The sequence below is a fragment of the Aegilops tauschii genome, chromosome 6 (genome assembly GCF_002575655.3).
Source record: "Aegilops tauschii subsp. strangulata cultivar AL8/78 chromosome 6, Aet v6.0, whole genome shotgun sequence".
NCBI lineage: Eukaryota > Viridiplantae > Streptophyta > Magnoliopsida > Poales > Poaceae > Aegilops > Aegilops tauschii.
The window spans coordinates 98,296,017-98,368,105 of NC_053040.3; the positions used below are offsets into that span (position 1 = coordinate 98,296,017).

General features: G+C 44.9%; 1 protein-coding gene across 1 annotated transcript; it reads left to right on the forward strand.

Annotated features, from left to right (window-relative positions):
- Nucleotides 1-21,290: 21,290 nt before the first annotated feature.
- On the forward strand, nucleotides 21,291-31,830 carry LOC109752315 (uncharacterized). Its single transcript, XM_020311210.4, has 9 exons — nucleotides 21,291-21,798; nucleotides 21,890-22,072; nucleotides 22,150-28,233; nucleotides 28,663-29,476; nucleotides 29,603-30,288; nucleotides 30,408-30,537; nucleotides 30,617-30,698; nucleotides 30,775-30,889; nucleotides 31,297-31,830. The coding sequence occupies exons 1-8, from the start codon at nucleotides 21,691-21,693 to the stop codon at nucleotides 30,872-30,874; spliced, it is 8,187 nt and encodes a 2,728-aa protein (XP_020166799.1). The 5' UTR covers nucleotides 21,291-21,690; the 3' UTR covers nucleotides 30,875-30,889; nucleotides 31,297-31,830.
- Nucleotides 31,831-72,089: the final 40,259 nt, after the last annotated feature.

The following is a 72,089-nucleotide window of genomic DNA, read 5'->3' on the forward strand; positions in this document are numbered from 1 at the left end:
AGAAGACATTCACGTGAAGACTATGGAGTGCGAAGACATAGTTGTTTCGTAGTTTCCTTTTCTTCTTTGTTGAGTCATAGGAACCACCGCACTGTTAAGTGGGGTCCAAGTGAACAAAGTCAGAGTGACTGAAGTGATGCTCAACCAAATCCTATGTCTTCGAGTGAAGACAATGATAGCAAATCTTATCTAGAGCTGGATGAGTCAGCTTTATTTGTAGCCCAAGTCAAGCTGTCGCGTGTGTTTGAAATCTGACCGTTGGACACGTGCCAGTTCCTTAGTGACCCAGGGTCATTTTGGACAAATCATGTCGAGTTGCCTCCTGGCTATAAATAGCCCACCCCTACACCATAAATTGGTGGCTGCTCAGAGTTAGTGCACGGCTTTTGTCGTTTGAGAGCAGCCCACCTCCAAAGCATTTGAGAGAAAGATCCTTGTGAGGACAAAGCCCAAAACACCCAGAGCCAAAGAGTGTTAGGCATCACTGAAGTCCTTCTGTTCGCGTGATCTGAAGACTTATTACACTTGAGGACTGTGAATCCTCCAGCCAGTTAGGCGTCGCGTTCTGAGCATCCAAGAGTCATTGTGGACCACTAGTGAACGAAGTCTGTGAAGGTTTGGAAGTGTACCTTGAAGACTTACCTGAGTGATTGAGTGAGGACTAAGTGTTCTTAGCTCAAGGGGAATAAGGTGAAGACGCGGTCTACTGAGTTGAATCTCAGCCTCCCTAACCAGACGTACAGTTGTCACAGCAGTTGGAACTGGTCCAACAAATCCTTGTCCTCTCCAAGCAACTGGTTCTATCACTTCCCTCTCTTTACTTACAGTTTGTCTTCATGAAGTCTTTTCCTGCGTGCATAATCTGATTGGCTTCACTGTGTGAAGACTGTTGTTGTTTGGCTTCATACTATCTTCCATCCTGATCCATACTACCTAGCTACTAATGTCTTTGTGCTTTCACTTCATTGGTTACTTGTCTATGGCTTGTCTAGTGTAGTCTACCTTCCACTGCATGTCAATAGGTTCATTTCCATTGTCTGTCTTCAAAACCCCCATGTTTTGAAGACTTCCATAAAAATCGCCTATTCACCCCCCCTCTAGTCGATAAATAGCACTTTCAATTGGTATCAGAGCAAGGTGCTCCCTTGTTCTGTGTGATTCGATTTAACCACCTGGAGTTTTAGCTATGTCGACTGCAGGGATAATCAAAGTCTCCGCTGCGTGCCCTGTCTTTGATGGCACTGATTACCCCTACTGGAAGAATAAGATGTGCATGCATCTTGAAACCATTGATGTCGACCTCTGGTATGTCGTCAAGAACAGCGTTCCCAAGATCAGTGAAGGTGTCACCCCTGTTGATGTCAAGAAGTTCATTCAACTGGATTCTACTGCCAAGAACAACATCTGTGGTCATCTGACCAAAGGACAGTATGGCCGTGTGAGTGCTCTGGAAACTTTGAAGCTAGTCTGGGACTGGCTCTCCAAGGTCAACGAAGGCATCTCAACCCCGAGAGACTCAAGGATCAGTGTTCTTCGCAACCTCTTCAACCGCTTCAAGAGAAATGACAATGAGAATGTCTACCTCACATTTGATCGCCTCACTGACATCACAAATGAGCTTCGCGCACTCGGCGCCACTGAGATCACCAAGCATGAAATCGTCAAAACACTTCTGAGATTGCTTGACAGCTCATTCGACACCATGACCCTGATGATTCAAGAACGCCCTGACTTCAAGACTCTTGAACCGTCTGACATACTTGAGAGGCTCAACACACATGTGTTCCAGCAATCTGAGAAAAGAGATATATATGGTCCCAACTATGGCCGAACTCACGCTTTGAAGGCAAAGGTTGTTTCCTCTTCTGAAGAAGAATCTGACAGCTGCTCTGAGGATCCTGAAGACATTGGAAAGGAGCTTGCCATGCTTGTGAAGAAATTTCAGAAGTTCACCAAGAAGAAAGGCTTCAGAAAGTCTTCAAGATCCAGCTCAAGAAATGATGAAGCTTCCACTCGTGATCACAAGAAGAGAACATGCCACAAGTGCAAGAAACCTGGTCACTACATCTCTGAGGGTCCACAGTGGTACAATGAGACCAAGAAGAAGAAGAACAAGGAATATGATTCTGATGACAAGAAGAAGAAGAAATCCTCAAAGTCTTCTTCCAAGTCTTCGTCCAAGTCTTCATCATACAAGAAGAGCACATCTGGCAAGGCTCGTGCTTTTGTTGGCAAGGAGATGGATTCAGAGGAGGAGTCTGCTTCTGAGGAGGCAGAGGTGGAGTCTGAGGAGGAGCCCGACTCTAGCGTTGCAAGTCTGGCTCTAGCTACAACCTACGTTGCCAAGTCCATCTTCAACACTGAGGACAATGGCTCCATCACCAACGTTGATGCTAATGACAAGGACGACTCTGCTCCCACCTACTGCTTCATGGCACGCGGTGCCAAGGTAAACTCACGGGATGCTTACTTTCAAACATCAAGTGAAGATGACTCTGAATGTGAATCTAAACCTAGCTACAAAACACTTGCTAAAATTGCAACTGAACAACAGAATGCCATGGAACATATTCAAAAATTGCTAGACAAAAGCGATGACCTGTTGGACGCGAAAATGACCCGATCTCAGTCCTTAATTGAAGACATCAAAAATCTTCGTGTTAAGTATGAGGAACTTGAAAGTCATCATGAAACGCTCTCAACAACTCATGAAAAGCTTTCCTATGATTATCTTCAAAGGAAGCAAGAACTTGGGAACTTGAGAACGGCTCATGAAGATCTTCAAAAAGAAAATGAGTCACTCTGCGCTCAACAGATCAGTTCCGCTCAGGAAGAATTTGAACCACCTTGTCTAAAGTGCCTTAAGCGTGATAATGCTACTTCTGTTGTTGAATGTTCCACTACTACTACTGTTGCAATATCTTCAACTACTGATGTGGTAACTAACCCCTCTGATGAGGATGGCACTACTATTGCTGATGAAAATGTCAGGCTGAAGACATTGCTTGAGACAGGGATGTACAAAAGTCTCAAAGGGCATCAAACACTATGTGATGTCCTCAAAAAGCAAATTCTGAACCGAAACCCTAGGAAAGAGGGTGTTGGGTTCGAGAGGAAAATGAATGTTGATGGTTCCTACTGGAAGCCTAGTACCCCAAAACTACATGGGTTGCTGCAAAGGGACCTTCAGTGGATCCATCCACCTTATCTGGCTTCACTTGTGCTAACCCGATTATCATTGATGAATCCCTTGATGCAAACTATAAACTGTTTAAGAATCAGAATGGTGAAGTGTTTGCAAGATATATTGGTACTAACTGCAGGAATGGACCACCTTTGAAGAGGATCTGGGTGCCCAAGAGTTGCCTTGAGAATCTTCCTGTGAATATCATCATGACACCACCTGGGAAGAAGACAAACCCTAGACCAAAGGCTTCATATGGTCCAAAGGCTTCATACAGACAAAGGACTCACCAGAGTCACCCTAACGCCAATGTTTTGCAGGGAAATCATACTCAGACTTATGAATATGAGCGTGTTTCCTCAAACCGCTATGTTCATAAGACCAAGAACTATTCTGCTTATTCTTATGAGTATTATTCACCTCCTGCAAGGTTATTTGCTAGGGCTCCAAAACCGAAGTTCTCAGATGCTGCACTTAGACTCATTGCTTCGAAGCCACCCCTGAAAATGTGGGTGGTTAAGAAAACTTAACTATCTTTTGCAGGGAAAGGTCTCCAGCCGGAAATCAAAGGCGTCTGATGCTATTGCTGGGGACCTAAAACAACTTGTGGGGCGCAAGATAAAATGCTCAAATGGTCTTACTATGTATTTTGTTCATGAATCACTTGCCAATCATCCTATCAGTCCTAACCTGGATCTGAGCTTTGATAATCCACTTGTTCGTCAAATGTTTATGCTTCACAATACCCTTGATGAAGCCTATCCCCCTAACAGCACTGTAGGGTATGACACCACATGCTTTAGAATGGATTATGAACAGTGGATGCACTAATCACATGACTGGTGATCGAAGTCTTCTCATGGACTCAACCTTACGTCCATCTGACAAGAGTCACAACACATTTGCTGACACTGGTAAAAGCAAGGTATTGGGTCTAGGTAGAGTTGCAATCTCAAAGGATCAGCACATTGATAAAGTGATGCTTGTTGAATCCCTTGGTTTCAACTTAATGTCTGTCTCAATACTTTGTGATTTGAACATGATTGTGATATTTGGAAAATATCGTTGCCTTGTGCTTATGGAGTCTGACAAAATCTCTAGTCTTTGAAGGGTATCGAAAATACGACTTGTACACGGTAGATTTCTCAGCACGACCATAGATGGCCGTATGTCTTCTAGCAAAAGCTTCAGAGTGTTGGCTCTGGCATCGGAGGCTAGGGCATGCTGGCATGAGGAACTTGTACACTCTTGTGAAGAAGAAACATGTCGTAGGCATCGAGGGCGTCAAGTTCAAGAAGGATCATCTGTGTGGTGCCTGCGAAGCTAGAAAGATGACTAGGTCCAAGCATCCCTCGAAGACAATCATGACAACATCCCAACCCTTTGAGCTGCTTCACATGGACTTATTTGGCCCTACTCACTACTCTACTCTTACTACCACTGCTTGTCTCTATGGCTTCGTCATTGTTGATGATTACTCAAGATATACATGGGTGCATATAATCCTCTACAAGAATGAAGTGCAGGATGTCTTCAGACGCTTCGCCAATCGTGCCATGACAAACTATGGCATTAAGATCAAGCACATCAGAAGTGACAACGGCACAGAGTTCAAGAACACAGGCCTCGACACTTATCTTGATACATTGGGCATCACCCATGAGTTCTCTGCTCCATACACACCTCAGCAGAATGGCATCGTGGAGCGCAAGAACAGGACACTCATTGAGATGGCTCGGACGATGCTTGATGAGTACAAGACTCCAAGGAAGTTCTGGCCTGAAGCCATTGATACTGCATGCCACGTCATCAACCGTGTTTATCTTCACAAGCTTCTGAAGAAGACATCGTATGAGCTCCTCACTGGTAAGAAGCCAAATGTCAGTTACTTCAGATTATTTGGTGCTAGGTGTTGGATCAAGGATCCACATCACACTTCAAAATTTGCACCGAAAGCACATGAAGGTTTTATGCTTGGTTACAGAAAGGATTCGCACTCCTACAGAGTTTTCAACCTCTTTCACTATAAAGTGGTTGAAACTGTGGATGTGCGGTTCGATGAGACTAACGGCTCGCAAAGAGAGCACCTGCCAAATGTGCTAGATGAAGTCCCTCCTAGTGAACCGATTAAGCTTATGGGAACTGGAGAAATCATACCTTCAGAGGCACAGGCTGAAGAAGAACTTATCATTTCTGCGCCTAACCAACCTGAAGACACAGCTCAGCCTGAAGCCAATGCTAAAGAAGAATACAATGGTCAACAAGAGTAAAATCTTTGTCCAGTTCATCCTCGTGTTGCAAACAAAGTCCAGATTGAGAAGATTAGCATCAATGCACCTGGTCCACTCACTCGTTCAAGAGCAACACAGCTAGCAAATTTCTGTGGGCACTTTGCATTTGTCTCTATATCTGAACCCAAGAAAGTCGCTGAAGCCTTCATGGAACCTGAATGGATTCAAGCTATGCAAGAAGAGCTTCAACAGTTCGAGCTGAACAATGTGTGGGAATTAGTCAAGCGTCCTGATCCTCGCAAGCACAATATAATTGGCACCAAATGGATCTATCGCAACAAACAAGATGAGCATGGTCAAGTTATCAGAAACAAGGCTCGTCTAGTTGCTCAAGGATACACTCAAGTTGAAGGGATTGACTTCGATGAAACATTTGCTCCGGTGGCTAGGCTTGAAGCCATTCACATACTGCTAGCCTATGCCAACCATCACAACATCCTTCTGTATCAAATGGATGTGAAGAGTGCCTTTCTCAATGGCAAGATTGAAGAAGAAGTGTATGTTGCACAACCACCTGGCTTTGAAGATCCAAACATCCTGATATGGTATGCAAGCTCAACAAGGCACTGTATGGCCTCAAACAAGCCCCTCGTGCTTGGTATGACACACTCAAAGACTTCCTGAAGAGCAAAGGCTTCAAACCTGGTTCCCTGGATCCCACTCTCTTCACGAAGACATACGATGGTGAACTATTTGTGTGCCAGATCTATGTGGATGACATTATCTTCGGCTGCACCGACAAAAGATACAGTGATGAGTTTGGGCACATGATGCAAGAGCAATATCAGATGTCCATGATGGGTGAGCTGAAGTTCTTCCTTGGTCTTCAAATTCGTCGGCAGAGCAATGACATCTTCATATCTCAAGAGAAATACCTCAAAGATTGCCTGAAGAAGTTTGGTATGCAAGACTGCAAAGGGTACACGACGCCAATGCCAACCAAAAGTCATCTGGGCCCCGACGACAATGGTAAAGAGTTCGATCAAAAGGTATACTGCTCCATGATTGGTTCTTTACTCTATTTATGTGCTTCTAGGACAGATATCATGCTTAGCATTTGTATGTGTGCCCGATTCCAAGCGGCACCAAAGGAATCGCATCACTTAGCTGTGAAGCGAATTCTTCGATATTTGGCTTACACTCCAACACTAGGATTATGGTATCCAAAGGGCTCAGAGTTTGATCTAGTTGGATTCTCATATGCTGATTATGCTGGTGACAAGGTTGATCGCAAGTCCACATCAGGCACATGTCACTTTCTAGGACGATCTCTTGTCTGTTGGTCTTCAAAGAAGCAGAAATGTGTGTCTCTCTCCACTGCTGAATCTGAATACATTGTTGTTGGATCTTGCTGCGCTCAACTTCTATGGATGAAGCAAACTCTCAAGGACTATGGCATCCATCTGAAGCAAGTGCCACTCTACTGCGACAATGAAAGCGCCATCAAGATTGCCAACAACCCAGTTCAGCACTCGAAGACAAAGCACATTGAAATCTGTCATCACTTTCTCAGAGATCATGTCATGAAGGAAGATATTGATATCATTCACGTCAATACTGAAGAGCAATTGGCAGATACCTTCACAAAGCCCTTGGATGAGAAAAGGTTTTGCAAGTTGCGGTGTGAGCTAAATATCTTAGAATCCTCAAATGTCCTGTGATTGGACACACATCCTAACGCTTATGCATGTGATGACTTAGATGTGCAACACACGAAGTAATGTATATCTTCAGTCAATGAAGACATACACTCTAAGTGTGAATACATTAATGCGGAATATGACTTCGGAGCGCCACGATAATTGTGCGCCGTGGTCTAATACTTCCTATACAGTGGGTAATGCCACCACCAAACTTTTGTTTGAAGTAATTCTTTTGGCAAATTTGCAGAGTCTTCGCATTTGGTTTGTCTTCAACATTGATGTGTTTTCGCGTTTATCTTCACAATGTTGATTTGATCTAATACTGATATATATACATATGCTTGTGTTCTGTCCTCTACAGCATTCACTTATAGCTATGTCTTCTTGTTTGAATCTCTTGATCTAAGTGAATGTGATCGGACCCTAACCTCTTCTATGCTTCTACCTCAAATTCTATCTATCTAAATCATATGCATTCTATTGAAACTGTCGAATGTATTCTCTACGTCCTTATCAGCAGAAGATACAAACACAAAAGTTGAATCTGTTTTAATGCTATATACTTATTGCCTGAAACCCGGAGAAGCCGGATCGACCACCCGACAGTACAGGCGTGCGTGGGAACAAGGAACAACTTCCAATGTGTTGCATGCTTGCCACGTGTCCTTCAGATGTGAACCGCCAGGGGCACCTGCGTAATTACGTTGTGCTGTCCCTTTCCTTATAAATACTTAACTCACCGTGGTCATTATCTCTTCTTCCACCTCGCCACCTCGCACAAACCCTAGCGCCTCCGCTAGCTCGCGTCAACGCCGGAGACGAAGCGCTTAGCTGCCGCGACCTCTTCGACGCCGTCCTCGCGCCGGCCGCGGACCTCGTCCTCTTCGCCGCCGCCGTAGGTGTCTTCCGCCGCCAAGTTAGGGCGCGGGAGATTGAACTGCTCGGCCTCCCTCTCAACTTCGTCTAGCAGTTCTTCGTGTGGTAATTAAATCTTACTTTTACCGCCTTTTTGATCCATCAGATCCATCCACTTCAACCAAAAGTGGTTTCTTAACTTCCAAAACTGGATCTGTCTTTTTCTGCATCTCATATCTTGCCAAGTATATTAACTTATGCTTCACAACTAGTTAGATTCCTCACTTGTACTTATTCTTGGATTCGTACAAATCTAGAACCAACTCTCATCATATAAGTGAATGTCTTCGTGCTATGATGTCAATGTCTTCAAACTGATTTATCTTCAAAATCTTCTGGGAATGCATATGACCTCTTCCCTTCCCTCACACCTCTAATGCTGTCACGGGTACATGTCCGTGGGAGAATCCCTTGGTTCTCATAGTCTGCATTCATTTGCAGAGTTCTTACAACGTCACATTCACTCACCAGAAGCTAGTTCCTGTCTGACCAGCAAGAGGAAGCCATTCACAGTATTGAAGCCTTTCAGTCTGAACATCATGGCTACTGACAAGTCAGCAAGAAAGGGCGGCAGGCAGCGCCGTGGGGATACATCCAAGGATTTGCCTCCTGATCTGTATGATCTGTACAAGACAGATCCTGAAGAAAGCTATGGCAAGCGCAAGACTCGAATCAAATGGATTCGACGATATTGGGCGGAACAATGGTTCAAGTATAACTTCGTGACCCCAGAGTATGCTGAGAAGAACGCAATCAAGCGACCATGGGGAGATATTCTCTATCGAAATCTTCAGCCCAAGTCCAAGACCGAAGCCATTGCTCAAGGCTTCTATCCTTGCATGGTCCGAGGACCACAGCCAGCGAATGCAAACCCATCTTCTCTGCTATGGTGTCGCGATGACAATTTGTTCAAGCGCAACAATAAGTTTGCAAAAGATTCTGCTGTGAAGAACAAGAAAGCATTTGGACTCGACTTCAACCCTGGTCCATCTGCTCCAAGGGCTAATGGCACTCGTGATGTCGAACCAAATGTCGTCGGCCCCTTCTATGACCTCGAAGGACTCATCACTCACATTGCAGTACAGGGGGCCGTCGTGGATCACTCAGCTGATGACGCTGATTCTGATGAAGCACGACCACCACCAAAGCCTCGGAAGCAAAAGAAGTCTAAGGCTTCAAAGCTCTCTACCGCACCAAAAGCTTCCCATACGAAGCCGTTGGCCACTGCACCTCCTGAAGCCAGTGTGCAATCTGAAGACTTATCTCATGTCTCCAAGAAGACAGAGAAGTCCAAGTACAATAAGAAGCCCATTAAGAGTTCTGCTCAAGAACTGACTGCTGCTGCCATTCTGCGGAATGAAGATGCCACCATTGATCCATCAAGCAATGAAGATCTTGGTGATGATGCCCTTGAGCTTCTGATCAAGAGCAAGCAAGAGGCGGAGATTTTCAACGATCTGCCCCTCTTTGACGTGGATATTTTGAACAACTTCATCGACAAGTGGTTTGACAACCCAAGTCTCAGCATTGATGATCTTCAGCTCCCGGTGGACATAAGCGTCACATTCCATGGAGCCATTGCTAATGAGCTGGCTCTGGCTCAGAAGATTGTTGAGCTGAAAACAAGATTGACTATGAGAAAGCTCAATTCAAGAGGAACATGGCCAAGCTCAGTGTGGCTGATGTTCAAAGCTTCAAGCTGATGTTGCATGACCTCAAGGAAGAGTTTCACCAGAAGCGCGATGAAGCAAAAGGTTCACGAGAGCGGATGAAATACTTCGCAAGAAAATGTGTTCAAGCACACAATGAGGCAGAGAAGCGCAAGGCACTTGGGCATCCTGGCATCAACCCCAAGATGGCTGCCAAACAGAAGAAGAAGCCAGCTGTGGCCCAAGCTGAAGCATCAGGGCAGGAAGCACCTCGCATCGTCTTCCCTGCCAGCATCACAGGCTCAAAGCCTAAGGTCCCCCAGCAGCTTTAGAACTAAAGAAGACAAGGGCAGCAGAGGCCGAAGCCAGAAAGCGCAAGCACAGGAATGCCTCTGATGGTGCTCCCTCAACAAAGAAGCCGAAGATAAAGTCTTCGCGAAAAGATCGTGCTGCTGCCACAGAGCCACTTGTTGTCGAGCCCATCTCAGTTGCTCGTCCTGCCACAAACCAAGAGTGTCAACTTGTAGTTCATGAGCCTGCTTTCACAGAGGCTCCTGAAGATGAAGAATTCCAGCTGCCGACCCCATCACAGCTGAAGACATTGGTCATGATGACAATGTAGAAGATGATGAAGTCCTTCCTCAGATCGAGCACCAACCGGAATCATCGCCTGTTCTCACGAACAGCGAACACATCAGCATTGGTCGTCCCTTGACACCAATTGCTCAGGATGCATCGTGGGCTGATCGCCCTGAACAAGAGACCCCAAGTATTGAAGACACACCCAGTACTCCACCACCTCAAGTCACCACTCCGGTGCTTGACGACGACTACATGGTCCAGACCACTCCATCACCACAGGTGTCGCCCGCATTCCGCAGGCTTTGCAAAGGCCCTAGGCCACTGGTCGCCATGTCGAGCATTCCAGAGGGAGAAGTGCAACAAGCTGAGTAGCACACCAAGTGTTTCCTGAAGCCACTCCCGCTGCAAATGCCTCCGAGTCCGAAGCAAAAGCTGCTGAAGACATTCCGGCTGCATCAACCGATGACCATCCAGAACCTTAAGAAGAAGAAGAAGAAGAAGAAGAAAGAGTTGCCACACCTCCAGTCACTCAAGAAGCTGTTCTCGAGGAGAACGTGTCTGTGCCCGACCCTCCTACTACTGAAGAGGAGGTTGAAAACATTGAGGCGGACACAAACAACACTGCTGAAGCCAATGACGTTGTCATGGCTGAAGACATTGCGGTGCCTGGAGCTAATGTTGCACCTGAAGCTAGTGTGCGACCTGAAGCCACAGTCAATGCCGAAGCTGTTGTTCCACCCCCAAGGCCTCACACTATTGAGCAGGCATATGATCGCGGCCAACTTGTCACTGTCCAATGGCCTATTCTGGTTCCTCCTCCTGCTCCCGGACCACAATTTGAATACCATGTGGAGCACAGGCCTCAGGTCCAGAAGCCAAAGCCCAGACTGCCAAGATTTCCCAGTGCTGCAACATCGCCAGGATCGTTCAATGTCAACAGCTTCAGGGCACACAACACATTCTTTGACAGTGCCAAGAACCCGTACTCGAAGCCAAGAATCTCATCAGATCGCTTCTGGAGCTATCAGCAGCGCAGTTATTACTCATGTGTATTATACAATCAAGGGCGCATCTTTCCTCACATGCGTCTGGATTGTGAAGCCATTGCTGGTCTGCCCTGCTTAGAAAAAGCTCTAGACTGCTTCAGAGATGCTGGTCTTCTGCAATTCGTCACTAACAAAGAGCATTGGAATGAAGAGCTCCTGCTGCAATTCTATGCCACTCTTCACATTCGTGGCTACAACAGGGATCCGAAGACTAGGGTCCTTGAGTGGATGACAGGTGATGTACACCATGAAGCCAAAGCTCAAGACATCATTGAGCTTACTTCCCTACCCACTCTAGGTGAGCTCTATGAACCTGGTTGTCAGCTGCACAAAAATGCATTGGAGAGCATATTTCAAAAGCCTGAGCCCAACATGAGTTAGATGCTCAGCATGATGAAGCCACTGCCACAAGATGCTGAATATCCTAAGGAATTCTTTGTCGAAGACCTCGAGTATCTGCCCCGTACCATTTATCACATTGTAAGGCAAACTCTATGGCCCGTCAAAGGACATTCTCCTACAGCCAAGCTTGAAGGCACAATGAAGACATTGGTGTTCTATATTCTCAATGGCATCAGCTTCAATGCTCAAGATTTCTTCATCAGGCAGCTTGCAGCATCTGGTGTTGATCTCTTTGGCCTGAAGTTTTATTCTCCATGGGTGATGCGCTTAATCAACCTTCACTCTTCGGTCAACTATCAGCCCTCTGCACGCAACCATCTTATCTTCTTGCTAGAGGTTGATATGTCTGTCGAAGCCATCTACCCTGAGCCTGCCAAGGAGCCAATTTATCTTCACAATGTTGATCGCCAAAGCTTCTCACAACCAATTGAGGGAGTTCTTGCTGCAACTCGTGTTTATCCTCTGGCCGGAAATACACATGCACCTCATCGTGCTGAAGCCACTGAAAGCACCACTGCTCAAAGGCCTCGGAAGCGATCTCGTGTACTCAATGACCGAGAGCTTCTTGTGGCCTTACATCAGAAACAAGATAAGCACCATGACTGGCTAAAGCATCAGATGCAGAGCTTCTTGGTGGATGGTAATCGCATTCGCAATCTTACCACCAAGAACGCATTCGTGTCACATGAAGCCTGTCGGAGGTCCTGGAAGAGTGTGACATTGCTAAGCTCCGAACACGATCTTCGCGAAGATGGCTTCACTGAGCACTACAAATTTGATTCCACGCCTCCTCGCAATGCCGTCTTGTGTCGTACCCCTTCCTTAGAAGACTCGGAGTATTCATCTTCGGCTGCAACTGTTGTTGCGAGATTCGTCGATGAAGAAGATGATGCCACTTCACCAACCATGACTTCGCCGCGTCTCGACACTACACCAGGCCCCTCTGCACCACCAAACTCAAACGTCGACCCTGCACCTACTTCTACTCCTGAAGGGAACGAGTAGATGCTCTATGTCTTCAAACCTTTTTGGTCATTACTGACAAAAGGGGGAGAAGCATATGAGTTGATAGTCTTCAAGCGGGTCCATATGGGTGGTTGCTATATTTTTTTTGCTAAGTGGTTACAACTCTCGTTTTAGATACATTTGGTTCTTTGGGTTGTAACACTTAAACTCGATGGTCGTCTGGTACTTTGTCTGCTATTCTGTGATGCGATGATAAATTCCGCATGAAGCCATTCTGCAGACATCCATTTTTCATTATGCATCTCATTATTTTTGTTATATCTTTTATGCATGATGAATTGTCTTCATCAGTTGAAGAGGATCTCCACAAGTCAAACCTGCCATGTGCATTTGCATTCAAGAGCAAATTACTTATATGCACATCTTCAGGGGGAGCCTTTTGAGGGAGTCCTGGACTAAGGGGTCCTCGGGCGTCCGGCCTGTTATCCATGGGCCGGACTGATGGGCTGTGAAGACATGAAGACCGAAGACCATACTCGTGTCCGGATTGGACTTTCCTTGGCGTGGAAGGCAAGCTAGGCGACCAGCTGTGAAGATTCCTTCTTATGTAACCGACTCCATGTAACCCTAGATCTCTCCGGTGTCTATATAAACCGGAGAGAATAGTCCGGATAGGACAGATTCATTACCATATACACATAGGCTAGTCTTCTAGGGTTTAGCCATTACGATCTTGTGGTAGATCAACTCTTGTAACACTCATATTCATCAAGGTCAATCAAGCAGGAAATAGGGTATTACCTCCATAGAGAGGGCCCAAACCTGGGTAAACATCGTGTCCCCCGTCTCCTATTACCATCGATCCTAGATGCACAGTTCGGGACCCCCTACCCGAGATCCGCCAGTTTTGACACCGACACCTTTTGCTACTTATGAAGACAATGTCTTAACCCTTACAATTTCACATACTTTTATCCCCGTTGAAAACTTCAACCAGTTTGTCATCAATCACCAAAAAGGGGGAGATTGTAAGTGCATCTAGTGGCACCCCTAGTTGGTTTTGGGGTATTGACGACAAACTTGGTTGAGGGACTAATGTGTTTGTGAGAATTGCAGGATAACATGGGTAGTAGTCCCTCATTGATTCGGTTTACCTACCGGAGATGACCCCTAAAAATGTGTGAAGACATTGAAGACAATGGTGGTTTGTGAAGACATTCACAACAAAGATTATGACTCGAGAAGACATTCACGTGAAGACTATGGAGTGCAAAGACATAGTTGTTTCGTAGTTTCCTTTTCTTCTTTGTTGAGTCATAGGAACCACCGCACTGTTAAGTGGGGTCCAAGTGAACAAAGTCAGAGTGACTGAAGTGATGCTCAACCAAATCCTATGTCTTCGAGTGAAGAAAATGAGAGAAAATCTTATCTAGAGCTGGATGAGTCAGCTTTACTTGTAGCCCAAGTCAAGCTGCCGCGTGTGTTTGAAATCTGACCGTTGGACACGTGTCAGTTCCTAGTGACCCAGGGTCATTTTGGACAAATCAGGTCGGGTTGCCTCCTGGCTATAAATAGCCCACCCCTACACCATAAATTGGTGGCTGCTTAGAGTTAGTGCACGGCTTTTGTCATTTGAGAGCAACCCACCTCCGAAGCATTTGAGAGAAAGATCCTTGCGAGGACAAAGCCCAAAACACCCAGAGCCAAAGAGTGTTAGGCATCACTGAAGTCCTTCTGTCCGCGTGATCTGAAGACTTATTACACTTGAGGACTGTGAATCCTCCAGCCGGTTAGGCATCGCGTTCTGAGCATCCAAGAGTCATTGTGGATCGCCAGTGAACGAAGTCTGTGAAGGTTTGGAAGTGTACCTTGAAGACTTACCTGAGTGATTGAGCGAGGACTAAGTGTTCTTAGCTCAAGGGGAATAAGGTGAAGACGCGGTCTTCTGAGTTGAATCTCAGCCTCCCGAACCAGACGTGCAGTTGTCACAGCAACTGGAACTGGTCCAACAAATCCTTGTCCTCTTCAAGCAACTGGTTCTATCGCTTCCTTCTCTTTACTTACAGTTTGTCTTCATGAAGTCTTTGCCTGCGTGCATAATCTGATTGACTTCACTGTGTGAAGACTGTTGTTGTTTGGCTTCATACTATCTTCCATCCTGATCCATACTACCTAGCTGCTAATAGTCTTTGTGATTTCACTTCATTGGTTACTTGTCTATGGCTTGTCTAGTGTAGTCTACCTTCCGCTGCATGTCAATAGGTTTATTTCTATTGTCTATCTTCGAAACCCCCATGTTTTGAAGACTTTCATACAAATTGCCTATTCACCCTCCCTCTAGTCGATAACTAGCACTTTCAGAAACATTTGAAAAGTTCAAAGAATTTCAGAGTGAAGTGGAGAATCATCGTAACAAGAAAATAAAGTTTCTACGATCTGATCGCAGAGGCGAATATTTGAGTTACGAGTTTGGCCTTCATTTAAAACAATGTGGAATTGTTTCACAACTCACACCACGTGGAACACCATAGCGTAATGGTGTGTCCGAACGTCGTAACCGTACTTTATTGGATATGGTGCATTCTATGATGTCTCTTACCGATTTACCACTATCGTTTTGGGGTTATGCATTAGAGACAGCTGCATTCACGTTCAATAGGGCACCGTCTAAATCCGTTGAGACGATACCGTATGAATTGTGGTTTGGCAAGAAACCTAAGCTGTCGTGTCTTAAAGTTTGGGGTTGCGACACTTATGTCAAAAGGCTTCAGCCTGATAAGCTCGAACCCAAATCGGAGAAGTGCGTCTTCATAGGATACCCTAAGGAAACAATTGGGTACACCTTCTACCACATATCTGAAGGCAAGATCTTTGTTGCTAAGAATGGAACCTTTCTAGAGAAGGAGTTTCTCTCGAAAGAAGTGAGTGGGAGGAAAGTAGAACTTGATGAGGTAATTGTACCTTATCTCAAATTGGAAAGTAGCACATCCGAGAAATCCGTTCCCGTGATGCCTACACCAACTAGAGAGGAAGCAAATGATAATGATCATGAAACTTCAGATCAAGTTGCTATTGAACCTCGTAGGTCGACCAAAGCACGATCCGCACCAGAGTGGTACGGTAATCCTGTCCTGGAAGTCATGTTACTAGACCAAGGCAAACCTACGAACTATGAATAAGCTATGATGAGCCCAGATTCCGATAAATGGCTTGAGGCCATGAAATATGAGATAGGATCCATGTATGAGAACAAAGTGTGGACTTTGGTGGACTTGCCCGATGATCGGCAAGCCATTGAGAATAAATGGATCTTCAAGAAGAAGACTGGCGCTGATGGTAATGTTACTGTCTACAAAGCTTGACTTGTCACAAAAGGTTTTCGACAAGTTCAAGGAGTTGACTACGATGAGACTTTCTCACCTGTAGTGATGCTTAAGTCTGTCCGAATCATGTTAGCAATTGCCGCATTTTATGATTATGAAATCTGACAAATGGACGTCAAAACTGCATTCCTTAATGGAATTCTTAAAGAAGAGTTGTATATGATGCAACCAAAAGGTTTTGTCGATCCTAAAGGTGCTAACAAAGTGTGCAAGCTCCAGCGATCCATCTATGGACTGGTGCAAGCATCTCAAAGTTGGAATATACGCTTTGATGAGGTGATCAAAGCATATGGTTTTATACAAACTTACAGTGAAGCCTGTATTTACAAGAAAGTGAGTGGGAGCTCTGTAGCATTTATGATATTATATGTGGATGACATATTGTTGATTGGAAATGATGTAGAACTTCTGGATAGCATAAAAGGATACTTGAATAAGAATTTTCCAATGAAAGACCTCAGTGAAGCTGCTTATATATTGGGCATCAAGATCTATAGAGATAGATCGAGACGCTTAATAGGACTTTCACAAAGCACATCCCTTGATAAAGTTTTGAAGAAGTTCAAAATGGATCAGTCAAAGAAAGGGTTCTTGCCTGTGTTACAAGGTGTGAAGTTGAGTCAGACTCAAAGCCCGACCACTTCAGAAGATAGAGAGAAAAATGGAAGTCATTCCATATAGCTCAGCCATAGGTTCTATCATGTATGCTATGCTGTGTACCAGACCTGATGTGTGCCTTGACATAAGTCTGGCAGGGAGGTACCAAAGTAATTCAGGAGTGGATCACTAGACGTCGGTCAAGAACATCCTGAGTACTTAAAAAGTACCAAGGATATGTTTCTCGTTTATGGAGGTGACGAAGAGCTCGTCGTAAATGGTTACATCAATGCTAGCTTCGACACTGATCCGGATGACTCTAAGTCACAAACCGGATACATATTTATATTGAATGGTGGAGCTGTCAGTTGGTGCAGTTCCAAGCAGAGTGTCGTGGCGGGATCTACGTGTGAAGCGAAGTACATACCTGCTTCGGAAGCAGCACATGAAGGAGTCTAGATGAAGGAGTTCATATCCGATCTGGGTGTAATACCCAGTGCACCGGGTCCAATGAAAATCTTTTGTGACAACACTGGTGCAATTGCTTTGGTGAAGGAATCCAGGTTTCACAAGAGAACCAAACACATCAAGAGACACTTCAACTCATTTGTGAAAAGGTCAAGGATGGAGACATAGAAATATGCAAAATACATACGGATCTGAATGTGGCAGACCCATTGACTAAGCCTGTTCTGCGAGCAAAACATGATCAACACCAAGACTCCATGGGTGTTAGATTCATTACAATGTAATCTAGATTATTGACTCTAGTGCAAGTGTGAGACTAAATGAAATATGACCTAGATGCAATAATAAATTTGTTATTTTATATTTCTTTATTCATGATAAAGGTTTATTATTCATGTTATAATTGTATTGACGAAAACTTAAATACATATGTGAATACATAAACAAATATCGTGTCCCTAGTAATCCTCTACTATACTAGCTCGTTGATCAAAGATGGTTAAGGTTTCCTAACCATAGACATGTGTTGTCATTTGATAACAAGATCACATCATTAGGATAATGATGTGGTGGACATGACCCGTCCGTTAGCTTAGCATATTGATTGTTCAGTTTATTGCTATTGCTTTCTTCATGTCAAATACATATTCCTTTGACTATGAGATTATGCAACTCCCGGATACCAGAGGAATACCTTGTGTGCTATCAAACGTCACAACATAACTGGGTGATCATAAAGATGAATTATAGGTATCTCCGAAGGTGTTTGTTGAGTTGGCATAGATAGAGATTCAGATTTTTCACTCCGAGTATCGGTGAGGTATCTCTGGGCCTCACGGTAATACACATTATAAGAAGCCTTGCAAGCAAAGTGACTAATGAGTTAGTTGCAAGATGATGTATTACGGAACGAGTAAAGAGACTTGCCGGTAATGAGATTGGACTAGGTATGAAGATACCGACGATCGAATCTCGGGCAAGTAACATACTGATGGACAAAGGGAATTACGTATGTTATCATAAGGTTCGACCGATAAAGATCTTCGTAGAATATGTAGGAGCCAGTATGGGCATCCATGTTCCGCTACAAAGAGGTGTCTTGGTCATGTCTACATAGTTCTCGAACCCATAGGGTCCGCACGCTTAACGTTCGTTGACGATATAGTGTTATATGAGTTATATGATTTGGTGACCGAATGTTGTTCGGAGTCCCGAATGAGATCACAGACATGACGAGGAGTCTCGGAATGGTCGAGAGGTAAAGATAGATATATAGGACGATGGTATTCGGACACCGGAGGAGTTTTGGGATGCACCGGGTAGTCATCGGGTCACCGGAAGGGGTTCCGGACAACCCCGGTAGGTATATGGGCCTAATGGGCCAAGGGGGGGGGGGCAGACCAACCCACGAGGGGGCTGGCGCACCCCTTCCCTGGCCGGCCGCCCCTATGGGGAAGGAAAGGGGAGGGTGGCCCCTCCCGCCTTTCCCTCCTCATGGGAGAAAGAAAGGGGGGCGGGGGCGCCACCTTCTCCTGCCTTCATCCCGCACCTATATAAGGAAGGGGGCGCCACTTGGGAAGGGCCCCAAGTAGGATTCAGCCTACTTGGGGGCGCCTCGTGGCTGCTCCCTCCTCCCCCACCTATATATATGTGGGAGGGGGGCGCCTAGCACAACCAGAACAATTGCTTAGCTGTGTGTGGCGCCCCCTCCACCGTTTACACCCTCGGTCATATTTTCGTAGTGCTTAGGTGAAGCCCTACGGAGATAACTTCACCATCACCGTCACCATGCCGTCGTGCTGCCAGAACTCATCCACTACCTCATCGTCTTGTTGGATCAAGAAGGCGGAGGACGTCACCGAGCTGAACGTGTGCTGAACGCGGAGGTGTCTTACGTTCAGTACTTGATTAGTTGGAGCGCGAAGAAGTTCGACTACATCAACCGCGTTAATAAACGCTCCCGCTTACGATCTACGAGGGTACGTAGACACACTCTCCCCTCTTGTTGCTATGCATCTCCTTGATAGATCTTGGGTGTGCGTAGATTTTTTTTTGTTTTCCATGCAACGTTTCCCAACAATTAGCCCCCTCTGCCAACCAACAATCCACTCGAGAACCTTGTCTACGATAGGCTGTCAGTCCGATCGTGTTAATTGCTTAATTGACAACACCAACTTCAAGTACCTACAAGGGAAAAACTCCAGTCTCCATGGAAGAGCCGCAACAACCCGAGCACTATCATGTTCCTCGCCCCAGACCATAATAGCCATGGATTTGGAGAAATTTATATGCAATCCTCAAGCCCGTCCAAAGATGCAAATAGCCTCCCTAACGAAGCAAACATCCCGAGCAACCAGTTTGATAAGCAGAACTATGTTGTCAGCGGAAATTGACAATCGCTGGAGAGGAGAGCAACCTGACATGTGATTGAGAACCCTTAAATCTCCGACTTTTATTATTAGATACGTCAAAACATCCATTGATAGAAGGGAAACACTTCCTTACGAAAGTCTAATGCAAAGCATTCACCAGACTAATTGTAAGCCATCGATTCATTTTTTGATCTCACGGCTGCCAAATGCTCCCAGATCATGTGCCAGAACAAACCACCAGATTTTTTCTGGCCCACGTCCAATAATTCTCTCCTTAATTAATCTCTCCCTGATTAATCGCCTCGAACTAACTCTCCTTATCATCTCTCCTCCCCGTCTGTGCTATGCGTCGAGCCCGGTCCTAGCGACCTCCGCTCCACCTCTCCGTTGCACCATCCTGTCCGGTGGCTGTGCGGGGGCTGCGGGGCTGGTCCACCGCCTTCCGAGGCTTCGAAAATTTCCTCGATTCGACTTTCGCTAGAATTTAAGTATGATGCATCAAGGGGAGCTATCCTAGTGCATAGCAAAGCTAGGGATGTGACAGGAATTAAAACACATGTTAACACTCCGTGTTATATCAATCAATTTCAGACAATATTATCTCAAAGTATAACAAACAAGTTTGAGTTGATTCAATATGACCGTTCTTGTAACGTCATACTCTCAATATTGTTTTTGGACTGTTGTTACACTTAACAATATCCTAAAATTCTGAAAAAGATGATCACCAACAACATTTGAGTCAGTCTTAGAGGCAAGACTAGGAACGCATTCTTTTCCGTTTATCATTTCACATGTGCATATGAGTTTTTCATTAAATTCCATATTCCAAGATCATAGCAGTTATAACATAGAATATAAACTCTTAATTATAAAACAAAAATATAATAATACAATATAATTGCCTCTATGACATATTTTCAACAAGTACTTGCAAGGGAAAAATTCCAATCTCCAAGGAAGAGCCGCAACAACCCGAGCACTATCATGTTCCTCGCCTCGGGTTAGAACAACCATGGATTTGGAGAAATTTATCTACCGTCCTCAAGCCCGCCCAAAGATGCAAAGAGCCTCCCTGACGAAGCAAAGATCTTGAGCAGCGAGTTTGATAAACAAAACTACATCAGAGAAAATGGACAGTCGTTGGAGAGGAGAGCAACCTGATATGTGACAGAGAACCCAGAAATCTCAGGCTTTGATTATTAGATACGTCAAAACATCCATTGATAGAACGAAGAGAAGTTAAGGAAAGAGACACAGACCACAGACATGAGCGAATTTAACATGTGCATTGCCATTGACCACCACACGGGAGTTGGCAGAGATAATAAAGCAACGACCCACGATCTTCACCTTGTCGAGGACCCCTTGGCCCGAAGAACCTCAAACAGAAAAGCTCAGGAAATCGAGTCCAACACTCGTAAGTATTGAGTTTCAAAAGCACACCTTTCTTCCTTTATCTGATGCAATTTTATGGCCACCCCACACATCAAAACAAAATTGTCGTGTAGATTGCCACCGTGGATGAAAGCCGATTGGTTAAGCAGCACAAACTCATCCATATGCCAGATCAAGTGAACACCAAGCATTTCGGCGCACAATTTAGAGAAACTGTGCATCTCCAATCACACGAGCATCAGGGATAAGGGCGAAGAAAGACTTTCAGAAAACAATAATAAAATTATCAAAGAAATCGAAAAAACGGAAAAGAAAGGGAAAAAGGTCGTCTTCTTTTTCTTTCTCGTACCCCCCCTCTCCAACAAAACCGACACCTCCTCACCGCCAGCACACCAACCCGCGGGCCCCAAACCACGTTTAACGTAAGAAACACGACGAAATCTCCCAAAACGATTTCGCGTGAATTCATTCCCTTCCTCCTCCTTCTTCCTCCCCCGAATCCCCGAATCCAAACTCCACGATTCCCTCGCCATTACCGGACCTGGAGGAATCCTCAGGGTTCCCTCCAGCCCCTACCCAGATCTCCCCGCCCCTCTCGAGCGCCCCGCGGCCCGCTCGCCGCCGCTTGCTGACACGGAGGTCCTCGAGCCCGCCGTCCTCGCGCCGGGGCCTGGGGGTTCCTGCGTGGAGCGCGGGCGCGAGGCGGCTCGATTCGGGTCGGCCGCGCCGGGTCTAGGGTTTGGTTGAGTTGATGCCTCCCCGCCTCGCGTGACAGCTCCACGGGAGATCTCCGCATGGATCAGAAGGGCCGCGGCCGCGGCCGTGGCGGCGGAGGGGGAGGCCGCGGGGGCGGGGGCGGGGACAATAGCCGCACCGATCTCCTCGCTGCCGGGCGCAAGAAGGTACTGCCTCCCGCTTTTTTTTTTCCTTTTGCGATTTTGAGGAATTTTCCCCCCATTTTCTGATCGAGTGTTTGGCGTGGTTCGCGCGCAGCTGCAGCAGTTCAGGAAGAAGAAGGAGAAAAAGGGTCCCGGGAAGAAGGCAGAAGCCGACGCCGACGAGGGGGCGTCGAAAGCGGGTGCCAATGGGGAGGAGGCCGTGCCGGAGCCGAAGTCCCCTGTTGGGTTGAAATTCCTAGCCGGGGAGAGTTGCAGCAGCCATAACACGCCATTTGAGGTGAAGCTTGTGTTTCTGAGTGTGGTGTGTCGGTTTGAGTGAGCCATTGCTCTGTGTAATACTCATCTGCAATGCAGGAAGCAACCATGTCACAGGAGGAGCAATGCAACGGCCAGGGGCCTGCTACTGAGGAACCAAGCGTTGTGGACAATGCAGATGTTGTGCCTGTACTGGAGGACGCTGATGACCGTAGTGTGCAGAATATCAGTATCAGTGAGCAGGGGAATTTGGATCATGGAAGTCCTGGGCAAGGAGATGGTGACGATTCAGCAGTTCAGGCTACCAGTTTAGATGTTGGTGGTGATCTTATAGGAGCTCAGCCTGGGGAGGTGGATGATGAGAAATTGCCCATTTTGGAGGAGAGCATTATGCCTCAGGTTTCTTCCCAAGGTGACATATCCAATGACGGTAGCAACCAAGTAGGGGGACGCCAGGAGGTGCAGATGGATCCTGTTGAGAGGACAAGTAGTTCTTATTCCAAAGAAGCAATGGAGGTGCCAATTCCTTCTCTCGACCCCGTGGTTGATAATGCTAATATGGGTGAAGAAGGAACTCAAGAAATGGAGGTGGGCGTTTCGGGGAGGTCATCAGATGGCAATATACAAGATGTTGAACCCACAGTTTCTGGTGAAATAGGCATGGAGGTTGGGCATGAAGCAGCAATGGATCTTGCAGCTTCACAAGAAATTCCTGGACGAGGAGACACTGATGACGAAGCTAATGGAGTGGGCAAAGAAGCTGTTCAAGAAGATGCAGGTACAAGTAACACAAATGCAATAGATGAAGCTGTCACTACACATGAATTGGATTTATCTGTTGAAAAGGTTGATTCAGCTTTATGTGGTGGTGCTGTATCTCAAGGCTTCATGCCATATCGCCTTGATGAATGTATTCAGGGGCATCTGTATGTGATGACTCTGTCGAGGGATTTGCTCCAGTTGCAGCTAGATGAAGGCACACATCTGAATTCAGATGTTACACTGTCTTCTGATGAAATTCTCAAACTCCAGGCACAGCTGAAAGAATCCGAAGAGAGCAAAGTAGCAGCCCATGAAGAGATTCAGCAATGTAGACATGAGCTCACGAACCTGGATACTGTTAAGGGAGAACTTGAACTAATTGTGGCTTCTCAGAAACAGGAAATTGATGCTAGCAACAGCAAATGTGAACAGCTGGAGATCGAGTTGCGGTCCTCCAAGGAGAATGCACAACAAATCTTGAGTGAATTAGCTGGCTGCCAATCATTGCTGGAAGCTCTACAAAAGGAGAACATAGAGCTAACAGAAAACCTTGCTCTCGAGGAAAAAACCAGAAAGGAGGTTCAGGAGCAGCAAGAACATCTGTCTGGTGAAAACGAGAAGCTTCTGTCACAGCTATCTGAGCTTGAACATAGCTTAGCTTCTGTGAAAGAGGTAATGAATGCTGGCAGTAGCAGGTGCGAAAGTTTGGAGGCTGAGCTGTGTTCCTTCAAGGAGAACATGGAGCACACGTGGACTGAATTAACAAATTGCAGGGCTTTATTGGAAATGTCGCAAAAAGATAATGTTGAGTTATCTGCAAAGTTTGCCGTTGAATCGGAAGCAAACAAGAAACTGAAGGAGGATAATGTATTCCTACATACTGAGAACGAGAGGCTTTCGTCAGATCTGTCTGAACTAAATGATGAATTGCATCTTTCATACGCCAAGCATAAACAGCTTGAGTTGCATGTCAGAGATATGGAGACACACATGGAACAACTGAAAGACCAACTAATCGAGGAAAGCCTGCGTGCAACTAACAGTTCCGATATTTACCAATCTGTAACTAAAGAGCTGGATGCTAAGTGCAATGTGGTGCTAGACCAAGCCGAGACAGTTGTGTGTCAAAAACATGATCATCGCCTGGCCTCATCGGAAATCACTGTTGAAAATGCTGAAAGAACAATTACAAGTCCTGAGTTTGTTTGTGAGGGTAACAATCAGCATTCTCATCCTCTATTTGACGAGAAAGATTCAAGTAACTGTACTGCTTTGCAGTCACTGAAGGGGCATCTAGAGGTTGCTAAAGGTGAATTGCATGAACTTAAAAAATTAGTGGAGCGGATGTCCTCTAGGTCCGGTGGACGTGTTCTCGTGTCAAAACTCATCCAATCCTTTGAGGTAAAAGGAAACCAGGAAGAAACTGGAATGTCTGAAGGGGAACATGATGAATTAAAAAAGTTAACTCAGGGGATGTTATGCTGCCTCGTTGAAAAATTCAAGTCGATGACTTCAGATCTTGCAAAGGCTGAAAAGTATGTTGTCGGACTGTGTGACAGAATAGAGCTTTCAAGTAAGTCTGAAGTGCAGCATGGAGCAGAAAGACAGCGCACTGCAGTTTTTGAGGCCAGAATGGATGAGCTCTCTGAGAAGCTAAGCAACTACAAGAACACAATTGATCAACTGCACATTCAGCTTGCTAACGTACAACAAGATGCAGATGATCATGCTGGGAAGCTCACTAATCAGGCAGAACTTTTGCATAATGATATAACAGAAAGGATTTCAATTCTTGAGAAGGAAAGGGCATCTCTATCAGGTTTGCTCAGTGAAGTTACCAACAAGCTCAGCTCTTTGGTAGGTACTATGTACCCTAATGATTTTGGTGCAAGCGAAGGTCTCAGCTTTAGTATTTTGGACTCTGTGGATCTCGCTGCTAAATCAATCCAAAGTCTTCAGGACAAATTAGAGTCTGCTCAAAGCGATAATGCTAATCTCAGTACTTCTCTTTCGGAGATCAAGAAAGCACATTCTGATGTTCAAGATAGGAATGAACATGCATCTAGAATGGTTAAGAACATGTATGATTCCTTACAGGAGTTTCTGCTCAATTCGCTTGGAAATTCAGATGAAGCAAGTGCAGGAGATAGTGCTGAGGAGCCAATTGAAGCTCTGTTTAGTCATCTTGGAGGAGCCATCGAGCAGTTGAAGAATCTATTGCATGACCGTCATTCTTTGCAATCAAACAATGCTAACCTGGAGTCAAGATTGTTGAGCAAATGTGAAGAAGTTGAAGAGATCAGCTTGAGATGCAGTTCTTTAATGAAAAATATGGATGACATGTGCTTGCTGAACGAGGAGCTTAAATTAGTTTCTTCAAGTAAAAGTGAAGCGTTGGATGAACTGCATGGTAGATGCCTCTCTATAGCAGAAAAAATGGTTCACCACTCTGCAGATCCTACCTCAATGGTTCTTCCTTTGATGTCTAATAGTGGTGAAGCTGAAACGTTCAGCAAGGAGCACCATATTTCTACCACATTACTGCCATGTATTGAGGAGGGTGTAGCTTCATGCAATGAGAAACTTGAAAATGCAGTTGAAGAGATCCACTTAGCAAAGATATGCTTGCAAAATGCCCATATTTTTGACCAAATTTCATTTGACAAGTGGTCCTTGCCCTTGCCTGCGTTGATCAAAGAAGAAATTGTACCCCAGGTTTGTGACTTGCAGAGCAAAATGGACCAGCTCAGTGAATTGAACATTCAGTTAGAGACTGAAATTCCAGTTCTCAGGGATGGCTTGAAAAAGCTTGATGAAGCTCTTGCAACTTCACGTACTGAGCTTCAGGAAAGGTCTTCTGAACTTGAACAGTCAGAACAGAAACTTTCTTCTTTTAAGGAAAAACTTGGTATTGCTGTTGCCAAAGGCAAAGCCTTGATAGTGCAACGTGACGGCCTTAAGCAGTCTCTTGCGGAGAAGTCTGGTGAGCTTGAGAAGCTCTCACAGGAACTGGAATCAAAGGATGCATTAGTGAAAGAGTTGGAAGACAAGCTCAAATCCTATACAGAGGCAGATCGAATTGAAGCTTTGGAGTCAGAACTCTCATACATACGGAATTCAGCTACTGCTTTAAGGGATTCATTTATTCTGAAAGACTCTGTTCTTCAGAGAATTGAAGAAGTCTTAGAAGATCTAGATATGCCAGAGCGTTTTCATTCTAGAGACATTGTTGAGAAAATAGAACTGTTGTCGAAGATGGCTGTTGGTGCTTCTTTTACCTTGCCTGATGGTGATAAGAGATCATCTATGGATGGGCACTCTGAGTCTGGTGTGGCCATGGATAGCATAAGTGATGAACAAATCTCAATATCAAATCCAGGGTCAGATGAAATAAAGAACAAATATGACGAGTTGCATAGGAGATTCTATGAACTGGCTGAGCAGAACAACATGTTGGAACAGTCTCTAGTGGAGAGGAACAGTATTGTACAGAAATGGGAAGAGGTCCTTGGTCAGGTTAGCATTCCCCCGCAGTTCAGAATGTTAGAACCAGAAGATAGGATAACTTGGCTGGGAAACAAATTATTGGAGGTCGAGCATGAAAGAGACACGTTACATTCGAAGATTGAGCACCTTGAGGATTCCTCTGAGATGCTAATTACTGATCTAGAAGAATCACACAAAAGGATTTCTGAGCTCAGTGCAGAGGTCGTTGCTATAAAGGCCGAAAAGGACTTCTTCTCAGAGAGCCTGGATAAACTGAGATTTGAGTTCCTTGGACTCTCTGAGAAAGCAGTTCAAGATGAGTTTGTCAGAGATAACTTGCGAAAAGATCTAGCTGAACTACAGGAGAAGTTAGCTGAAAAGGCAAAGGAGAGCAAGCACTATCATGATATGGAAATAGAGGTACACAAACTACTCGATTTGGTGCGAAATGTGCTGCAGGATGGTAGTGATGCTGAAATTCCATCTGGTGGTGGTGCTGTACTGTGCTTGGGGGAACTGTTGAGAAAAGTTTTAGACCATTATGAAACTCTTTTGTCAGAGTCGACTCTAAGCAATGCTGCTGAGAAGGAAATTCATTTAGATGAAACCAAGCTGTCTAACGACGCTTCTACATCAGAGACTGGTGGAGATGACAAAGAGAATGTACTGAATACTTTGAGTAATGAGTTGGAGCATGCTCGCAAGAGTCTGGCCTTAGTTGAGCAGCAGCGTGATGAAGCAGCTGAGAGGGCACGATTACTAATGCTGGAGGTGGAGACGCTACATGCTCAAATAAACCAATTGCAGGAAGATGGTTCTGAGCAGACTCAAAAATACCAGTCGCTTGTGCTTGAACTGGAATTAGTAAGTAAGCAGCGGGATAACCTGCAAGAAAAGCTAAATCAGAGTGATGAGTTAGAGCATGCTCGCAGAAGTTTGGCCTTAGCCGAGCAACAGCGTGATGAAGCTGTGGAGAAGACACAATCACTATTACTGGAAGTGGAGATGACACATGCTCAAATAAACCGGCTGCAAGAAGGTGGTGCTGAGCAGACTCAAAAGTATCAGTCGCTTGTGCTTGAACTAGAATTAGCGGGTAAGCAGCAGGATGATCTGCAAGAGAAGCTAAATCAGGAGGAGCAAAAGTGCACTTCACTGAGAGAGAAACTGAATATTGCTGTCAGAAAAGGGAAAGGCCTGGTGCAACAAAAAGATAGCTTGAAGCAAACTATAGAAGAGATGAATGCTGTGATAGAAAAACTTAAAAATGAAAGGGAACAACACATAGAATCACTTGAATCTGAGAAAACACTATTGATGGGCCGATTAACTGAGAACGAGAAGAACTTGCATGATACAACGGAATACTTGAGTAGATTGTTAAATGCTTTGAGTACAGTGGACATTGCTCGAGAATTTGATACAGATCCAATCGCCAAGGTTGGAAAAATTGCACAGGTTTACCTTGACCAACAGGCAACAGTGGCTTCATCACAAAATGAAGTGAAGAAATTGAAACGAGCAACAGAGCTGCTTCTAACTGAGTTAAATGAAGCTCAGGAGAGGGCCGATAACCTGCAGGAGGAATTACTCAAGGAAGAAGCCGCACTTTCTGAATCCTCTAAACAGAACAATGTTATAGAGTCTGCAAGAGCGGATGCTGTTCGCCACCTTGAACATATTACCTATATGCAGGCACAGGCAGCAAGGAAGCAAATAGATCATTTGAAGGAGTTGAACTCTACCAGTGGTCAACTAAGAGAGGTCTGCTTTGATCTTTCACATCGCCTTGCCAGCGCATTCAGTAAAGATGTGGACCTTATCAGCTATATGGAGAGCTTCATGAAATCTTCTGGTAAATGGATGGATGGCACAAATATGGTGGACATACCTATCACTTCTAATGGGATGTTGACCAGTAGCATAAGCTACAAGGTAAATTTAGGCTACCAATGTCTCAGTGTGTTTTGTTGCTTCAGCACTTTGCATAGTAGTTTAGAAAAGATTGGACTGATGTTGTGCAAGTAAACTAATTTCTCTTGTTGACAACTCATACATAATTTTACTCAGTGAAATTTCCTAATTAAATACTAGTTGGAAATGAGGCTTGTACTAAGTTTTCACCATGTCATATTTCTTTATGATCGTCTCCTTTGTTCTTGTTCACCATAAAAAAGATCAATGGGTTAATTTGGATAGGATATTTCCATATAAAACGAATCTCAGATGACCATGATGTTCCATACACTGAAACAATAAAATTGTTGGTGCTAATGTGCTATATTAGATTTTGGGAGTCGTATTCTTTCAGATCTATTCACTGCTTTCTAATTGATTTCAATTTGGCCCTTTGCACTTTTGCAGAATACTCATATTCCAAATGCTCCGCTGGAATTCACGGTGAATGATACTGATGGAACTCAGATGTTACATCATCTTGCTATTGCATGCCATGCTGTATCTGATTGTGTAAAGGATTGCAATGATCTCAAAAGGAATATTGACGAGCATGGTTTTTCAATTGACCAGAAAGCAAGAGAGTTAGCTGAAGTTATGTCCAACTTGCTGAACAGATTCACTTCCCAAAATAACGAGTTGGAATCATTGAGAGAAAACATTCTTGAACTACAATCAGAGATCAAAGAGAAGGAAGAGGAGAGTTCATCATTGCGTAGAAATATGAGTTTGCTTTACGAAGCATGTGCTAGTTCAGTTTCTGAGATTGAAGGAATGACTGGTATGGGTTCTGGTACTGGGAGCTATTCTGTTGGGCAGAACCATTTATTTTCATATGATCATATAAAATCAGTCGTCGAGCGGTTAGGTGCAGCCGTAAAGACTACTCAGTATAGCAATGAAGGGAACACAAAGGAACTAAAGGCTACTGTTCTTGAGTTGCAGCAGGAGCTTCAGGGAAAAGATGTGCAAATTAGCACAATCAGTTCGGAGCTTGCATCTCAGATAAGGGAAGCTGAATCTTATGCGAAACAGCTTTCTGTTGAGCTTGAAGATGCAAGAATGCAAGTACACAATTTGGAGGAACATGTTGAGATGTTGCTTAATCAGAAGAAAGCTTTAGAGACCCAAGCAAGTGAGCTTAAAGATTTGGAGACAGTGGCAAGTGAGCAGCATGGAAGAATAAAGGAGTTGACTGATGAACTGAGCAGAAAAGACCAAGGTGAGTTGATAGAACTTTCTTTGACTGAAATTCTTTGGTTGCTTCTGTTTGATTTCTATTTTTCCGATCCGAAGAAATAAATGATTGTATTCCTGCATTTGTTGTATGTTGCGGTGTATTGTACAGAGATTGAAGGTTTGATGCAAGCACTTGACGAAGAAGAAAAGGAGCTTGAAGTCTTGGAGAACAAAAGCAATGACTTGGAGCAGATGCTGCAAGAAAAAGAATTTTCTTTGAAGAGCCTTGAAGATTCTAGGACAAAAGCTCTGACTAAACTTGCAACCACTGTCGACAAGTTTGACGAGTTGCATAGCTTGTCTGAAAGTCTTCTTGTAGAAGTGGAAAGCCTTCAGTCACAATTGCAAGGGAGAGATTCGGAGATCTCGTTTCTGCGCCAAGAAGTCACAAGGAGTACTAATGAACTACTAACCACTGAAGATAGCAACAAGCAGTACTCATCGCAGATAAATGGTTTTGTTAAGTGGTTAGAAACTGCGCTGATGCAGTTTGGTGTGCATTGTGAGAGCGCAGATGACCATGATTACACTCAGGTTCCAGTATATATGGACATGTTGGACAAAAAAATAGTGTCGTTGATATCTGAATCAGATGATTTGAGGGTTGCTGTGCAAAGCAAAGATTCTTCACTACAGGTCGAGAGGACCAAAATGGAAGAGTTGTTGCGTAAATCAGAGGCTCTAGAAGCTTCTTTGAGCCAAAAGGATTCTCAGATAGGGATGCTTCGTCGAGACAGGACGATGGGCCAACCTAGATCTATAAACTTGCCTGGCACTTCGGAGATTGAGCAAATGGTATGAGAACTTTATGTTTTTATATGCAATTTAACACAAACTGTATATAACATATCACGTTTTTTTAGGTTTTGTTTATCCATATCCATAGTCACTTGCATATTTCAATTTGAATGCAGAATGACAAAGTAAGCCCAGCTGCAGCTGTCACTCAGATTCGAGGGGCACGAAAAGTCAACAACGACCAGGTTGCTATCGATGTAGAGATGCACAAGGACAAACCATTAGATGATGAAGATGACGATAAAGGTGACTAAATCTTGCATGCTAACTTTAGGTTTATGGTGTTAATTTTGTTCCCTGGCTGATTCTCCATTTGTTATTGCAGCGCATGGTTTCAAGTCACTGACGATGTCGCGCGTTGTTCCGAAGTTTACTCGACCTATATCAGACAGAATCGACGGGATGTGGTAAGTGCAATTTCATTTCTTATATTGAGTTGATTGAAGGTGTTCTCCTGTTAATTTTTATCTTTGATTTTATCAGGGCATCTGGTGATAGATTGCTCATGAGACAACCAACCTTGAGACTTGGTGTCTTGATATACTGGATAGCATTGCATGCATTGCTTGTGAGTTTTATTTGAAGGTTATATTTAAAGGTGAGTGAGCAACCATTTTAGTAAGCTTCACTTAAGCATTTGGCCTTCCATGTTTGAACTGTTATAGCCTTGCCGCCTTGTTGTGTGTGGACCTTGGTTAAACGTGGTGCGTATAGTGAAACATGTTTTATGTGCATCATTGCTATAGTTTTCCTTCATTATTGCCTTTCACTGAAAAATACCTTGGATGTCCCACGACACAGAAATATAATTGAGTTGTGCTCACCTTATGTATTAGAAGCTGTTGAGCGGCATGCGTGGCAGGGAGAATGTGTGGTGGATGGTTTAGTTGAGCTAAGTTGAATGAAATCAAATGATAATAATAATTATAAAAACGTGCCGGCACTGTTGGGACCTGTGTTTTTTCCTAGTCATCTAACTTTATTTAATGATTTGGTATTCTGCAGCTGTAGTGATGGATCTCCTTGGTGAGCCACTTACTGTACAGTGCCATGTCTATGACAAGCTATGCAACACAAGCAATCTAGTCAAAATGCTGTCGATTCTTTTTGAAGTTTGTTACTGAATACCTGAACCAAACGGTCATCTGCGTATCATTTTTGTTGTGAATCTTCCTCTTTCTTCTGCTGGAATTGGTCCTGCCTCAGCTGGGTCCAACCCAAGACACCTGCACCGACGGTACCGATGAAACAGAACTGGAGAAAGCAGCAGCAGCAGCAAAGATCCCCTGTACATAGTCTCATTTTTTGTTTGCTCTATTCTTTGCTTTTAGAAAGATTGAGGGCATCTTACATGGTAGCATCTACACTATACAACACAGGTTTACAGAAGAATGGTTGACATGTACTGGTAGTTTTGAAAGCTAGGGTATTGGGATGGTAACAGCGTTTCCCCCTCTTAAAAGTTGACCCCCTGTATTCTTAAGAAGTTTACTGTATACATGCATGTGCAATTGCAACACAGTAATTGGTTTCATTTCATTGCCGCCATTGAGATTGCTATGTGGAGCTCTGGACCTCCTCTGGCATAAACGTCGGAGCTGATGTGGTGTGCCTTGCTGTGAATGAACAGCCAACGCCATTGGATTTTCTTTGGATCAAACTAAGAAAAATGTGAAGTAAAAGCAACCAGAGCAGGAAGAACAATTCGGGCCTCTGAAGCCGAGAGGACATTACGAGCAGTCTCGTGCGTTCAGGCTATGGAACAAACCTCATGTATATGGAACAAACCTCATGTATAGAGCGGCTATGGAACAAACCTCATGTACAGAGCTCTGGTCTTATATACTCCCTCCGTTCGGAATTACTTGTCTCGAAAATGGATGTATCTAGAATTAAAATACGTCTAGATACATCCATTTCTGCGACAAGTAAATCCGAACGGAGGAAGTACTTCTCTCAAGAAAACCTCAATCAAGACGCATCATCTCTTTAGATCACCACCACCAGCGATTGGTAACTAGATTAGAATATGGCGTAAATAAACACTGTTATGTCAAGAATATGGCTTCGATAAAACTGTTATGCCAATAAAAGCTCAATCAAGACACGTCATCTGTTTAGATCACCACCACCAGCGATCGGTAATTAGAGTTAGAATTAATATGGTGTTGCGGCGGCACAGTTTAGATGGCGGTGATGGCGTTGCGTTGATTAATGGTGCTTCGCCTTCAACCCCATCCTCGGCCGCATGGTCCTTGGCTTGCTACCTTGGTTTTGTGTGTTTGACATGTAAAATTAGGGCCCGAATTTGGTATCCCGGTGGCGTCGTTCAAATGGCGGTGATGGTGTTGCGTTGGTTAGTGGTGCTCCAACTTCAACACCATTGTTGGCGTAGTCAACGACATCGAGGAGACACTGGGGTTGTTGTCGGGCATGTGCTTCGGCATTGTGTGGTGTTGATTTGGTCCTTGGCTTGCCACTGGCGACCTCGGTTTTTGTGCAGATTGTTCCCACTAGGGAGATTGCTCGTTCCCACCGGCAACGCTAGCCCTACTGTCAAGACAAATCAAGATGTAACCCTTGCTGATTTGGCTTCTCCCCCATTTATCATGTTGTACAAGTGGCTACTACGGCGACAACAATGAGGACTTTCCCTCTAGGCTTGTGCGGGCGACACCGAGGAGGCTCGACGATGTTTCCCATAGTTCGGATAGGTGGTGTTATTATACTCCACATTGATGGAGGCTTCGAACCATGAACATTATAGGATCATTTAGATCCTTGTTGCTAGGTGCATGGATGGCAATGCCCAAAAAGAATCCAGGAAGGAGCAGCAGACCTATTCCACCATGGCTTACTCAGAGTAGATCTACACAAAGTAGGCGATTCCCGACCCCTCACAAACTTTTTGTTACTTCACACCTTGAATGCTCTCAAAATAGCTAGCCAACCAGGATACAATAATTTTGGGGTTGCTTGGTGATGAATCTCTTGCTCTTGTGCTTCAAAAGATAATCTCCTCCGCGCCGAAAACTCTCATGAGATATATGTTTGGACTCGAGAGGTTGGAGTGGCAAACAAGGAAATGATTAGAGATTAAAGGTTTGGCCTTGGAGGTTGCATCAAAAAGCCCTTTGAATTCCACACAAGACTAGGTAGTTCCCTCTCAGAAAATGTGATTTAAAATGAAGTGCTTTGAGTGAACTGGTGGGCTTGGTGTAGTATATATAGGCTGGTCCTAGAAATGTGACTATTACACTAGAAATGTGACTATTACACGCCTTTTTGCGCAATTTAGAGGCCCCGAGAGATCGGCCTGGAGGCTCCAATTGAAGTAAAGGAGGCAAATTTTGATTTGGTCGGAGGGGTCCACTTGAAGTCGTTCGGGGGCTCCGACTGGCCTTGGCTCACCTGCGCACGCCACGGGATGTTTTTTTTGGACCGGAGTGTTTAAGATTATCCTCCTCCTGAGCGCCTCCATCTTCTTTAGTGCTTCCTTCCCCAAAACCTCCTTCAATTGAGATCGAGTTCGTGCCATCGAACTTCGCAAGGTTTCATGATGAGGAGTCCAAGCCAACTTTGACAGGGTCCCAACATGCGGATTCATTGTTGGCGAGCCCAAACTAATACTGGTCCTCAAATATTGGTAGTGTGAGGTCAGTGGGCTATAATTTTTTTATGTTGCATATTGTTGGGAAACATTTCATGGAAAACAAAAATTTTCTACGCATACGCAAGATCTATCTATGGAGATGCATAGCAACGAGAGGGGAGAGTGTGTCTACGTACCCTCGTAGGCCGTAAGTGGAAGCGTTTGTTAACGCAGTTGATGTAGTCGAACTTCTTCGCGCTCCAACTGATCGAGTACCGAACGTACGACACCTCCGCGTTCAGCACACGTTCAACTCGGTGACGTCCTCGCCTTCTTGATCCAGCAAGACGGCGAAGTAGTGGATGAGTTCTGGCAGCATGATGGCGTGGTGACGGTGATGCTATCTCCGCAGGGCTTTGCCTAAGCACTATGAAAATATGACCGAGGGACTAAACTCTGGAGGGGGACGCCGCACACGGCTAAGCAATTGTCGTGACCTTGTGTGGCGCCCCCTCCCACATATATATAGGGGGGGGGGAGAGGGGAAGCAGCCAGGCGCACCACAAAGGTGGCCGGCCAGCCCTAGGGCTCCTGCCCTGGCCTGCGCACCCTGCAATAATTCCCCTAAGGGGGAAGGAAAGAGGAGGGGAGGAAAGGAAGGAGGAGGCCTATTCCCCTCTTTCCTTCTCTCCCCTAGGGCCGACTGCCATAGAGGGGCGCACCAGCCCCTTGTGGGCTGGTGTGCTCCCTTCTCTTGGCCCATATGGCCCATAGACCTCCCGGGTGTGTCCGGAACCCCTTCCGGTGACCAGATTACTACCCGGTGCATCCGAAACTCTTCCGGTGTCCGAATATCGTCGTCCTATATATCAATCTTTACCTCCGGACCATTCCGGAGCTGCTCGTCATGTCTGTGAACTCATCTGGGACTTCGAACAATATTCGATCACCAAATCATATAACTCATATAACACTATCATCAACGAACGTTAAGCGTGCGGACCCTACGGGTTCGAGATCTATGTAGACATGACCGAGACACCTCTCCGGTCAATAACCAATAGCGGAACCTGGATGCCCATATTGGTTCCTACATATTCTACGGAAATCTTTATCGGTCAAACCTTATGACAACATACGTAATTCCCTTTGTCCATCGGTATATGTTACTTGCCCGAGATTCGATTGTCGGTATCTTCATACCTAGTTCAATCTCGTTACTCGCAAGTCTCTTTACTCATTCCATAATACACCATCTCGTAACTAACTCCTTAGTCACTTTGCTTGCAAGCTTCTTGTGATGTGTATTACCGAGAGGGCCCAGAGATACCTCTCCGATACACGGAGTGACAAATCCTAATCTCGATCTATGCCAACTCAACAAACACCTTCGGAGATACCAGTAGAGCATCTTTATGATCACCCAGTTACGTTGTGATGTGATGACCCACAAGTATAGGGGATCAATTGTAGCTCTTTTCGATAAGTAAGAGTGTCGAACCCAACGACGAGCAGAAGGAAATGACAAGTGGTTTTCAACAAGGCAATGTCTGCAAGTGCTGAAATTGTAAGTAACAGAGTAGTTTGATAGCAAGATAATTTGTAACGAGCAAGTAACGATAATAGTAACAAAAGTGCAGCAAGGTAGCCCAATCCTTTTGAGGCAAAGGACAGGCCATAACGGTCTCTTATAGTAAGCAAAGCGTTCTTGAGGGTACACAGGAATTTCATCTAGTCACTTTCACCATGTTGATCCGATTCGTGTTCGCTACTTTGATAATTTGATATGTGGGTGGACCGGTGCTTAGGTGCTGTTCTTACTTGAACAAACCTCCTACTTATGATTAACCCCCTCACAAGCATCCGCAACTACGAGAAAATTATGAAGAATAAATTCTAACCATAGCATTAAACTTTTGGATCCAATCGGTCCCTTACGGAATAGCGCATAAACTAGGGTTTAAGCTTCTGTCACTCTCGCAACCCATCATCTAATAACTACTCCATAATGCATTCCCTTATGCCCAAATATGGTGAAGTGTCATGTAGTCGACGTTCACATGACACCACTAAGGGAATCACAACATACATACTATCAAAATATCAAACACATATCAAGTTCACATGAGTACTTGCAACATGGTTTCTCCCGTGACCTCAAGAACAAAAGTAACTAATCACAAATGATAATCATGCTCAAGATCAGAGGGGTATTAAATAGCATATTGGATCTGAACATATAATCTTCCACCAAATAAACCATATAGTAATCAACTACAAGATGTAATCAACACTACTAGTCACCCACAAGCACCAATCTATAGTTCCGATACAAAGATTGAACACAAGAGATGAACTAGGGTTTGAGATGAGATGGTGCTGTTGAAGATGTTGATGGAGATTGCCCTCCCCAAGATGGGAGAGTTATTGGTGATGATGATGACGATGATTCCCCCCTCCGGGAGGGAAGTTCCCCTGGCGGAATCGCTCCGCCGGAGGGCAAAAGTGCTCCTGCCCAAGTTCCGCCTCGAGACAGCGGCCCTCCGTACCGAAAGTCCTCTCCTTATTTTTTCTAGGTCAAAATGACTTATATACCAGAAGATGGGCACCGGAGGTGGGCCTGGGTGAGCACAACCCACCAGGGCGCGCCTGGGCTCCCTGGTGCGCCCAGGTGGGTTGTGCCCACCTGGTGGGGCCCCCCTCTGGTACTTATTGGCTCCAATATTCCTCAAATATTCCATAAAAAATCTCCATAAAGTTTCAGCTTGTTTGGAGTTGTGCAGAACAGGTAACCTGACGTAGCTTTTCCAGGTCCATATTTCCAGCTGCCGGAATTCTCCCTCTTTGTGTGTACCTTGCATATTATGAGAGAAAAGGCATTAGAATTACTCCAAAAAACATTATTATGCATAAAAACATCATAAATAACAGTAGGAAAACATGATGCAAAATGGACGTATCAACTCCCCCAAGCTTAGACTTCGCTTGTCCTCAAGCGAAAACCGAAATCGAAAAACATGTCCACATGCTTAGAGAGAGAGAGGTGTCGATAAAAACAAAACACGGACATAGAAGCATCATGTAGATTATTATAACAACAACAAATTTAAACAAAAGACTTTTATCATATTACTTTTATCATGGACTTCTCATGCATAAGTAACAATTCATCACAATCGAAGTATAAAGCATAAACTCTATTAGAAACCAACAAACTATGTTCTCAGTCTACTTTGCAACTACAATTCATCATCTTTTCAGGAAGGGTCACGTATCGGAGCCTTTAGGCAATTCCACATACTCAACCATCATATAGTCTTCTATGATTGCTAACACTCACCGCATACACATGAGCAAAACGTTTCAACCGGACACATAGAAAGATAGGGGCTTATAGTTTCGCCTCCCAACGTATTCACCTCAAGGGTGATGTCAACAATAATAAGTCATGCTACCCATATTCAACTGGACATATGTGCCTAGATCTTTCCTCACCACATGATGCTTGCCAAAGGAGAAAATAAAAAGGAGCAGTGAGAAAAACTTTGACTCTTACATAAAAGTAAATACATAAAAGTAAAATATAGGCCCTTCGCAGAGGGAAGCAGAGGTTGCCATGCGCTTATTCGTTTGTATGCTCAACCCCTTAATGCAAAAGAACGTCACGTTGTATTGCCCCTTGTGATAGCAACCTTTATTATGCAGTATGTCGCTTTTATTCTTCACCATCACAAGTTCGTACAATGCTCAATTTTCTCTTACACTAAATGATCTCACACTTTTAGAAGCAATTTTTATTGCCTTATTGCACCGATGACAACTTACTTGAGGGATCTTGCTAAATCCCTAGGTAGGTATGGTGGACTCTTGAAAATAAGATTTGGGTTTAAGGGTTTTTGGATGCACAAGTAGTATCTCTACTTAGTGCAGAATTTTTGGCTAGCAAAGATAGGGGCAAGCACCACATGCTGAAGGATCTATGACAATATAACTTCTATGTGAATATGAACAAACATAAATCATTACGTTGTCTTCCTTGTCCAACGTCAACAATTTTGGCATATAATATTTTGATGGGGGCTCACAATCACAAAAGATTTCTAGGATAGTGTATTTATATGTGAATCTTCTCTTCCCTTATTAATTCTTTCATTGCATCATTGACCAATGTTATGTTTGTCAATCTATAACAAAATTTTCTACTTATACTTTTCCTTATGTGGTGTCATCACCTACCATAAGATTAGCATATGATCCTTTTCATTTATTTCCTTTCTTTTTATTGCAACATGAAAGTAAAGAAAGCAAAAACTCAAACTAAACTTTATTATATATCTCACACACGATTACAAGGATAGATCACTAAGAAAGCTCTCAAAAAGAAAGGATTGAACTAAACTTTTATTCATCTAAAGCAAAAGATCAAACTAAAATAAGTAAAGGCAAAAGATAGTGGGGATGATACGATACCGTGGCACCTCCCCCAAGCTTGGCGGAAGCCAAAGGGGAGTGCCCATACCCGATAATCAGTTTTCTTTTGGTGATGAAGAAGGTGGTGGTGGTGGAGTAGCAATTCTGTCCTTCAAGATTAAGAGGTTCTCTAATCTACAGATGATGCTCCGAAGGAAGATGATGTGCTCTTGATGCAGAATATTGCATGAGTGAGATATTTATTTTGCACACGAACCGTTTCAATGATCCGAAAGGCTGCAATCTCAGTAGGGGTAAGGTGAGCATAGTAAGGTTTAAGGATATCGTCTTCTTCTTCTTCCTCTGCCGGCAGTGCTTGCTAGACCACCGGGACTTGATCTCTGCTAGTATCCTTGCTCTTGTCTCCTTTGATGGCTTCTACGGGCTCCTCTCTCTTCAGCTCAATCTTCATCAACCAAGCATCTTCTTCCATGTTGTTGTTGGAGGAGGAAAGACATGATGCCTGGCCTGACAGATCTGACCGAAAACAACAAGAAAAGAGAACAGAAGATTTCTCCGTGATACGGTGGTCAATAGGTTCGGGGGGGGGGGGATATAAAGATTTTTTATCTTGGGAAACAAGCAAACGGAAGAAAAACGGAGTCCGGAAGGTGCCCCAGGTGGGCACAACCCACCTGGGTGCGCCTGGCAAGCCATGCGCGCCCTGGTGTCTTGTGCCCACCAGGGTACGCTTCCTGGTTGTTTCTTATTTTCCTAATTTTTGCTATATTCCAAAACTGACAAAAAATAATTTTGCGGATTTTTCGGAGTCCGTTTACTTACCGTATCACATACCTCCTTATTTTCATGATTCTGGAGTGTTCAAGAAGGACTCTTTTATGTGTTCTTCCAGTGTCAAAGTTTGGATAATATTACTTTCAACATTAATGGGCGTACCTGAGATATAATGTTTTATTCGTTGCCCATTGACAACCTTCGGGTTAGTACCTTCGACATTATTTATTTTGATAGCTCCAGACCGATAAACCTCCTCAATAGCATAGGATCCTTCCCATTTGGAGAGGAGTTTTCCTGCAAAGAATCTGAAACGAGAGTTGTACAAAAGAACATATTCTCCGACTTTCAACTCACGCTTTTGGATTCTTTTATCATGCCATCTTTTAACTTTTTCTTTAAGTAATTTGGCATTTTCATAAGCTTGGGTTCTCCATTCATCTAATGAGCTAATATCAAATATCCTCTTTTCGCCGGCAAGTTTGAAATCATAATTGAGTTCTTTGACTGCCCAATATGCTTTATGTTCTAACTCAAGAGGCAAATGACAAGCTTTTCCATAAACCATTTTATAAGCAGACATACCCATAGGATTTTTATGTTGTTCTATAAGCCCAAAGTGCATCATCTAATTTCTTAGACCAATTCCTCCGGGACCTATTGACAGTCCTTTGCAAGATTAATTTTATTTCTCTGTTACTAAGTTCAACTTAACCACTAGACTCAAGATGATAAGGTGATGCAATTCTATGGTTAACATCGTACTTGGCAAGCATTTTACGGAAAGAACCATGAATAAAGTGTGAACCACCATCAGTCATTAAATATCTAGGGACTCCAAACCTTGGGAAAATAACTTCCTTAAGCATTTTAATAGAGGTGTTGTGATCAGCACTACTGGTTGGAATAGCTTCTACCCATTTAGTAACATAATCAACATCAACCAAAATATGTGTATACCCATTAGAGGAAGGAAAAGGTCCCATGTAATCAAATCCCCAAACATCAAATGGTTCAACAGCAAGTGAATAATTCATAGGCATTTCTTGACGCTTACCAATATTACCTATTCTTTGACATTCATCACAAGATAAGACGAACTTACGAGCATCCTTGAAGAGAGTAGGCCAATAAAATCCAGATTGCAATACCTTGTGAGCAGTTTTGTCTCCAACATGATGCCCTCCATAAGCTTCGGAGTGACATTTCTGTAGGATTTGTCCCTGTTCATGCTTAGGTACACAACGTCTAATAATACCATCTACTCCTTCTTTATAAAGATGTGGGTCATCCCAAAAGTAGTGTCTTAAATCATAGAAGAATTCTTTCTTTTGTTGGTAAGTAAAGTTAGGTGGTAAATATTTAGCAACAATGTAATTAGCATAATCAGCATACCAAGGAGTATTATTAGAAACATTTATTGCAGCTAACTGCTCATCAGGGAAACTATCATCAATAGGTAGTGGGTCATCAAGCACATTTTCAAGCCTAGACAAGTTATCAGCTACTGGGTTCTCAGCTCCTTTCCTATCAATAATGTGTAAATCGAATTCTTGTAGCAAGAGAACCCATCAAATAAGTCTAGGTTTAGCATCCTTCTTTTCCATAAGATATTTAATAGCAGCATGGTCGGTGTGAACGATAACTTTAGAGTCAACAATGTAAGATCTAAATTTATCACAAACAAGCACCACTTCTAGAAATTCTTTTTCAGTAGTTGCATAATTCCGTTGTGCACTGTCTAGAGTTTTACTAGCATACTGAATAACACTCAGTTTCTTATCAACTCTTTGTCCTAGAACAGCACCAACAGTATAATCACTAGCATCACACATAATTTCAAAAAGGCAAGTTCCAGTCAGGTGGTTGAACAATAGGTGCAGAAATTAAGACTTTCTTGAGTGTTTCGAAGGCTTCTAAACAATCATCATCAAAGACAAAACGGACATCCTTTTGCAAAAGATTTGTAATAGGCCTAGAAATTTTAGAAAAGTCTTTGATCAATCTCCTATAGAAACCAACATGACCTAAGAAACTACGAATACCTTTGATATCTTTAGGACATGGCATTTTCTCAATTGCATCAACCTGAGCTTTGTCCACTTCAATACCTCTTTCAGAAATTTTATGGCCCAAAACAATACCTTCATTAACCATAAAGTGGCACTTCTCCCAATTCAAGACAAGATTTGTTTGCTCGCATCTCTGCAAAAATTGATCAAGATTGCTTAAACAATCATAAAAAAACTTCCCATAAACGGAGAAGTCATCCATGAAAACCTCAACAATCTTTTCACAAAAGTCAGAGAATATAGCAGTCATACATATTTGAAAGGTAGCAGGTGCATTGCATAAACCAAAAGGCATACGTCTATAAGCATAAGTTCCAAAGGAACAAGTGAAGGTTGTCTTTTCTTGATCAGGTTGAGAAACATGTATTTGTGAAAAATTAGAATATCCATCAAGGAAGCAAAAGTGTGTGTGATTAGATAGTCTTTCTAGCATTTGATCAATAAAAGGTAGAGGGTAATGATCTTTTCTAGTTGCTTTGTTTAATTTTCTAAAATCAATTACCATTTTATAGCCTGTAACAATTCTTTGTGGAATAAGTTCATTCTTATCATTAGGAACAATAGTAATACCTCCTTTCTTAGGGACACAATGAACATGACTTACCCATCTACTATCAGCTATAGGATAGATTATACCTGCTACCAGAAGTTTTAAGATTTCCGTTCTTACCACTTCCTTCATCTTCGGATTTAACCGACGTTGGTGAGAAACAACGGGTTTAGCATCAGGTTCCATATTAATTTTGTGCTGACATAGAGTGGGACTAATGCCCTTTAAATCATCAAGAGTATATCCAATAGCAGCTCGGTGCTTCCTTAGAACTTTCAATTTCTTCTTCATGTTCTGAAAGGTTAGCCCTAATAATAACAGGATATATCTTCTTTCATCAAGATAAGCATATTTAAAAGTATCTGGCAATTGTTTTAATTCAAACACAGGATCACCTTTAGGTGGAGGAGGACCTCCTAGAGTTTCAATAGGCAAATTGTGTTTAAGCAGAGGACGTTGTTCAAAGAAAATATTATCTATTTCATTTCTTTCATGCATATGAAAATCATTTTCATGGTCTAGCAAATATTGCTCTAAAGGATCAGTAGGTGGTACATCAATAGAAGCAAGACCAATTATTTCATCCTTACTAGGCAATTCTTTTTCATGAAACTTTCTACTAAACTTGGAAAAATTAAACTCATGAGACTCATCACCAAAACTAACACCGACAACTTGTTTCTCACAGTCTATCTTAGCATTAACGGTGTTCAAGAATGGTCTACCAAAGATAATGGGACAAGAGTCATCTTGTGGGGAACCAAGAACAAGAAAATCAGCAGGGTATTTTATTTTCCCACACAAGACCTCAACATCTCTAACAATCCCAATTGGTGATATAGTGTCTCTATTAGCAAGTTTAATAGTAACATCTATGTATTCTATCTCTGCGGGTGCTATGTCATTCATAATTTCTTGATATAAGGTGTAAGGAATAGCACTCACACTAGCACCTATGTCACATAAACCATGATAACAGTGATATCCTATTTTAACTGAGATAACAGGCATGCCAACAACAGGTCTATGTTTATCCTTTTTATCAGGTTTGGCAATTCCAGCAGCTTCTTTGCAGAAGTAAATAACATGCCCATCTATATCTTCTTCCCAGAGATCTTTAACCATAGCAATACTAGGTTCTACTTTTATTTGTTCATCAGGTTTAGGTGTTCTAATATAGATTTTGTTAACCACAGTTGAAACTTTAGCATGTTCCTTTATCCTAACAGGGAAAGGTGGTTTCTCAATATAAGCAGAGGGAACAACTGGATGAACATTATAAATTATGGTTTGTTATTTAACTGTGAATCATTTGCTACTCATGTTGATCTCCCTAAAGAGAAGTGGTTTAAATATCACCTGCCTATTAAAGAAGAAATTAAAGAACTGGTACCAATTAAATAAGAAACTGGTACCAATTAAATAAGAAACCATAATTTATAATGTTGATCCAGTTGTTCCCTCTGCTTATATTGAGAAACCACCTTTCCCTGTTAGGATAAAGGAACATGCTAAAGTTTCAACTGTGGTTAACAAAAGCTATATTAGAACACCTAAACCTGATGAACAAATCAAAGTAGAACCTAGTATTTCTATGGTTAAAGATCTCTTGGAAGAAGATATAGATGGGCATGTTATTTACTTCTGCAAAGAAGCTGCTAGAATTGCCAAACCTGATAAAAAGGATAAACATAGACCTATTGTTGGCATGCCTGTTATCTCAGTTAAAATAGGAGATCATTGTTATCATGGTTTATGTGACATAGGTGCTAGTGTGAGTGCTATTCCTTACACCTTATATCAAGAAATTTTGAATGACATATCACCCGCAGAGATAGAAGACATAGATGTTACTATTAACTTGCTAATAGAGACACTATATCACCAATTGGGATTGTTAGAGATGTTGAAGTCTTGTCTGGGAAAATAAAATACCCTACTGATTTTCTTGTTCTTGGTTCCCCACAAGATGACTTTTGTCCCATTATCTTTGGTAGACCATTCTTGAACACCATTAATGCTAAGATAGACTGTGAGAAACAAACTGTCGGTGTTAGTTTTGGTGATGAGTCTCATGAGTTTAATTTTTCCAAGTTTAGTAGAAAGCTTCATGAAAAATAATTGCCTAGTAAGGATGAAATAATTGGTCTTGCTTCTATTGCTGTACCACCTACTGATCCTTTAGAACAATATTTGCTAGACCATGAAAATGATTTTCATATGCATGAAAGAAATGAAATAGACAATATTTTCTTTGAACAATGTCCTCTACTTAAACACAATTTGCCTGTTGAAACTCTAGGAGGTACTCCTCCACCTAAAGGTGATCCTGTGTTTGAATTAAAACAATTGCCAGATACTTTGAAATATGCTTATCTTGATGAAAAGAAGATATATCCTTATTAGTACTAACCTTTCAGAACATCAAGAAGAAATATTATTGAAAGTTCTAAGGAAGCACCGAGCTGCTATTGGATATACTCTTGATGATTTAAAGGGCATTAGTCCGACTCTATGTCAGCACAAAATTAATATGGAACTTGATGCTAAACCTGTTGTTTATCACCAACATCGGTTAAATCCGAAGATGAAAGAAGTGGTAAGAACGGAAATATTAAAACTTCTGGAAGCAAGTATAATCTATCCTATGGTTGACAGTAAATGGGTAAGTCCTGTTCATTGTGTCCCTAAGAAGGAGGTATTACTGTTGTTCCTAATGATAAGAATGAACTTCTTCCACAAAGAATTGTTACATGCTATAGAATGGTAATTGATTTTAGAAAATTAAACAAAGCAACTAGAAAAGATCATTACCCTCTGCCTTTTATTGATCAAATGCTAGAAAGATTATGTAAGCGCACACACTTTTGCTTCCTTGATGGATATTCCGGTTTTTCACAAATACATGTTTCTCAACCTGATCAAGAAAAGACCACTTTTACTTGTCCCTTCGGAACTTATGCTTATAGATGTATGCCTTTTGGTTTATGTAATGCACCTGCTACCTTTCAAAGATGTATGACTGCTATATTCTCTAGCTTTTGTGAAAAGATTGTTGAGGTATTCATGGATGACTTCTCTATTTATGGGAAGTCTTTTGATGATTGTTTAAGCAATATTGATCGAGTTTTGCAGAGATGGGAAGAAACAAATCTTGTCTTGAATTGGGAGAAGTGCCACTTTATGGTTAATGAAGGTATTTTCTTAGGTCATAAAATTTTTGAAAGAGGTATTGAAGTGGACAAAGAAGAGGTTGATGCAATTGAGAAAATGCCATGTCCTAAAGATATCAAAGGTATTCGTAGTTTCTTAGGTCATGCTGGTTTCTATAGGATATTTATCAAAGACTTTTCTAAAATTTCTAGGCCTCTTACGAGTCTTTTGCAAAAGGACATTCCTTTTGTTTTTGATGATGATTGTTTAGAAGCCTTTGAAACACTCAAGAAAGCCTTAATTTCTGCACCTATTGTTCAACCACCTAATTCGAACTTGCCTTTTGAAATTATGTGTGATGCTAGTGATTATGCTGTTGGTGCTGTTCTAGGACGAAGAGTTGATAAGAAACTGAATGTTATTCATTATGCTAGTAAAAGTCTAGACAGTGCTCAAAGAAACTATGCAACTACTGAAAAAGAATTCTTAGCAGTGGTGTTTGCTTGTGATAAATTTAGACCTTATATTATTGATTCAAAAGTAATTGTTCACACAGACCATGCTGCTATTAAGTATCTTATGGAAAAGAAATATGCTAAACCTAGACTTATTCGTTGGGTCCTCTTGCTACAAGAATTTGATTTGCATATCACTGATAGAAAGGGAGTGATGTGGCTCGAAGCTACGTTGGTAGTTCCCCAAAGAGGAAGGGATGATGCAGCACAACAGCGGTAGGTATTTCCCTCAGTGATGAAACCAAGGTTATCGAACCAGTAGGAGAACCAAGCAACACAACGTAAACAACACCTGCACACAAATAACAACCACTCGCAACCCGACGTGTTAAAGGGGTTGCCAATCCCTTTCGGGTAACGGCGCCAGAAATTGGCACGTGGACGGGAGATAAAATTGTAGTAGATTGATAGATTGAACGCCAAATAAAATAAATGAGAATAAAACGCAGCAAGGTTTTTTTTTGTATTTTTTGTTTAATAGATCTGAAAATAAAAGCAAATGAAAATCGATCGCGAAGGCAAATAATATGAGAAAGAGACCCGAGACCCAGGGGCAAATAATATGGTGTCTAGATTGGATCTGGTGGTTCTAGACTCTGCGGTGGCTGGAATTGATTTTCGTCGACTCCCCTAGGGTTTCTGTAATATTGGGGTATTTATATAGGAAAGAGGCGGTACGGGGGGCACCCGAGGTGGGCACAACCCACCAGGGCGCGCCTGGGCCTCCTGGCGCGCCCTGGTGGGTGTTGCTCCCCTCGGAGCACCCCCCAGGCGCAGCCTTGGACTATTGGGTGTCTTCTGGTCCAAAAAGATCTCCGTAAAGTTTCGTTGCATTTGGACTCCGTTTGGTATTGGTTTCCTGCGATGTAAAAAAAACATGCAGAAAACAGCAACTGGCACTTGGCACTATGTCAATATGTTAGTACCAAAAAATGATATAAAATGACTATAAAATGATTATAAATCATCCACGATTGATAATATAACAGCATGGAACAATAAAAAATTATAGATACGTTGGAGACGTATCAGCATCCCCAATCTTAACTCCTACTCGTCCTCGAGTAGGTAAGTGATAAAAACAGAATTTTTGATGTGGAATGCTGTCTAACATGTCATATCATATTCTTTTCTTTATAGCATGGACATTTGGAATTTTATATTGTTCAAAGCAATAGTCTAGTTTTGACATGACAACTTAAATACTCAGGCATATCAACAAGCAACCATGTCTTTCAAAATATCAACGCTAAAATAAGCTATCCCTAGCCCATCATGCTCAATCATTGATCCATTCATGAGACACACTCGCATATTAGCTACACCCAATGCTCAAGTACGATCATATGGCCTCCTAGTTGATGCTTTCATAAGAGAAGATGGAGACTGAAAATTCAAAAATAAAAATTGCATAAAGTAAAAGAAAGGCCCTTCGCGGAGGGAAGTAGGGATTTGTCGAGGTGCCATAGCTCAAAGTGAAAAACTTAGAGATAATTTTTTTTTGGGAGGTGTGTCTTACCCACCAACGAAAACGACTTAGAGTTCCCAACACTTTCCATGCTAGATATATCATAGGCGGTTCCCAAACAGAAAATAAAGTTTATTCCTTTTTCAACCATATTTCACTTTCCATGGCTAGCCGTATCCACGGTTGCCTTCCATACCAACACTTTCCAAGGAATTTATTATTTGACAACATAAAGTAAATTCATTTTTCATTTTGGGACTGGGCATCCCTAATACCTTTCCTTACTCTCGTGCAATGACAAGTGAATAAACACTCATCATGATAATAACACATCTAGCATGAAAAATATTAGCCACCCCTCACCACTCCGCGAGCAGTATGAACACACAAAAGAGAAGTTTATTTTGAAAATTAGAGATGGCACATACAAATTTGCTTAGAAGGGCAAAAGAATACCGCATATAGGTAGATATAGTGGACTCATGTGGCAAAACTGGTTTAAAGGTTTATGGATGCACAAGTAGTGATCATACTTAGTGCAAAATGAAGGCTAGCAAAAGATTGAGAAGCGACCAACCAAGAAACGAATAATCTCATAAGCAAGCATTAAGCATAATTAACACCGAATAATGCACCACAAGTAGGATGTAATTTCATTATTATTGACTTTCGTGCTTGCATAGGGAATCACAAACCTTAACTCCAATATTCTTACTAAAGGATAATTACTCATCAACATGACTCACATATCACATCATCATATCTCAAAACTATTACTAAGAATACAGTTTATTTTGTCCAATGATCTTCATGAAAGTTTTTATTATATCCTTCTTGGATATCTATCACTTTGGAACTAATTTTCATATGTTGCTTTTGATAAGCTCAAACAAATATAAGTGAAGATCATGAGCATAATTTTTCTTTCTCTCAAATTAATTTAAGTGGAGAAAGAGAGAATTTCTTGAAATTTTTACTAACTCTCAAATAAATCTAAGTGAAGCAAGAGAGCATTTATTCAAAAATACTAAAGCACACCATGCTAAAAAAGATATAAGTGAAGCACTAGAGCAAGTCCATGGCTCATAAGAATTTAAGTGAAGCATAGAGAGCAATTCTAACAAGTCATGAAATAATTTTGGCTCTCTCAAATAGGTGTGTCCAGCAAGGAATCAAGACTTAAAACACAAAATAAAACAGGCAAAGACTCATATCATACAAGACGCTCCAAGCAAAACACATAGTATGTGACGAATAAAAATATAACTTAGAGTAAAATACCGATGGTCGTTAGAAGAAAGAGGGGATGCCACTCGGGCATCCCCAAGCTTAGTTGCTTGCTCTCTTTTGGATAATAGCTTGGGATGCCGGGGCATCCCAAGCTTAGGCTCTTCTTACTCCTTATTCCTTCATCCATCGTAAGATAACCCAAAACTTGAAAACTTCAATCACACAAAACTCAACAAAACCTTCATGAGATCCGTTAGTATAAGAAAGCAAATCACTACTATAAGTATTGTAGCAAACCAATTCATATTTTGTTCTTGCATTTTATTCTACTGTATTCTAAATTTTCTATGGCAAAAACTCATCAAAGAAAACCATAGAGCCATCAAAACAAGCACAAAACGCAAGGAAAACAAAATCTATCAAAACAGAACAGTCTGTAGCAATCTGGATATTTAGAATACTTCTGAAACTCAAAAAAATTCGAAAAATTAGGACGACCTGAGAAATTTGTATATTAATCTTCTGCAAAAAGAATTGGCATTTTATCACGCTCTGGTAAAAAATGAGAATTGTTTTTGTGAGCGCAAAAGTTTCTGTTTTTCAGTAGGATCAAACAACTATCACCCAAGAAGATCCTAAAGGCTTTACTTGGCACAAACACTAATTAAAACACAAAAAACACAATCATAACAGTAGCATAATTGTGCTAACACTCAAGAATAGAAAGCAAAAAGCAAAACTAAATTTTATTCATTGGGTTGCCTCCCAACAAGCGCTATAGTTTTACGCCCTTAGCTAGGCATAAAGCAAGGATCTAAGTTTTGTCATCTTTGTTTCGAGGTCCATAAGATGCCCTCATGATTTATTCATATGGTGGCCTAATTCTTGTTCTACGGAAGTGTTCCATACCCTTCCTCAAGGGAAATTGGAACTTAATATTGCCTTCTTTTATATCAATCACGACACCGATAGTGCGTAAAAACGGTCTACCAAGAATAATTGGACAAGACGGATTGCAATCAATATCAAGAACAATAAAATCTATGGGCACATAATTCCTATTTGCAAGAATAAGACAATCATTAATTCTTCCCATAGGCTTTTTAATAGTAGAATCCGCCAAGTGCAAATTCAAAGAACATGATTCAATATCGGTGAGACCAAGCACATCACATAAAGATTTCGGAATTGTAGAAACACTAGCACCCAAGTCACACAAGGCAAAACACTCATAATTTTTAATCTTGACTTTGATAGTAGGTTCCCATTTTTCATGCAATTTTCTAGGAATTGAAACTTCTAATTCCAAATTTTCTTCTAAAGCTTTCATCATGGCATCAACAATATGTTTAGTAAAAGCTTTATTTTGTTCATAAGCATGGGTTGAATTTTTCATGGATTGCAACAAAGAAATACAATCAATCAAAGAGCAACTATCATAATTAAAGTCTTTGTAATCCAAAAGAGTGGGCACATCACTAGTTAAAGTTTTGACCTCTTCAAACCCACTTTCATCAATTTTTTCAACGAGATTTTCACCCTCCGAATTATCAGGATGCCTTCTAACTAAAGTTGACTCTTCTCCAGTCCCTTTTTCACCAATCTTAACTTTACTAAACAAGGAATCAATAGAAGAAACACCAATCATTTTAAGATCTCCATCACTTTTATGAAAGTAATCTTCACAGCCAATCGAAGGGATTCATGTGCCAATGCTGCAACTCCTGCTTATTCTCTGGCTGACAACTTGCGCATGCCGCACCGAGCCAACACTGAAGCCACTGCCAGCACCATTGCTCAAAGGCCCCAGAAGTGCCCTCGTGTCCTCAATGACCGTGAGCTTCCGTTGTCTTTGCATCAAAAGTAGGATAGGCATCATGACTGGCTGAAGCGTCAGATGCAGAGTCACTTGGTGGATGTTAACCGCATTTGCAACTTGGCCACCAAGAACTCATTTGTTGCACATGAAGCCTGCCGCGGTCCTGGAAGAGCCTCACATTGCTCTGCTCTAAAGATGATCTTCGCGAAGATGGCTTCACAGAGAGCTTCAAATTTGACTCCAGGCCTCCACAAAATGCAAGCTGGCGTCGCACACCATCCATTGAAGATTCTGAGCATTCGTCTTGCGTGAGTTGTTGATGAACAAGATGACGCCACTTCACCAACTCTAGCTGCACTGCACCACGATTCTGTGTCAGGCCCATCTGCACCACTGTCGGGGGAAATGACACCTATGGGATCCCGGGGAATCCCTTCTACGGTTGGCGGGGCGTGGAGCTGCGCAAAGAGCGGGTCTAGAAGATCAGCGCGAGGGGATTTTTACCCAGGTTTGGGCCGCAAACGATGCGTAAAACCCTAGTCCCGCTTTGTGTGTTTATTTGGTGTTCTTGAGCTCTTGAACTAGCTGTGGTGCATGCCCAGTCCAAAAAGTCTGAATCCTTCTCCAATACGCCTCGAGCCTCCTTTTATATGTCAAAGGGGTCTCCACAGTGGCACACAGGAGGTGGAAAGTATCTACAGTGTACAAGTTTTCAGCTGGCACCGTAGGACAAACGCATTTAATGCGCTGCCTACGTGCCCTCTTGCTTTATCGGGGACGGCAACGAAGCTCGTCCCATCCGCCGCTGCCTCACCTTGCTTCGACGCACGTCCAAGCTGACGAGGCATGCAGCGCCACGCTGGCTGGCTGCTGAGCCGGTGCGGTGCCAGGGTCTTCACGAAGATCTGCATGCCACCACGCAGGTGCTTGGCTAGTTGGCCTAGAAGCTGCATGCTGCCACGCAGGCGCTCGCCTAGTTGGCGGGCTAGTTGCCGCGTTGGAACGGGCGCGGGGCAGCGAAACGTTGGCAGGTACGGGCCTGGCCTTGGCCCCACGGACGCCCCTGGCAAGGGTCTTGCCAGGGTCTCGTGGGCGTCCCCGGTAAGAGTCTTGCCGGGGGCTTGCGAGCGTCCCCGGCAAGGATCTTGCCCGGGGTCTTCGGCCGTCCCCGGCAAGGATCTTGTTGGGAGTCTTCGGGCGTCCCCGACAAGGATCTTGCCGGGGGTCTTCGTCTTCTGGTTCTCATCTAGGCTTGCAAGCCCTTGGTCTTCACAAAGATCTGCATGCCACCACGCAGGCGCCCCCGAGTCTTGGTCTTGATGTTGCCGATGGTGTCAGAACTCTCAGGCTCAAGGGTGGTGGCCTTGCTAGCGTTGGGCAAGTTGCCCCAGAAAGGCTCTTGCCGGGGCCATGTAGGCCGCCCCGGCAAGGGTCTTGCCGGGGGAAGCCCATCTTGTCCCTTCGCTCTTCCTGCTTCCGGTTTGAGTGCTGCCTTGGCAGTCTCGTACCTTTCCTTCCTCTGCCCCGCCAAGTATGGCCGCAGGCGAGGCTACGACTGCCTGTGCACAAGTAAAGGGGTACAGAAAGGCCCCTACTTTTGTACACCGACAGGAGCTCTCGGGCCTGGGCCACACATAAGCGCAGGGCGTTGTTGGGCTAGGCCCTGAACGATGCGCGGGCATGTGTGGCAGAGTTTTAACTGTGGTAACTCCTTCGCCAGTTGCGCTTCCCCACGACCTGCATTGAGTGCATGATGTGGGGGTCGTGCGTGGGACGGTCGCAGCATGCTTGCGTCACCTCGCGGTGAACAGTAAAGAGGCGGCCCGCGTCTTCCCCATAAAAAACGGGGAAGCCGCAGGGGCGCGGCTCATTTACTAAGTGGACTCGGGTCGTGGCCATCATGGCGCCCGCGCCCCACGATCACAGGGCGGGAAACGGCCGTTCCACTTGCCTTCTTAATCCCGGCCCGCCCGCCACGTGTCCCCCATGCCTCAGGGAGGGTAGGTGGTGGATACGAAGGGTACGGGCATTAATGCCGAGGCGGGAAGCCGGGCGTTGCTGATTGGAGCAGCGGGTCGGTCCTGATTTCCCGCGCCTCTGGCGGCCGGATTGGTCGAGCGGGGCGGCCCCCCTGAAGTTGGGGGCCGAGCCCACAACCCCGTCCCTCTATAAAAAGGGGAGAGGGACGGTGTCTTTCCGCATTCATCTCCTGCCATCTTGGTCCCTTTCTTCCCTTCGCCATGGTGAGAGGGCGCGCCGGTGCTCCAGTGGCGGCGACGAGGGCTTCTGCTCGACAACGTGTCCCCCTCCTCAGGAGCTCGTGGTAGCAGAGCCTGTTGCGAGAGGAAGAGGGAGGGGGCAAGGTCGAGGCCGCTGTGGCGCTCGGGGAGAGGAGGACGGGGTAGCGCACCGGCCGTGCTTCCGCCAGCGGCCCTTCCCCCAATGGAGGTCCACGTCGGAGATCAGCCTCGCGAGTTCTTCATCAGGCTGTACAAGCCGGTGTGCGGTCACCTCCGCCTCCCCACCCCGTTTGCTCGGGTAATGGAGCTTGATCCACTGCAGGGTTTGAAGCTACATATGAGGGGCTGCGGGAATGGCAGCATGTGGGTCGACGTCGACTTCCCTGCCCCTCATGTCATGTATCTCCGCCGTGGGTGGAAGACCTTCGCCCGCTCCCATAACCTGTCGGAGGGGCTCGTTCTCCATTTCAAATTAATGGAGAACGTCCTGCTCTCCGTCAAGGTTTTCGGGCACATGGGGACCCGCTTACGGTGCTGCGTGGAGAGCTCCACCAACAACGAAACGTCATCCTCAGGCGAGACTGATGAGGAGGACATCGACAGCGACGACGAGGGTAGCAGGCGGGAGGACGCCGATTCCGACTCCGGCTGACCATCGGCGGCAGCTCCGTCATCTGCGTCGCCTTCCCCCTGATACGTCTCCAACGTATCTATAATTTTTGATTGTTCCATGCTATTATATATTCTGTTTTGGATGTTTAATGGGCTTATTTATACACTTTTATATTATTTTTGGGACTAACCTATTAGCCGGAGGCCCAGCCCAAATTGCTGTTTTTTTGCCTATTTCAGTGTTTAGCAGAAAAAAGATATCAAATGGAGTCCAAACGGAATGAAACCTTCGGGAGCGTGATTTTTGGGACAAACGTGATCCAGAGGACTTGGAGTGGACGTCAAGCAACCAACGAGGCGGCCATGAGGCAGGGGGGCGCACCCCCCAGGTGCGCCCTCCACCCTCGTGGCCCCCTCGTCGCTGCACCGACCTACTTCTTCCTCCTATATATATACCTACGTACCCCCAAACCATCAGAAGCGACCACGAAAACCTAATTCCACCGCCGCAACCTTCTGTACCCGTGAGATCCCATCTTGGGGCCTTTTCCGGCGTCCTGCCGGAGGGGGCATCGATCACAGAGGGCTTCTACATCAACACCATAGCCTCTCCGATGATGTGTGAGTAGTTTACCTCAGACCTTCGAGTCGATAGTTATTAGCTAGATGGCTTCTTCTCTCTCTTTGGATCTCAATACAAAGTTCTCCTTGATTCTCTTGGAGATCTATTCGTTGTAATCTCCTTTTGCGGTGTGTTTGTCGAGATCCGATGAATTGTGGGTTTATGATCAAGATTATCTATGAACAATATTTGAATCTTCTCTGAATTCTTTTATGTATGATTGGTTATCTTTGCAAGTCTCTTTGAATTATCAGTTTGGTTTGGACTACTAGATTGATCTTTCTTGCAATGGGAGACGTGCTTAGCTTTGGGTTCAATCTTGCGGTGCTCGATCCCAGTGACAGTAGTGGAAACGACACGTATTGTGTTGTTGGCATCGAGGATAAAAAGATGGGGTTTATATCATATTGCATGAGTTTATCCCTCTACATCATGTCATCTTGCTTAAAGCGTTACTCTGTCCTTATGAACTTAATACTCTAGATGCATGCTGGATAGCGGTCGATGTGTGGAGTAATAGTAGTAGATGCAGAATCGTTTCGGTCTACTTGTCACGGACGTGATGCCTATATACATGATCATACCTAGATATTCTCATAACTATGCTCAATTCTATCAATTGCCCGACAGTAATTCGTTCACCCACCGTAATACTTATGCTCTTGAGAGAAGCCACTAGTGAAACCTATGGCCCCCGGGTCTATTTTCCATCATATTAATCTCCCGTTATTTCCATTACTGTTTACTTTGCTTTCTTTACTTTTACTCTTTATCATAAAAATACCAAAAATATTATCTTATCATCTCTATTAGATCTCACTCTCGTAAGTGACCGTGAAGGGATTGACAACCCCTTTATCGCGTTGGTTGCGAGGTTCTTATTTGTTTGTGTAGGTGCAAGGGACTTGAGCATGACCTCCTACTGGATTGATACCTTGGTTCTCAAAAACTGAGGGAAATACTTATGCTACTTTACTGCATCACCCTTTCCTCTTCAAGGGAAAACCAACGCAGTGCTCAAGAGGTAGCAAGAAGGATTTCTGGCGCCGTTGCGGGGGAGGTGTGCGCCAAGTCAAGTCAAGATTTGACTCCCAACAACAAGCCATTTTTGGCGCCGTTGCCGAGTCTACACAAGTCAAGACATACCAAGTACCCATCACAAACTCTTATCCCTCGCATTACATCATTTGCCATTTGCCTCTCATTTTCCTTTCCCCCACTTCACCCTTGCCGTTTTATTCGCCCTCTCTTTTTCGTTCTCCTTTTTTTCTGCTCGCCTTTCTTCCGCCATGTCTGAATCTGGGGAGGTTATCGCTAATGAATGCAATAATAATAACATGGGAAACTTTGATGCCATCGAGGATCCTCTTGAGGAACCTACTATCTTGCATACTAAAAGGTTTCGAGTCGGTAGTGGTAATATTATTGGGAAAAGAGTTATTCAAGATTTCTTTACTTGTGCTGGTGCTTTGCCCATCATGGGTGGCTCTATTCTTCACAGAACTAGTAGCCTTGCGGATGCGATATCTTTGCTCATAGTTGAACTTGAAAGGCAATTTCTTCATATGCATCCTTGCATACAAAGAATTTTTCTAGAATTTTCTAATATTGAGTACTCTTCTGTTAAGCGTGCCGCTACTATCTTTTTGGCCCATGAGTTCAGATTTATAATGAAAGGGGCTAAATAATTTTTTGCGCATTATAGGGTGTGTTGAGGATATAGACCTTAGAGTCACCCGCCAGGAGGGGCCGGGTTACTCATATGGTCATTGCCAGAAGCCCGACGCCAAGCTTAAAGACGGTGGGCCAAAGATGGGCTTAAGACCCGGATATGGCTTAAGGCCTGAAGTTACAATCATTATTATGGTAGAACTTGTAGTGTAAGGCAAGAGTAGTCGAGAGTCCGAGCCGGACACTCTTATGAGCCGGCCAGGACTCTGAGAGCTGCTGGGCGTCAGCCTCCCTATATAAAGGGACGACCCGGCAGCGGTTTAGGGACGAGAACAATCTGATCGAGAGCCGGGCATAGCAGTTTAGCTCCCTGGTGATCGTAACCCTGATCAATACCACCTCAAACTGGACGTAGGCTTTTACCTTCACCGTAAGGGGCCGAACCAGTATAAACCCTCGTGTTCCTTGTCCCGCATTAACCCCTTCAAGCTTCCTAGTTGCGATGGCTCCACGACTAAGTCCTAGCTCGAGGACATCTGCCGTGACAATTCCACGACAGTTGGCGCCGTTGGCGCCCACCGTGGGGCCAACGCACGGTGTATTTGAGTTCTTGAAGGGCAGCTTCGAAGGGCTCAAGGGATACGCGGTGGGCCGGATGACCAAGAGTCGTCGCGGCAAGCTCTACATCGACGATGCAAACTGGGGCCCTGACGCCGGCTCAATTGAGTACGGGTACCGGGTCCCCTTCGGCGGAATTCATGTTTTCATTGGCAAGATTGGTGAGCCGGGCCCTGAGCCGGATCTCTGCGCCGATCTCATCGAGACGGCTCAGCGTGCACGACCCGCCCGGGCCCGGCCTGCCTTAAGGCATGCTTTTGTGGGGTGTATCCATGGAGGACTCTCTGATCGATCTGGATCTGGTGATGAGACGGCCGCCGGCTTTGACAGCGAGTCGGCCACCGATGAGTCAAACTCGTTGTATCAACTTCAAGATGGCAGGCTCATGGGTTGTTCTGATGGTGACAGTATTCCGTACCTATTTGAGCCGCCAAGCCGGGTTGGAATCTTTATGGCCGGTGCGCAGCCTGTCCAGAACCCCGCTGCTGGAGCGGGAAACCCGGTGCCTTCTCCGGCTCAGGTGCTGATGGATCTCACGGACAAGATGACGGCCCTGTTAACCGCCACGGTTGACCCGGCGGATCAAGCTCAGCATGATGCGGAGGTGGCACCGTTAAAATTGGATCTAGTGAAAGCTAAGGAGGATCTTGCAGCGGAAGGGATCAGGATGGCTGCGGAGAGGGCGGCTCTCGATGCCCAAACTCAGTTGATCCAGGCGCAGTCCTTCCGACTCACGATGGATCAGAACGCGTCCAATGAGGTCATGAGAAGGAGGCATCAAAAGACCCAATCTCGACTCCCTCCGGTTTACGATCCACGCAACCTCTTCAACACGCCAGGTGCAGGGTCTAGTAACCCGCCAGGGGTCATAGTGCCCGGGTCTGGGACCCTTATTCAGCCACAAGTGATGGGGCCTCCCCAGGTGCCCCCTGCCCCGCCTCAGTACGTGCCAATACCCCCGGGCCATTATAATAACCCGCTGGAGAACATGGTCGCCGCGGCAGCACCGCTGGCGGCTCTCCCAGTCGACGGCGATTCTCCGACGGCTATTGAAACCCGCTGGGTCAGGGAACTCCTTCAGACAGCACTGGTGCAGCAAGAGGCGTACTCCTACAGCCGGGACAGGATCCACTCGACCCCTCGTCCAGGCCGGAGCCCGAGTTACAGCAGACACATGGTCTCAGCGACCGGCTCAAGTAACGTCCGACGCCATGACCCGCCCCCTGGCCATGGCCCGGCTCATAATGGAGCCTTTCACGCAGCAGACCAGGACAGAGCGCGGCAAGAGGTGGAGCAGGTGCCTCAATTGACGGCTTACCAGACCCCCCGGCTTATCCGACGACTTCCGTCGACGTGGGTATCCCTACCAGGACTGGGGGTGTCCCTTGTTTAGTGCCAGCTATCCGCAATGAGCGTCTACCCAAGGACTTCAAAGGCCCTAGGAAGGTGCCTAATTACACAGCTGACTTACAACCCGCCGCCTGGATTGGGAGTTACGAGATGGCCATGGAACTGCTGGAGGTCAGTGAGGCGGCAATGGCCAAGTACTTCACCATGATGTTAGATGGGACTGCCCGCACTTGGTTGAAAGGGCTACCGCCGAATTCCATTGGGTCTTGGGTTGAGCTGAAGGCCCGGTTCATCCAAAACTTCAAGGATACCTGTAGGCAGTCTATGTCAATTGTGGATTTGACTAACTGCAAGCAGCAGGAGGGTGAGTCTACGACACATTGGGTTCGCCGGGTTAAGGAGATCATACATTCGTCAGATAAGATGGATGCCGGCTCAGCGGTCTTAATGTTGGAGCAGAATTGTCGTTTTGTGCCCCTGAAGATGAAACTCGGGCGGCTTAAGCGCGACTGCAATGATATGGGTACACTGATGGCGGCTCTTGTCAAGTATGCCGATTCTGATGGTACCAAGGACCCCGCTTCAGATGATGAAAGGACAGGGAAGGGAAAGAAGAACGACAATGGCAAGGGTCCTCAGCATAACCCGGGGAACCAAGGAGGAAGCAAGCGCAAGGCCGATGGCAGCCTAGAGTTTGTAGCCAACGCCAGCTCACAAGGTAATAACCAGCGACACAAGGGGAGGCCCCCTCCCCGAGGCGGCGGGTCAGGCCCGACGCTGGAGCAGCTGTTGAATGAGCCTTGTCCAAGGCATGGCTCTAGAGAGAAGCCAGCGACTCATCTATGGAAGGATTGTGCAATCATGAAGGCCTTTAAGAATTACAATGGCCCGGGCGGCGGCTCAGGCGCCGGCGGTTTTCATGGCCCGGGCGGCGGCTCAAATTCCAATCCTCCGAACGGTCAAGGGGGCTTTAATCAGGAGTCTGGCCAGGGTCATCAACAGCAGCAGGGGGGTTATCAGACCCATCCAAAGCAGCTTAGCGGTGGACAGTACCATGTATTTACCACCAGTCTGTGTAAGCGAGACCAGAAGCTTCATAAGAGGGCCGTGAATGCTGTTGAGCCGGCGGTTCCACGCTACTTGCGGTGGTCTGAGCAGCCTATAGTGTGGAGTAGAGAGGATCACCCTCCCCGGGTGGACAATCCGAGTCACTTGGCCTTAGTGGTGGATCCTCAGGTAGGAGGATATAAGTTCACTAAGGTGCTCATGGATGGAGGCAGCAGCATCAACATCCTCTATTATGAGACTTTTCGCCGTATGGGGTTGGTTGATAAGAACCTCAGCCAGTCAAACACTATCTTCCATGGTGTGGTACCTGGTAAGTCCTCTTATCCAGTTGGCAAGATCGAGTTGGAAGTGGCCTTCGGAGATGAAAACAACTACAGGGTGGAAAAATTGACCTTTGAGGTGGTCAAGATAAGAAGTCCGTACCATGCCATATTTGGGCGGCCGGCTTACGCCAAGTTCATGGCACGGCCGTGTTATGTTTATTTACAGCTCAAGATGCCGGGTCATAATGGGACCATTACGGTTCACGGCAGCCGGAAGGTGGCCTTGGAATGTGAGGAAGGCGATGCAGCTTATGCAGAATCTGTTTGTGCAACAGAGGAGTTGAAGTTTTACAAAGACAACGTTGACCCAACAGATATGACCTCTCTGAAAAAGCCGACTACGGAGCATGAGCCGGCAATGAAATTTAAGTCGGCTGATGAGACTAAACTTGTTGATTTCGTTCCAGGAGATTCATCTCAGCAATTTAGCATCAGTGCCAATCTGGATCCAAAATAGGAAAGCGCGCTCATCGAGTTCATCCGTGAGAATAGGGACATCTTCGCATGGAAACCTTCTGACATGCCAGGTGTACCTAGAGAACTCGCTGAGCACACTCTCAATGTTGATCTGAAATTTAAGCCGGTCAGGCAGTTCCTTCGGCGGTTCAATGAGGAGAGCCAGAAAGCTATTGGTGAAGAGGTGGCCCGGCTCTTGGCGGCCGGGTTTATTGTTGAAGTCTTTCACCCAGAGTGGTTAGCTAACCCGGTGCTCGTGCTCAAGAAGAACGGCACTTGGCGGATGTGTGTGGATTATACGGACTTAAACAAGGCGTGTCCGGCTGATCCTTTTGCCCTCCCCCGTATTGATCAAATTATTGATGCTACGGCAGGTTGTGCGCGCTTAAGTTTCTTGGATGCTTATTCCGGATATCATCGGATTAAAATGGCAGTTAAGGACCAGGAGAAGACGACGTTCATCACTCCCTTTGGAGCCTTCTGCTATGTGTCTATGCCCTTTGGACTCAAGTGTGCACAGGCGACTTACCAGCGTTGTGTACAGAACTGTCTTCATAAACAGATTGGGCGCAATGTTCACGCTTATGTGGACGATATTGTGGTTAAGTCCATAAAAGAGGAAACCCTGATAGATGATTTAAGGGAAACCTTTGATAATCTCCGGGTCTACAAGATGATGCTTAACCCGGCCAAGTGTGTTTTTGGTGTTCCTGCAGGCAAACTCTTGGGTTTCTTGGTTTCTGACAGAGGCATTGAAGCTAACCCGGAGAAGATCAAAGCCATCACCTCCCTAGCTAAGCCGGCGTGTATAAATGATGTTCAACGCTTGGCGGGTCGCATCGCTACTTTAAGCCGGTTTATAAGCCGTTTGGGTGAGAAGGCCATGCCATTATATCAGTTGATGAAGAAAACCGATAACTTTGTCTGGAATGATGCAACTAATACTGCCTTTGAGGATTTGAAGAAGCAGCTGGCAGAGCCCCCAGTCCTTGCTGCTCCGGTTGATAAGGAGCCCTTATTACTGTACGTGGCGGCGAACACACGAGCCGTCAGTGTGGCTGTGGTGGTGGAACGCAAGGAAGAGGGTAAGGAGCATCCGGTTCAACGGCCGGTTTATTATGTCAGTGAAGTGCTTATCGAGTCCAAACAGCGGTATCCACATTGGCAGAAGCTTGTTTATGGTGTGTTCATGGCAAGCCGGAAGCTTAAGCATTATTTCCAGGGTCATCCCATAACCGTGGTCAGTTCTGCCCCTATTGGCGATATCATTCAAAACAGAGAGGCCACAGGGAGAGTGGCTAAGTGGGCTATCGAGCTCGGACCTCATGGTCTCAAATATGTGCCACGCACTACTGTTAAATCTCAGGCCTTGGTGGATTTCATCAATGATTGGACAGAGTCACAAGTGCCCGAGCAAAAGCCGGATAACACATATTGGACTATTCACTTCGATGGGTCCAGGCAGTTGGAGGGCTCGGGGGCTGGAGTTGTATTGGCTTCCCCTAAAGGTGACAAGTTCCATTACGTGCTACAATTGATGTTTCCTTGCACTAACAATGCGGCTGAATACGAGGCCTTGCTCCACGCTCTTCGGATGGCTAAGGAGATGAGCTTGAGCCGGGTAAGGTGTTTCGGTGACTCAGACTTGGTGGCTCAACAAGTATCAGGCAAGTGGGACTCTAAGGACCCTCTCATGGCGGCTTATCGCCGCGAAGTTGATGCCATTGCTGGGCACTTTCAGGGCTACCAAGTAGAGCACATTGATCGCAGGAAGAACGAGGCGGCTGATGCTTTAAGCCGGCTAGGCTCTCAGCGAAAGCCGGTGCCGCCTAATACTTTCCTGGATGTCCTGTATAATCCTTCTGTTAAGCTGCCTACAGAGGAAAACTTGGCTGTCCCCGACCCGGAGGCACGACTGGTGGCGGCTCTCCATATCATACCAGACTGGACAATGCCCTATCTGGCTTACATGACCCGGGGCGAGTTGCCTGAGGATGAAACTTTGGCCAGGCAAATAACCCGGCGGGCTAAGTCAATGATTGTTATCAATGGTGAGTTGCACCACCGCAGTGTTACGGGAGTGTTTCAGCGTTGTGCTTCCCCTGAGGAAGGTCAAGAGATCTTGCGTGAGATCCATGAAGGGGATTGTGGCCATCACGCCGGCTCAAAGTCTCTTGTGGCCAAGGCTTTTCGTCATGGTTTTTATTGGTTGACGGCTCATGCTGATGCAGAGGACTTGGTCAGTAAGTGTGATGGTTGCCAAAGGTTCTCGCGACGGGCTCATGTATCGGCTCAAGAGCTGAGGATGATCCCAATTACTTGGCCCTTTGCGGTCTGGGGGCTTGATATGGTTGGGCCTTTCAAAAGGTCCAAGGATAAGAAGACCCACCTTTTGGTGGCAGTTGACAAGTTTACCAAGTGGGTTGAAGCGGAGCCAGTTAGCAAGTGTGATGCAGCCACGGAGGTTCAGTTTATGAAAAAGGTGATCTTTCGCTTTGGTTTTCCACACAGCATTATAACTGACAATGGCACCAATTTATCCAAATGCGCCATGGAGGAGTTTTGTCAACGAGAGCATATCTGACTTGATGTTTCCTCGGTGGCTCATCCTCAATCCAATGGTCAGGCTAAGAGAGCTAATCAGGAGATTCTGAAGGGCATCAAGCCCCGGCTTTTGGTCCCTTTGCAACGGACGCCGGGTTGTTGGGTGGAGGAGTTGCCCTCCGTGTTATGGAGTATCAACACTACTCCTAACAGGTCGACAGGTTTTACGCCTTTCTTCATGGTTTATGGGGCAGAAGCAGTCCTCCCCAGTGACATCCGTCATGACTCACCCCGAGTGGCGGCTTATGTGGAGGCGGATAATGAACAGGCGTGCCAAGATGCTCTTGACTTGTTGGATGAACAGCGTGATGTGGCAGCAGCCCGTTCAGCGATTTACCAACAAGACCTGCGCCGTTATCATAGCCGCCGAGTTAAATCCCGGGTCTTCCAGGAAGGTGATCTCGTGCTCCGGCTCATCCAGGATCAAACAGATGCACACAAGCTATCCCCGCCTTGGGAAGGGCCTTTTGTGGTCAGCAAGAATTTGCACAATGGGTCATATTACCTCATTGACATTCGGGAGCACAAAGATTCACGTAAGTCGGAGGAAGAGACCCGTCGGCCGTGGAATATAGCTCAGCTTCGGCCTTACTACACTTGAGCCACCGGCTCTCATGATGTACATACTTCTCTAAGCCATGTATATATTCTGATAAGCAATAAAGCAGGACCTCTGTCCTTTTTTCGTGCATGTGTTGTTTTCATTGCCAGATTACATGATAACTTGAAGGAGGATCCGGCTTATGATCGTATTCGAATCTAGCCGTAGGCGATAAGGTCACTTGGGGGCTTCTTGTTCAAACATAGGTCGTATTCGAACCAAAGAGAACATAGCTGTCGATACCCATTTGATTGGCAAAGTGCCGAGCTCATTGGGGGAGTTTTCTTTGATCATATTTGAATCTTAGTTTAACCCCTTTGAGAACCGACGTGGATCGTATTCGAATCAGCGTCGTTAAACAATTCTTAAAGTCATTTGGGGGCTTCCTGTTCAATCATGGGTCGTATTCGAACCAAAGAGAACATAGCTGTCGATACCCTCTTGATTGGCATCGCCACACCCACTGGGGGCTATATGATCGTATTCGAATCATAGCATAACCCCTTTGGGCCGGGTCTCTGGTCGTATTCGAAACGGAAGCCCCTAAGTTCCTCTGCTTTATAGCAAGTTCCGTCTGATTATTTCCAAGTGTGTACGGCCGGGTCTCACTTTGCTGGCTTAACTTTGGTTTACAGTATTAGCTGAACACAATGGGTGTTATTAAGACAGGTAAACCGGAATTGCGGTACCAACCTTACTACCCGGGTTATCTAAACCAGAAGTATGCTTGCGGACCGCTAAGTGTGTTATCGCGGCTATATTGAGGACATAATTGAGGGATAGTCTTTTTTGATTCATATTCCGGGTTATATATCTAAAGCTTATGATTCTCAGTGCGGTAAGCCGCCTGGAGACTTGTGATTCGTCTTTCTATGCAGGATAGTTAAAGACAATTATTTGAGACTAAGGAGAATGAATGACCCGGAGAAATATAAAGGAGACAACTTCAATAAAGCTTCAAGCATTCAAGGCGTGCACGATGGCACGGCAAAGATAAAGTGTTGGTCCTACTCTATTACAAGACTCGTTGAGTCCAAAAGGGTGAGGCATTGTTTGATAAACCGCCAGCCGAGTTACGACGCTTGCTGAGTTGAAGTCTCCGGCTCGTTCCTATCTTCTCCTCTGGCTGATCCCAAGACCTGGAAAGTTGATGACTTCCAGTCGATGCCGCTGAGAGCTTCAAATTGGGCTTCCTCGTCAATTAACCCGGCCGGGTCAATCTCCGGGGCGAAGGTGTGCTGACGAGCTGGCGGGATCAAGTTGAGGGCTTCTTAGCGCGGAGTAGGGATCCTTTGATTTTCTGCATCATAGCCCGGCTGATACTTAGTCAGATCTGTATCCTTGCCAATCAGAGTGGCCACCGGGCGTACGGCCTTCACGCAAGGTGCGAAGTCCTTCTGATCGAAAGCGGAGCCATCTTCCTTCAGGCTTGGATAGCCAAGGGCGATGTCCGTCGGGTCTAACTCTGGCAGGAACGCCTTGGCCCGGCTCAGCGCAGCGATCGCTCCGGCTCTTGCAGAGGCCCGTCGCAGCTCTTGGATCCGTTGAGGCAGAACGGTGAGCCGGCGAAGGACTTCCGCCAGGTGAGTCGGCACCTCGTTGGATAGGGCCACCACAGCCAAGGCACGCTGTGACCCGGTGTAGAGTTGCTCCACCAGGGTGTACACGGCCTTTACCTTGGTTACCACACTCTGGTTGAGGTTGGCACTTCTGGGACCTGTTTCACAGAACAGGATAAGCCGCCGATAAGGGTGAGTTATGAGGCATCCAAATTTTAAACTAGATGTAAGCCGGTGGATGACTTACCGAAGATTGCAGCAACCATCTGAGAAACTTGGCGCTTTAACCCAGAGAGTTTGGCGGTCTTCTCTGCCGAAGCCTTCTCCGCCTGTTCCGCCCGGTTCACCAGCGCGGCTTTCTCTTCGGCCCAGGCTTTCCGTTCAGCATCAAATTCGGTCTTCAGCTTTTCTTGCGCGGTGATGCTGGACACAAATTTGGCATTTGCCTTCCGGGTCTCCATCTCTTGCATCTTCAGTCGGTTCTTAAGATCAGCGAGGTCAGCCTCAAGCTTCTTGCCAGCAGCCTGCATCAATTCCCGGATTATAGCATGAACAGGTACTATACAAATTTAAAGTCCCAAGCGCTTTCCAAGCAAAGACACTTGACACTTGGGGGCTAATGCATATTGAACGTTTCTATCTACAAACTGCCAATTCAATTGAGTAAGCCGGAACCTAAGTCTACAACATATTCAATCATAAGTCGTCGACTTGGGGGCTAGCATGGTATAGGTAACTATGCAGTAAGTAAGAGGATAGCAGAATGATACCTCAGATTTGTGCTGGATCTGGTTCACCATGGCAACCTCTATGTCCCGGCTCTTGTGCACTTGGCTGATATAGCTAGAGACGAGCTCTCCAATGCTCAGGTTGGCGTAGTCGGAGAGGTCCAGGTTCACCCGGCGGGGCTGTAGCAGCTCCCCCTTGGCGGAGCACTTGGCCAGTGCGGTAGGTCTCTCCGGCTCAACAAATTCCGTCCGGGTGATTACCACGTCCGGATCATTTGCTGGTTGAGCCGAGCCGGAGGCCTCCGGGTGAGCAGAAGCTTCTGCAGCTGCCTTGTTGGTTGGAGCGACGGCTTCGGGAGCGGAGGTAGCTGGCGATTCTTGATCTGCTGCCTCCGGCTCAGGCAACTCCGGCTCTTCGACTGGCTTGGCCTTCTTCGCCCTCTTGGTGAGCTTGGCTTGGGCACTGAAAGGACAAAAACGTTAAGCACAAAAGGGTAAGTAAAGACAAGTATAACATGAGATGGTTATCATTACCCGGGCGCGGTCTTGAAAGCCGGAAGACTCGACTGCATAGAGTCGCCCGAAGAGGGGGAGGTCTCCTGATAATTTGAGTCAGAAGAATTGAGTGGCTGACGTATAACACCCGCTAACGGATGAAAAGGGTACAAGTGGGAAATAACCTCAGTTCGGCGCTTCCTCGATGCGTCAGGTAACCCGGAGGAGAGGTCGGTGTCCATGTTGGTCTGGGTGTGACGCCGGCTCTCATGAACCTGTCGCTTCAAAATAAATTGAGGATCTTGATAAGCTAAAGGATGTGAAAAGCTTACTTTCCGGGTTACCCTTCGGACTTTTAGCCTTGGCAAGGGCTCCGAGTCGGAGGAAAGCGACATTACCTCTTCAACCACCGGGTTACTGGCGCCGGTGTCATCCTGTTGATGAACAAGTGTTGGTAAGGCGGACAGAAATAAACAATAAACATAACAAAGAGCTTACAGGTTCAGGGTTTACCTCTGACTCGGAGCTGTCGCTTAGTTGCATCAGCTCCGAAGCAGTTGTCCTACTTCCCTTCTTACGGGGAGCGGCTTTCTTGGCGGCTTTCTTCGCCTTTCTGGCCTTCTTGGCCGCCTCATGGTCATATTTGACCCGCCAGAACTTGTCGCCAGCCTGAAAAATACAATGATGATTTCTTAAAATGATTCAGATGAAAGTTATATACAGAAGAAGATAAGATGTTCAGATTGGCGGCTTACCGCTGGGGCTGGGTTGGTCTTGCAGAAGGGGGCTAACCCGGTCCTTCCGTAGTCTGCCAGGCTCTCGTTTAAAAGAGCCTTGGTCATCTCCTCTGCAACATCTTCAGGAAGATCGTTGCGGCTGTGTCTCTGGGGGTCATCCTTTCGGCCCGTGTACTCACACATTAAGCCGGGGCGGAGGCTCAATGGGATCACCCGCCACGAGATCCAGACCCGGACCAGATCGATTCAGTTCAGACCATGGCCCAGGAGAGCCTTGATCTTGTTGATGGTGGGGAGCAGAGGTTGGCGCTCCGCTTGAGTCAGCTTGTCTGACAGTGGGTGAGTCGGCTCCAGACGCGAGGGGCGAAAGCCGGGCAACAGACTCTCATCAGCCGGCGACGTGTCTTGGCAGTAAAACCACGTCAGATTCCAGTCTTTGGGGTGGCTCGGTGGCTCTGCGTAAGGGAAAAGGCAGTCCCTGCGCCGCTGGATGGAGATGCCGCCTAGCTCCAAACTTGGCCCGTTGGCGCACTCGTTCTGGCGGTTTAAATAGAAAAGTTCTCTGAAGAGCAGCAGACTGGGTTCTTCTCCAAGGTAAACCTCGCAGAACACTTGGAAGTTGCAAATATTGGACACTGAGTTGGGTCCTATGTCCTGAGGCCGCAGATCGAAGAAATTCAGAACGTCTCTGAAAAACTTTGAGCCGGGCGGTGCGAAGCCCCGGCTCATGTGATCCGCAAAAATGACCACCTCCCCGTCCCTTGGCTGTGGTCTCTCCTCTGATGGGTCGGGGGCACGGTAGGACATGACGTCCTTCTTGGGCAGATAGCCAGACTTGACAAAATCTGCTAACGTCTCGTTGGTGACATTGGACCTCATCCAGTTGCAAGTGATGGAGGCTTTAGGAGCTTTGGTAGGAATTGTGACTGTTGGAAGCCTATGATATAGGGAAAAATGTCTGGTTTAATAATGAGCCGGAGGAGACTTACAACTCAAGGTTTAAGGTGGCGGCTTATGAAGGGGACTAATGACATATATCTAAGTGCACTGGGCTATTTAAGCCGCCTGAAGTATTGAGAGTAATTCGATTGTTTACGGTCTTATCACAGATGAGCCGGAAAATTCTATGGTGCATGGTCTCCTTTAAGTCGGAAGGTTCTACGGCGCGTGGTTTCTTTAAGCCAGAAATGTAAACCGCCATGACTCAATGAGGGTAGTTTTTTTACTAAGTACGGTGAAAAACAGGTTTCACGCATTGCGGTAAATATTTTGGATCAAAATGGTCGGGCAAAAGAAAAGTTTCTAGACCTAGAAACAGACACTGGAGAAGTTCTTGGGATCGAACAAGGTTCTTATGCAGTAAAAAGAGAGCTGCTTGCATGTAAAATGGGTGCTAAATAGTCACCGCAATGGTTCTATGCAAGTCTAAGATCAAAAGGAGGCAGTAAAAATCAAATCTACTGAAGCCCGTGATGAACTACGAAGAACACGGACGAACTACTCGAGCCTTACTGCAGATCTGTTCTATAGGGCAGCCAGGACTTACAGAGGCTGGGGAGTCGCGGAGGTCATCGTGTTTCTCTGGTCAAATCAGGGTGATGCAGCGGCCTGAGCTGGTACGACGAGAAGACCCGCGGTGGCGACGGCGGCGGAGCTCGAGCAGCACGGGAACAGTGAGAGGAAGGAGACGACAGAGGAAGGAGAGTGAGAAGAGCCCGTCGGGCCGGCCTATTTATAAGGGCGAGCTCATAAGTGGGCGCGAGAATGAAGGAGACTACGGCGTGGTTATCTCCCCACGAAACGCCTCGATTTTTGGGATGACAGTAAAGGTAAAGATCCGTTGCGGATCTGGCGGAGTAAAAAACGGGCTTAATGGAAGATGACGTCACGGCGAATTATCCGGAGTCCAGAGGATGATGTCACACCGGTTTATGGCCTTCACACAATTGTAAGCCGGAGGTTTCCTGTCGAAGGAATGGAAGATTGACATGAGCCGGCTCAAATCAATCTGGGGCCTAATGTTGAGGATATAGACCTTAGAGTCACCCGCCAGGAGGGGCCGGGTTACTCATATGGTCATTGCCAGAAGCCCGACGCCAAGCTTAAAGACGGTGGGCCAAAGATGGGCTTAAGACCCGGATATGGCTTAAGGCCCGAAGTTACAATCATTATTATGGTAGAACTTGTAGTGTAAGGCAAGAGTAGTCGAGAGTCCGAGCCGGACACTCTTATGAGCCGGCCGGGACTCTGAGAGCTGCTGGGCGTCAGCCTCCCTATATAAAGGGACGACCCGGCAGCGGTTTAGGGACGAGAACAATCTGATCGAGAGCCGGGCATAGCAGTTTAGCTCCCTGGTGATCGTAACCCTGATCAATACCACCTCAAACTGGACGTAGGCTTTTACCTTCACCGTAAGGGGCCGAACCAGTATAAACCCTCGTGTTCCTTGTCCCGCATTAACCCCTTCAAGCTTCCTAGCTGTGATGGCTCCACGACTAAGTCCTAGCTCGAGGACATCTGCCGTGACAATTGCACGACAGGGTGGATGCTGGCCATCCTCCCATAGAAGCTATCCTTTTTAATCAAGAAGACATAATGCGTTTACAATCTTTGGATCGTGTTGCCTATAATGAAAACCTTAGAAAAAAGGTTCCTACCGATGTTTTAGTTGATAGAATTTCTGAACTTAATGACGACTTTGCTATTCAGAATAATGGGTTAGGCTTTTCTCTTGAGCAAAGACTTGTTACTTTTGCCAAAAGAACGCTTGTAATGATGAATTGGTTGTGCAATATAAGGGGCCAAGGGAGGAACCCATACCTCCCGAGCTTGATCTTGGGGACTTTTGTCCTATTAAATTTAACCCCTTTGATTACTTTTTCTTGCCACAAAGGAAACTTGCTGCTGAACGTATAGAATACGAAAGGAGTTCTCATGATTTACCTTACCATTATTATGGCAACACCTAGATCTATCCTTGTTTTTATGCCTAGCTAGGGGCGTTAAACGATAGCGCTTGTTGGGAGGCAACCCAATTTTATTTTTAGTGTTTTGCTTTTTGGTTCTGTTTAGGAATAAATCTTTGATCTAGCCTCTGGTTAGATTTGTTTTTGTGTTTTAATTAGTGTTTGTGCCAAGTTAAACCTATAGGATCTTCTTGGATGATAGTTATTTGATCTTGCTGAAAATTCCAGAAACTTTCTGTTCACGAAAACAATTGTTAAAAATCACCAGAACGTGATAAAATACTGATTCCAATAGCAGTAGATCAATAAACAAATTATCTAGGTCTTCCTATTTTGGTAGAATTTTTGGAGTTCCAGAAGTTTGCGTTAGTTACAGATCACTACAGACTGTTCTGTTTTTGACAGATTCTGTTTTTCGTGTGTTGTTTGCTTACTTTGATGAATCTATGGCTAGTAAAAGAGCTTATAAACCATAGAGAAGTTGGAATACAGTAGGTTTAACACCAATATAAATAAAGAATGAGTTCATTACAGTACCTTGAAGTGGTGTTTTGTTTTCTTTCGCTAACGGAGCTCACGAGATTTTCTGTTAAGTTTTGTGTTGTGAAGTTTTCAAGTTTTGGGTAAACATTTGATGGATTATGGAACAAGGAGTGACAAGAGCCTAAGCTTGGGGATGCCCAAGGCACCCCAAGCTAAATCCAAGGACACCAAAAAGCCAAAGCTTGGGGATGCCCCGGAAGGCATCCCGTCTTTCGTCCTCATCCATCGGTAACTTTACTTGGAGCTATATTTTTATTCACCACATGATAAGTGTTTTGCTTGGAGCATCTTGTATGATTTGAGTCTTTGTTTGTTAGTTTGCCACAATCATCCTTTCTGCACACACCTTTTGAGAGAGACACACATGATTCGGAATTTGTTAGAATACTCTATGTGCTTCACTTATATCTTTTGAGCTATATAGTTTTTGCTCTAGTGCTTCACTTATATCTTTTAGAGCACGGCGGTGGTTGTATTTTATAGAAATTATTGATCTCTCATGCTTCACTTATATTATTTTGAGAGTCTTAAACAGCATGGTAATTTGCTTTAATTGTGAAAGATAATCTTCCATATTGAGTTCATTGAATATCATGAGAAGTTAGATACTTGATAAGTATTTTGAGATATAAAGGTGGTAATATTAGAGTGTGCTAGTTGAGTAATTGTGAAATTGAGAAATACTTGTGTTAAAATTGGCAAGTCCCGTAGCATGAACATATGGTAAAAGTTGTGTGACAATTTTGACACATAGGTGTTCTTTTATTGCTTTCCTTATGAGTGGCGGTCGGGGACGAGCGATGGTCTTTTCCTACCAATCTATCCCTCTAGGGGCATGCGTAGTAGTACTTTGCTTCGAGGGCTAATAAACTTTTGCAATAAGTACATGAGTTCTTTATGACTAATGTGAGTCCATGGATTATACGCACTCTCAACCTTCCACAATTTTCTAGCCTCTACGGTACCGCGCATTGCCCTTTCTCGCCTTGAGAGTTGGTGCAAACTTCGCCAGTGCATCCAAACCCCGTGATATGATACGCTCTATCACACATAAGCCTCCTTATATCTTCCTCAAAAAAGCCACCATACAAACCTATCATGGCATTTCCATAGCCATTCCGAGATATATTGCAACTTTCCACCGTTCCGTTTATTATGACACGCTCCATCATTGTCATATTTCTTTGCATGATCATGTAGTTGACATCGTATTTGTGGCAAAGCCATCATTCATAATTTTTCATACATGTCACTCTTGATTCATCGCATATCCCGGTACACCGCCAGAGGCATTCACATAGAGTCATATTTTGTTCTAAGTATTGAGTTGTAATTGTTGAGTTGTAAATAATAAAAGTGTGATGATCATCATTATTAGAGCATTGTCCCATGTGAGGAAAGGATGATGGAGACTATGATTCCCCCACAAGTCGGGATGAGATTCCGAACTAAAAAAAAGAGGCCAAAGAAAAAAAAAAGAAGGCCCAACAAGAAAAAAAATGAGAGAAAAAGAGATAAGGGACAATGTTACTATCCTTTTTCCACACTTGTGCTTCAAAGTAGCACCGTGATCTTCATGATAGAGAGTCTCCTATGTTGTCACTTTCATATACTAGTGGGAATTTTTCATTATAGAACTTGGCTTGTATATTCCAATGATGGGCTTCCTCAAAATGCCCTAGGTCTTCGTGATCAAGCAAGTTGGATGCACACCCACATAGTTTCTTTTGTTGAGCTTTCATATATTTATAGCTCTAGTGCATCCGTTGCATGGCAACCCCTACTCCTCTCATTGACATCAATTGATGGGCACCTCCATAGCCTATTGATTAGCCATGTCAATGTGAGAGTTTCTACCTTTTTGTCTTCTCTCATAACCCCCATCATTATACTTTACTCCACCCATAGTGCTATATCCATGGCTTGCGCTCATGTATTGCGTAAGAGTTGAAAAGGTTGAAGCGCGTTAAAAAGTATGAACCAATTGCTCGGCTTGCCATCGGGGTTATGCATGATGAGAACCTTCGTGTGACAATATTGAAACATGGGCTAACTATATGATTTTGTAGGGATAAGCTTTCTTTGGCTATGTTATTTTGATAAGACATAATTGCTTGGTTAGCATGTTTGAAGTATTATTGTTTTTATGTCAACATTAAACTTTTATCTTGAATCTTTTGGATCTAAATATTCATGCCACAATAAAAAGATTTACATTGAGAATTATGCTAAAAAGCATTCCACATCAAAAATTCTGTTTTTATCATTTACCTACTCGAGGACGAGCAGGAATTAAGCTTGGGGATGCTTGATACGTCTCCAACGTATCTATAATTTTTGATTGTTCCATGCTATTATATATTCTGTTTTGGATGTTTAATGGGCTTATTTATACACTTTTATATTATTTTTGGGACTAACCTATTAACCGGAGGCCCAGCCCAAATTGCTGTTTTTTTTGCCTATTTGAGTGTTTCGCAGAAAAAAGATATCAAACGGACTCCAAACGGAATGAAACCTTCGGGAGCGTGATTTTTGGGACAAACGTGATCCAGAGGACTTGGAGTGGACGTCAAGCAACCAACGAGGTGGCCATGAGGCAGGGGGCACGCCCACCCCCCCAGGCGCGCCCTCCACCCTCATGGGCCCCTCGTGGCTCCACCGACCTACTTCTTCCTCCTATATATACCTACGTACCCCCAAACCATCAGAAGCGACCACGAAAACCTAATTCCACCGCCGCAACCTTCTGTACCCGTGAGATCCCATCTTGGGGCCTTTTCCGGCGTCCTGCCGGAGGGGGCATCGATCACGGAGGGATTCTACATCAACACCATAGCCTCTCCGATGATGTGTGAGTAGTTTACCTCAGGCCTTCGGGTCGATAGTTATTTGCTAGATGGCTTCTTCTCTCTCTTTGGATCTCAATACAAAGTTCTCCTCAATTCTCTTGGAGATCTATTCGATGTAATCTTCTTTTGTGGTGTGTTTGTTGAGATCC

Bases quoted from the DNA above. Each gene is read 5' to 3' on its own strand.
- LOC109752315 (XM_020311210.4), top strand. From the start codon at position 21,691: ATGGATCAGAAGGGCCGCGGCCGCGGCCGTGGCGGCGGAGGGGGAGGC. The intron at 28,234-28,662 runs GTAAATTTAGGC...GCACTTTTGCAG, and splicing joins CCAGTAGCATAAGCTACAAG to AATACTCATATTCCAAATGC. The intron at 30,289-30,407 runs GTATGAGAACTT...ATTTGAATGCAG, and splicing joins CTTCGGAGATTGAGCAAATG to AATGACAAAGTAAGCCCAGC.